Source organism: Lathyrus oleraceus, chromosome 6, assembly GCF_024323335.1.
Source record: "Lathyrus oleraceus cultivar Zhongwan6 chromosome 6, CAAS_Psat_ZW6_1.0, whole genome shotgun sequence".
In the NCBI taxonomy this organism is placed as follows: Eukaryota; Viridiplantae; Streptophyta; class Magnoliopsida; order Fabales; family Fabaceae; genus Lathyrus; species Lathyrus oleraceus.
Window position 1 is genome coordinate 99,395,330 of NC_066584.1, and position 72,089 is coordinate 99,467,418.

The window sequence follows — 72,089 nt, forward strand, 5'->3', positions numbered from 1 at the left end:
GGTTGTTACATTGTTGATTGACTGTTTGGTTTGTCTGGATGTGAATATTGACTTGTTTGACTTTCTTACAGGTACTTTAGTCGCTTTAGTTCATTGCTTGAGCTTTGCTTTGCTTGTGGTTTGTATACCACCTAGGTAATCATTCTCTAACTCCGTGTAGTTTGGAAGCCCTGTCGTTTCTTTTGGCAGGCATTTGGCTGAAGTCCTCCTTAAGAGGCAATGACTGTGTTTGTTTACTTTTGTGCCATGTACTTCAAGTCCTCCTAAGTGAAGAGGCAATTGGAAAATAGAAGGGACTAGCAGTCAGTCCCCTGCTAATCGTTTGAGTCGTTCACTATGCTCGCACTACGTGCTGAGGCTCTTGAACCTAACCCAAGATCCTTGTATATAGAGTCAGTCAAGTGGAGTAGGGTCCCTCATTCTGCATCCCCACGTCTTCATTGATTCAAGCTCACCCAGGCCCGGGTTAAGAGCTATGAGGTCCAATCCTCGTTACCTTTCATCTGCTCACCCTGACGGTCAATGTCAGTGGTTATGAGCCCTTAGATACCCTTCCAGTTGGCTTGTTTGTCGAGGTTGATATGACCCCTTGACTAAAGCCTTACCCTTGATGTTTGAGCCCCTTGTTGGTGTGTTTACTTCATGTTGTATGTGTTTGTGTGGTGATTGTATCCCCATAGGATTGCTAGACTTCGCATAGTATCTCGTTTGCATGTCAATTAAGGTAGCACGGTTCCTTCGTCTAGGACTTCCTTTCTTGCATGAGCTTTCCTAAAACACAAACAAACATTATCTTCTCGTAAGGATACGTTAAATCCTTCTACTACAGGCGAGTAAGTCTCCAAAGGTCGAGCATCCGATAGATTGCGTAGTGTCGTTCACCTAAAAAACACAAAACAAATAGAAATAGTTTAGCCGAACTAAGGCAACTCTGATTCTCATGTTCAGATGAGATACGTAGGCACGAGATGCGATGTCTTGTCGAGTTTGACTAACAACTAACTTTGATCCTTCCTTTCTCTCGCCCTCGTTGCGATCGAGACCTTTCCTTTCTCTTGCCCTAGTTGCAATCGAGACCCTTCTTCTTTTCGTGTGCGTTTGTTTGGAGTTTGATGTAAGTCCAGCGATTGGCATTCGGTTTCCCGTTTGTTTGTTGTTTGTTAGGAGTCTGATGTAAGTCCAACGATTGGCATTCGGTTTCCTGTTTGCGTTTCTTTGTCCGGAGTCGGATGTAAGCCCAGCGATTGGCATTCCGTTTCCTCGTTTGCGTTTGTTTGTCCGGAGTCAGATGTAAGACCAGCCATTGGCAGTCTGTTTCCAGTTGTGTGTTTGCTCTGACGTCTCAGCGTCTTTGGTTCAGCGTTTTGTTTCGGCATGCGTTAGCCGAGCTAAGAGTGCTCTGATTCTTCCTCTGGTTAGAGAAGATACGTATGCATAGGATGCGATGTCCTAGCGAGCACGTTTCCCATTCCCCCGAACTACGTCGACTCTGATGTTTGTGTCTGACAAACTACGTAGGCCCAGGATGCAACATCCTGCCGAGTCCGCTTTCTCCGTCTTCGTCCATCTGTGTTTTATTCTAGTGCGTGCAGTTTTTGAGCAGTTATTCAGCAACCTTATTCTATTCTTCTGAGCGTGGATCCCGTCGAGTACGACGGACGTGAGGGGGTGCTAATACCTTCCCCTTGCGTAACCGACTCCCGATCCTTGCAATCTCTGGTCGTAAGACCATTTCCTTTCCAGGTTTACTTCGAGTGTTTCCTTTCCCTCCTTTGGGATAAATAACGCACGGTGGCGGCTCTGTGTCTTTTTCCCGCCGGTTGTTTTTCGTGTATGCGACAGCTGGCGACTCTGTTGGGGATTCTAGAGAAGTTGACCTCTTGCTGGTCCATATTCCCTAAGCGAGTCAATCCTAGCGCTCTTTAGGATAGTCGTGGTTGCTTTTACTGTTTTATTTATTGCATTTATGATTATTATGCTGTGATTGTATATATGTGCATATATGTTTGCATGCATCATATTATCATTGTGCTGGTTGTGTATCTGTTTCTCTGTTGGGTGGGGATCACAAGAGGTAAAAGGCCCAATACCCAGGCTATGAGTGAACTTTAGGACACCTAGGAATAAAGTGATTCATGGGAAGTGGGTGGTATGGCGCCACTTAGCGGAACATGATATCACGAGCAGTTCAGATTCTGATGGGGTATTATCGTTGCATACATCTGGTGTGCATATGATGATATTCTTGAAAGGATTGTTTATCCTGCGTTTCTCTTGACCTTACCCTGGCCTAGATGACACCCGTGAGTGGGGCGGGAATGAATCATTTGCAGGTACTAGTGGTGACTTTGGTTCAGTCAGACTTGTGGATATCTATTTCTGAGACGCCGGAGTTCTGCCCGTGGTACTTATCAGCGGGTTCCGTTTATTTCGGATCCCCGGATTGAATCCAAGGGTACTTGTTTAGAGGATCTTGTTGTCGTCCGTTCAGTGGATGTTCCTGTGATGATGGGGGTATATCCTCCGTTTCGTTTATTTCGGAACCCCTGAGTTGGATTTGTGGTTACTTGGGCCCTCAGATGACTGTGACCAGTTCAGAGACTTGATGGGTGTTCAGATGACTTGGAGGATGGCACAGTGACTTACATTCATGCATCTGCATCATTCCCATTTTACATTCACCCACATCTAACTCATGTCTATCCATACTCAGGGTACATTCTCGATTGAGATTCTGGTTGAGAGACGTATTGATGTCAGAATGTTATTGTCGAATTATTATCCGTCTCAATGAAGCCAGAATCGAAGGACCGCATGTTCCTCGTACAGATAGACATTGCATGTGTGAGTCATATTAACCTGTTTTTTGTTCTGTAGGTGCCAGTATCTAACCTGTTTGGTTGACAGAAGAATCACTGCTCGCGCCCACCGAATCATTCCTCCGCACAGATACCCTGCCAGACTCAACAAACCTAGAATGATGGATCCATCCAACGCCGATATTCTCGAGCTGAGAGAGAAGATGGGGGAGTTGTTCAACATCATGCAAGGGCTCGCCTTGGGGCAGAAAGCAATCGCCGAGAGGTTGGAGAGGATTGAAAAATGGCTGATAACAGAGAAAATACAGGGAAATGCTCCGCCGTCTGGAGTAAAGAAGCTCTCTGGAAATGGTCAGCACAAGAAGGAGGTTGAATCAAGTGGTGTGCATACCAGAAAGGAACACGGTAAAGATCGTTACCACCCGTATGCTGCTACAGTGACTATTCCTGCTAGTAATTCATATGTACAACAGCAGCAGCAATCACCTCAACAGAGAGCACAGAAAGTTGGGTGCCAAGTGAAGAAGGGGACGACGGATCGTCAGTTTGATAAGCCACCCGTGACTTATACCCTTCTGTTTAAAAGGTTGAGGGATCTTGGGTTAGTTCAGCCGAGGATATTGGTTCCTGTAGGACTAAATCGGAGGCCTGCCAATTACAATGAGAACGCCAGGTTCGAGTTCCATTCTGGGGCACCCGGACATCATGTTGAGGGTTGTAGAGCTTTTAAGAATGTCGTTCAAGATTTGGTGGATTCTAAAGCCATCAATTTTGCACCGACACCGGATGTTAATGCTAACCCCGTGCCAATGCATGGTCCTGTGGGGGTGAACGTGACGTCAAAGGACAAGAGAAAAATGGAGGAAACGAATGAGGATCAGTTAAGAACTCCAATGTCTGTGGTCCAGAGACATCTGATGAAGAGTGGAGCCTTCCCTGGTTGTGATAATTGTTGTGCGGACGTCGCCACAAACGGGTGTGTAATGATGAGGGAAACGATTCAAAGAATGATGGATGTGGAAATGGATGGTGAACCATGTGAAACACCATGTCAGGCTTTTGAAACCGTCAAGGTGGAGAATGTCATTGTTGCTGAGAAAGAGAAGAAGCCGTCCATTTCTTCTTACAAACAGGCCATGGAGGTGGTAAGAAGCGGAGAAGTCCAAGGCTGGGGAAGAATGGTAGACATTACGGTAAAAGCTGATAGGTTCGGGGTTGGTTATCAGGAAGGCCAAGACTCGTCTGAGCAAAACAGAGGACGTCGTCAACCGTTCACGTTCATCAGTGCTGGAATGCGGGATCCAGGTCACGCCTGTGCGGTGGGTGAAGAGATTGACAGTGATTGCAAGTTGGACTCGTGGATAAAATCGTGCGTACTAGGGAACTGGAAGGCCTCAAAGATCACCACTGTCACTCATCATGAAGAGTAATATTTCTGTTTTTCAATTCTGTTTGCATGAAAGCCATACGTTTTGCCCGAAACATATTGGTCCATTGTAAGGGCCACCTCATGCGTTTCATTTTGTAACATTTTGCATCATTAATAAATGGATGTTTTTGTAGTAAAAGCGGTGTTTCATGTTTTTCATTTATTTTTGCAGTTTTAAAAAATAAAAATGGCAATATTTATTTTCATTTTTTCTTCCTTTTGATTGGCTTCGTTTCGACTTTCGTATTCTTCGGATCTCATTGACAACAATCCTGTTACACCTCATATGACTTCGACAATCCGATCTATCATGCCGAAGAAGAAGGCGAAGAAGATTGTGAACTGTCGGAAGATTTAGCCAGGTTGTTGAAACAAGAGGAGAAGGTGATTCAACCGCACGAGGAGCAAGTTGAGGTTGTTAATCTAGGCACCGAGGAGGTTTGAAAGGAAGAAATGGTTGAGGCCGCCTTGGAGGCGAGTGTCAAGAGCGGAGGTGATGCCATTCGGTCTCAAGAACGCCGGTGCCACGCATCAGAGAGCTATGGTGACTTTGTTTCATGATATGATTCATCATGAAATCGAATGCTATGTTGATGACATGATAGCAAAGTCCCAAACAGGAGAGGGGCATGTGGTAGACTTGGCCAAATTTGACCGGTTGAGACAGTTCAGACTGAGGTTAAATCCGAATAAATGCACTGTCGGAGTGCAGTCCGGTAAGTTGCTGAGGCTTATTGTGAAAGAAAAGAGGAATCGAGGTTAATCCTGCTAAAAAAAAGGAAGAAAGAAAAAGCAATACAAGAAATGCCTGAACCGAGAACAGAAAAGGAGGTTCGTGGTTTCGTAGGTAGATTGAACTGCATTTCAGGGTTCACATCTCATCTAACAGCCACGTGTGAACCCATTCAAGCTGTTGAAAAAAAAAAGAGATCAAACGGTCAGGTGGAATGACGATTGCCAAGTGACATTTGAAAAAAATAAAAGAATATTTGTAGGAGCCTCCGATTCTGATGCCTCCTGTGGAGGGACGACCATTAATTCTGTACTTGACAGTCCTCGAGGGGTCTATGGGGTGCGTACTAGGGCAGCATGACGAGTCTGGTCGAAAAGAGCATGCAATTTACCTTAGCAATAAGTTTACCGACTGTGAAACAATATATTCACTGCTCGAGAAAACTTGTTGTACTTTGGCATAGGCTGCTCGCCGACTGAGACAGTATATGCTGGTTCATACCACTTTGTGGATTCCCAAGGTGGATCCGATCAAGTATATGTTTGGAAAGCCAACATTGACCGGACGGGTTGCGAGATGGCAAATGATTTTGACTGATTTTGATATACAGTATACCTCTCAGAAGGCAATCAAGGGGAGTGTACTGTCTGATTACCTCGCCCAGCAACCCATTGAGGATTATCAACCGATGAAGTTTGAGTTCCCTGATGAGGACATCATGGTTCTCAAATCGAAAGATTGGGAGGAACCGATCCTGGAGGAGGGGCCTGACCCTGAATCCGAACGGATTCTGATGTCTGATGGGGTCGTTAACGTGAATGGAAGCAAGGTTGATGTTGCTTTGGTTACGCCAAAGGGGATCCCACGGTCCTTTTGCTGCCCGACTAACATTTGAATACACCAACAATGTGGCAAGTACGAAGCTTGGATCCTAGGTATCGAACCTCGGTGCGTACATTTACTGGGGCAAAGCCTTTCTCGCTGTGTAGGGGACGGAAGCCGTGCTACCAGTCGAGGTCCAGATTCCGTCATTGAGAGTCCTAATGGACGTGAAATTGAAAGAGACGGAGTGGGTAAGGACTCGGTACGAAGAGTTGAGCCTAATTGAGAAAAAGAGGCTGGCAACCGTTTGTCAGGGGCAGTTGTGCCAACAGCAAATGAAGCGTGCTTTTGACCGAAAGGTGCGACCTCGTGGGTATCATGTGGGAGATGTGGTGTTGAAAAGGATCCTTCCTCCTCAGAACGATCGTAGGGGCAAGTGGACACACAGTTATGAACGCACATTCGTGGTCAAGAAGGTTTTCTCTGGCAGAGCCTTGTTGTTGACGACCATGGATGGTGAGGATTGTTCCATTCCCCGTGAATGCGGACGCAGTTAGAAAATACTTCGTATAAGAGACCCGCTGGATGAAAAGAATAAAATGGTCCAGGCAAAAATGGGCATCCCGGCGAACCGAAAAAAAAATGAGAAAAGGTTCGGGAAAAAATTAGGGATAAAAAGAAAAAACTGTACACCCGGCAAGTCGAAAACCCCACAAGGGTGGCTTAGGCAAAAAAGGGTATCCCGGTGGACTGAAAACCCGAAAGGACGGTCCAGGCAAAAGAGGGATTGAAACGAACAACTGCGTCCAGCATGATCGTTTGTGTTTTGGATACGACATCTGGATAATCACCGGCAGAGATCGGTCGGAAACGTCTTGTTCAGAAGGCAGAAAGCGCGGAGAGTCTTGAGGACATATGGGGTGTAACCGAGTTGGAACTCGATGAGATCACGGTTTCACATTGCCATTAGGATAGATTTTCCTTTTGTGTGCAATCACCTCTTTTCATGGATTGCTTCCTTTGTGCTGCTCTGTTACGAGCCACACCTTTTTCAGTCAATAAAATGCATGTTCAGTCAAATAATTTTGTTTTTGCTTTCATGACCGCTTTGATTGCAAAAACATCTGTTTGTTGTGATAAAGAATCTTTTCATTTTGAGACATAGGGGTCTTTTCCGATGCATGTTTACAAGATTGAAAATGTGAAATCGTATTCGGAAGTCTGAGTGACCTAAGTGTTGAAATCTTGGCACGCCTGGGGCACGCTTTTATCTAACGATCTCGTTTACAGGTGCTGTTGGTTGTTTTCACTCACTTGCAGGTAGTGATGGGAAGCGTTTTGACAAGAGATCCCCGCAGAGTCCAATCAGGGACAAGGGATAGAAGAATGGTGAAAAGACGGCGAAAGAATGGCGACGATCCTAGAAGGTAATCAAGAAGACTCTTCAAAGTTTGAGGATTAGAGAGTTGGCCCGGATCTGAGGAGATCGTTTGTCTCGAAGCAGAGAAAAGCCGAGAATACAAGGTGATGACTCAGAAGAGACCAAATGAGTCTGGGAGCTTTCAAAAGTGGAAAGTTGTCACTATGGTTGGATGGTGAATGCCAGTGTTCGACGAATCGACGGGCGTTCCGTGTCAAATAGACCGTATTCCCCCAGCGGGTTCGAGGACGTTATCTCCCCAGCGGGTTCAAGAGCGGTGTTTCCTCGGCAGCAGGGTTGAGAATGTAATCCCCAGCGAGCCTTAGGGTTGCTATTTCCCCAGCGGAGGTCTCTGTGGGTGGTTTGTTCCTCAGCAGCCAGGTCTAGAATTTGTTGTAATCCCCAGCAGGGTTGTGACTGTTAGTTCCCGAGCTAGTCTGAAGGTTACTATTGCCCCAGCTAGTCCGAAGTTTGCTGTTTCCCCTAGTAGGGTTGAGAGGGTTGTTTCCCCAGCAAGTCTGAAGGTTGCTGTTTCCCCAGCGGAGGTGGGCGTTGTTTGTTTTCCCCCAGCGAAGTCCCCAAGCGGATCGAGTTCAACGGAGGTCGTCCCTAGTGAGGATTATCCGTTCCCCAGCAGCAGCGCTATTCCCCAGCAGGGTGGAGATGGGAGTGACATCAAGTTCCTCAACAGAGTTCCTCGAGCTCCCCAGTAGAGTCCCCGGAGGGGGATATGTTTTATGCATTCATCATTTAGATAAGCATAGCATATTGCATCATTAATTGCGTAGCATTTCCATGGTTATGGAGCATTACGCTGGAAAAAAACTCATGCATCAGCATTGCAAGCATAAACTAGCCCAGCCGTGGTTACCATCCGAGAATGGGTTTAGTTGGTCGGTGATGTTATTCTGAGGAGTTTAGCATCGTGAAGTTGGGTCATTAGGGTCGATTTCAGAATTGGTTTCCCCAGCATGATCGAAAGGTTGGTGTTTCCCAACAAGTGACTCCCTAGTTGAGTTGGTTTCTCCGTCGTTCCGAGAATGACAGGTCAGCAAGCGTCCCCAGCAGTGTTATTCCCCACAGAGTTGGTAGATCAAATCAAGAATTGTGTGCTGAGCAACGTGATCACTTGCCTTCCCAGCAGGAGTTTTCCTCCCTTTGCATCTTACAAGCTTGGATCAGTTCCCCAACAGAGGTGAATCATTGTTCAACATCCGTATGGCACGTTTGTGGCAGTTGCTCCTGACAGCATTCAGGATTGGTAATCCCCAGAGAGATTTACTTCCTCGCCCGTCCGTGAAAGGAAAGCGTGACTCCCCAGTGTAGTCCCCGGTAAGTGTCTGCCTTGTTTGACATATGTAGATGTCATCCTTGCGATACCCATGAGTGTCGAGTTAATCCCCGTGTGGGTGGGTCCTTTCATTTGGTGTCGGTAGACATCATCTTTCGATGTCCGTAACCATCGAGTTTCTCTTCCCATTCGTCCGTTGACGTCTGGTCGTGGTTTCTCTTCCCATTCATCCGTTGATGTCTGGTCGTGGCTTCTTTATTCCAGTCATCGATAAATGTCTGGTCGTTCCTTTTTTGGTGTCGGTAAACATCATCTTTCGATGTCGGTAAACATCGAGTTCCTTCCCAGTCATCGGTAAATGTCTGGTCGTACTTTTTTTGATGTCGGTAAACATCATCTTTCGATGTCGGTAAACATCGAGTTCCTTCCCAGTCATCGGTAAATGTCTGGTCGTACTTTTTTTGATGTCGGTAAACATTATCTTTCGATGTCGGTAAACATCGAGTCCTTCCCAATCATCGGTAAATGTCTGGTTGCCATTTTTTTGGTGTCGGTAAACAGCATCTTTCGATGTCGGTAAACATCGAGTTCCTTCCCAGTCATCGGTAAATGTCTAGTCATCCTTTTTTGATGTCGGTAAACATCGAGTCCTTCCCAGTCATCGGTAAATGTCTGGTCATCTTTTTTTGGTGTCGGTAAACATCATCTTTCGATGTCGGTAAACGTCGAGTTTTTTCCCATTCGTCCGTTGACGTCTGGTTGTGTATCTTTTTTCCAGTCATCGGTAAATGTTTGGTCATCTTTTTTTGGTGTCGGTAAACATCATCTTTCCATGTCGATAAACGTCGAGTTTTTTCCCATTCGTCCGTTGACGTCTGGTTGTGAATCTTTTTTCCAGTCATCGGTAAATGTTTGGTCATCTTTTTTTGGTGTCGGTAAACATCATCTTTCCATGTCGATAAACGTCGAGTTTTTTCCCATTCGTCCGTTGACGTCTGGTTGTGAATCTTTTTTCCAGTCATCGGTAAGTGTCTGGTCGTCCTTTTTTTTGGTGTCGGTAGACATCATCTTTCGATGTCGGTATATCAAAATCCCCAGTAGAGTCGTCGGTAAACGTCTTGTCTAGTTCCAGTTGTAAATATCTTGTTCCTCCCCAGTCGAAGCCGCCATCGGTAAATGGCCTCGCTTTCCTTGGTATCAGTGTATATCAAGTCGACTGTTTTGATGCCGCCATCGGTAAATGGCCTCGCTTTCCTTGGTATCAGTGTATATCAAGTCGACTGTTTTGAAGCCGCCATCGGTAAATGGCCTCGCTTTCCTTGGTATCAGTGTATATCAAGTCGACTATTTTGAAGCCGCCATCGGTAAATGGCCCCGCTTTCCTTGATATCAGTGTATATCAAGTCGACTGTTTTCAAGCCGCCATCGGTAAATGGCCCCGCTTTCCTTGATATCAGTGTATATAAAGTCGACTGTTTTCCAGCCGCCATCGGTAAATGGCCTCGCTTTCCTTGATATCAGTGTATATCAAGTCGACTGTTGTTGAAGCCGCCATTGGTAAATGGCCCCGCTTTCCTTGATATCAGTGTATATCAAGTCGACTGTTCCTCGTTTCATCCCCCGCAGAGTGCAAATTCTACGGTTCTTGGGTATTCAATCCCTGTTTACCTTGAAGGTCTGACAACCGTTGCTCTCATCCGTTCAGGTTCTCAGTTGATTGAATAGGGGCAGCTGTAGCACCTCAAATTTGCACCTCCAATTCATGCATTCATTTCATTTTTTTAGGTCATATATCATTTCATTTTGCATTGCATTTTATCAATAAGAACTGGCATCAGGAGGATTCATCAGTGCAAAAGAGCAAGCTTTTCCTTGAGATGAAGGCCACATGGCTATTCTAAAAAGAGTTTATATGAATCAAGGTTCATTTTGAAGCAACTTAACCAAGTGTTAGAGGCTCAAAGTCATCAGTGCATTGCCATGTCATCTGGGGCCCATAAAAGTCAACTAAAAGTCAATTGAGGGCTAGGAGGTGGAGAAATGGTTTGAGACACTTCATTCATGTCCAAAAGAGGTTTATTCATCATATCAAACATCTACCTTGAAGGTTTTGAAGCCAGATCAAAAGTTTCCCAAAATGGAAAGTGACCTGTAATTTCAAGTTTCCAAAATTGGCAAGTTTTTGGACCACATTCAACTTGACTTTCCAACATCAAAGAAGCTTCAAATGAAATCTTGTCCAACATGAAAGTTGAATATCTTTCTCTCCCATTTCCAAAAAGTCCAAGATCATGAGCATATGATGAATGGTTGAGGAATTATGAGCAAATGATCACCAAGTGTGCATGAAACTTCTAAATGCCATAACTTTTGATTCAAAACTCCAATTTAGGCCACTCTTTTTGCATATTGCTTCTCATGACTCATATTTTCCAAATACATCATTGCATTGCATGAAATTATCTCATATAATCATTTGTTCATGCATGTCCATTTTGGAGGGAAAATACCAAATTCAAATTTGGTGCATCATATGAACAAAATTCCAATTCCAACATGTGCATGAGATGATTTTAAGTGATTTTGAGCATGCACATGGTACTGTTCACGTTCATTCACCATGCATAGGGTGCATTTTACCATTTATGCACTACACCTTATATCTTGCTAATTTCCATTAACCTTGGCCTAATTACAATTTCAGAGTGATTAGGAGGTGGTATATAATGTTAATCATAATAGAATTGTTCATTCTTGCAAGTTCAAAAATTCTTCATACAACACATGATTTTTATTGCATAATCTTGTTCCTGGATCATCATATAGTAGGAATTGAGTGCTGGATTGAAGAATTTCATCAAGAATCAGGCAAGTTGAATTCATGAAGATGAACATGGAACTTGAAGATTAATCAAGATCCAAGCCAATTCAAGAGCCAATTCGTGTGTAAAGCTTCATATCAAGGTTGGAGGAGAAGATTTGGAGTTGGAGAAGCCTTGAATCCACAGAATCCACTCACTGTTCTTCAAGAGGTTGGAAATTCGATCATCTTAATTCTTGTTTTTATTACCATAATTGTGTAGATCTTGGAACACTGATCATTCTGATATAAAATTCATTGAAAATGGTGGAATATTGAGTGAGATATGAATGTTTAAAGTTTGATGCATGATAATGTTTTCATTCGATTCTCTCTATCCATGGACCTTTAGCTGAAAATAATCGTTGATATGTGTTGTGCGTGGTGAGACGGTTCTAATGATGTATCGTATGCGCATTTCTGGAAAAATTTTGAAGAACATTACTGTAGCGCCACCGTCTCCATGAAGAAGACGGTGGAAACCACCGCTGGTGAACCGTAGCCTTGCCTTTCTGGTTCAGCGCGCGCTAGGGTTTCCTTTCACCATTGCCTCGCGTGTTCGAATCCATGCCATGTTATTTTCATATTTCGCTTGCATTTTCCTACTTAAGCTAAACGATTGCGTTTCACAAAATGCGCTGGCCTTTCCCTGCTACATGGTTCGATTCCCACCTTTGGCAAATTGTGATTTTGTTTTTCCAAGCGCATACCTCCATTCGATTCCTGGCCACGGCAATTGGAACTTATTTTTCTCCAACGACCTCTATTTTCATGTGTACCTGGTTCGATTCCTTCTGCCAACACTTTTTCAAACTTCAGCATATATTCCATTTCCCTCCAATTTATCATGTGTTTTTCCATTTTATTTCATCATTTTCTTCACATTCCAAAATTCATAACAAATAGAATATTACTCCAAATAAATCCATTTTTTTTCCTACATGATCATGTGAATGTCTACTATTTGTTTATGTCAATTTCCTGATTTTATCATTGCTGGAATTTTGATGGAGATTGGTTATTTGAACATGTATGCAAATGTGACATGTGTTGCTAGATGATTTGTGGAATGCTCATACTTTCTCCAATTACCATGAAATTTAATATGCTCATTCATAACATGTTGCCTGATTTTTGAGAATTAATTTGGCATTTTTAGCATTTTTCATTTCTGTTTTGGACACATGAATGCATGGTGTGACAATATGTGTCACACAATTTGATGTCATACTTGTTCATTTTCATTTCTAGGTCAATTGAGCTTTGTTGATTCTAATTTTTGGCATGATGATTGTGTTTGACATGTTGTGTGCACATAAAAATTTCCATGGTTATTTTGTTCATTTTTGTTTTAATATGGAATTTCTACTCTTGATGTCCAATTGTGTGCTTTGTGATTGCCTTTGCCTTAGCATGATCATTAGGTGGATTTTCCTTAGGATTTGAGTTTGGTCCTTTTTAAGACATGTACTTACTTGCATAAATATGCTTCATGTTGAATATTGACTTCTGTTTTGACTTTTTGCTTTGCCTTTGACCCTAGTCTTGGTACTAGTGGTTTGTACTCACTTTTGAGCTTTGTATTTCAGGTTCAAGATATTAGCTCTAGTGGTTGATGCAATCTTATGACTTGAGATGCAAATTTGCTTTATCCACTAACCTTTGTTGTGTTGTAGGTACCTTGGTGATGAACTCACTTGAGTTGTTGACTTGCTTTGTGTGCATATTGGTTGTAACATACTGTTTGGTTTGTCTGGATGTGAATATTGACTTGTTTGACTTTCTTACAGGTACTTTAGTCGCTTTAGTTCATTGCTTGAGCTTTGCTTTGATTGTGGTTGGTATACCACCTAGGTGATCATTATCTAACTCCATGTAGTCTGGAAGCCCTGTCGTTTCTTTTGGCAGGCATTTGGCTGAAGTCCTCCTTAAGAGGCAATGACTGTGTTTGTTTACTTTTGTGCCATGTACTTCAAGTCCTCCTAAGTGAAGAGGCAATTGGCAGATAGAAGGGACTGGCAGTCAGTCCCTTGCTAATCGTTTGAGTTGTTCACTATGCTTGCACTACGTGCTAAGGCTCTTGAACCTAACCCAAGATCCTTGTATATAGAGTCAGTCAAGTGGAGTAGGGTCCCTCATTCTGCATCCCCACGTCTTCATTGATTCAAGCTCACCCAGGCCCAGGTTAAGAGCTATGAGGTCCAATCCTCATTACCTTTCATCTGCTCACCCTGACGGTCAATGTCAGTGGTTAAGAGCCCTCTGATACCCTTCCAGTTGGCTTGTTTGTCGAGGTTGATATGACCCCTTGACTAAAGCCTTACCCTTGATGTTTGAGCCCCTTGTTGGTGTGTTTACTTCATGTTGTATGTGTTTGTGTGGTGATTGTATCCCCATATGATTGCTAGACTTCGCATAATCTCTCGTTTGCATGTCAATTAAGGTAGCACGGTTCCTTCGTCTAGGACTTCCTTTCTTGCGTGAGCTTTCCTAAAACACAAACAAACATTATCTTCTTGTAAGGACACGTTAACTCCTTCTACTACAAGCGAGTAAGTCTCCAAAGGTCGAGCATCCGGTAGATTGCGTAGTGACGTCGTTCACCTAAAAAACACAAAACAAATAGAAATAGTTTAGCCGAACTACGGCAACTCTGATTCTCATGTTCAGATGAGATACGTAGGCACGAGATGCGATGTCTTGTCGAGTTTGACTAACAACTAACTTTGACCCTTCCTTTCTCTCGCCCTCGTTGCGATCGAGACCTTTCCTTTCTCTTTCCCTAGTTGCAATTGAGACCCTTCTTCTTTTCGTGTGCGTTTGTTTGGAGTCTGATGTAAGTCCAACGATTGGCATTCGGTTTCCCGTTTATTTGTTGTTTGTTAGGAGTCTGATGTAAGTCCAGCGATTGGCATTTGGTTTCCTGTTTGCGTTTCTTTGTTCGGAGTCGAATGTAAGCCCAGCGATTGGCATTCTGTTTCCTCGTTTGCGTTTGTTTGTCCGGAGTCAGATGTAAGACCAGCCATTGGCAGTCTGTTTCCAGTTGTGTGTTTGCTCTGACGTCTCAGCGTCTTTGGTTCAGCGTTTTGTTTCGGCGTGTGTTAGCCGAGCTACGAGTGCTCTGATTCTTCCTCTGGTTAGAGAAGATACGTATGCATAGGATGCGATATCCTAGCGAGCACGTTTCCCGTTCCCCCGAACTACGTCGACTCTGATGTTTGTGTCTGACAAACTACGTAGGCCCAGGATGCGACATCCTGCCGAGTCCGCTTTCTCCGTCTTCGTCCATCTGTGTTTTATTCTAGTGCGTGCAGTTTTTGAGCAGTTATTCAGCAATCTTATTCTATTCTTCTGAGCGTGGATCCCGTCGAGTACGACGGACGTGAGGGGTTGCTAATACCTTCCCCTTGCGTAACCGACTCCCGATCCTTGCAATCTCTGGTCGTAAGACCATTTCCTTTCCAGGTTTACTTCGAGTGTTTCCTTTCCCTCCTTTGGGATAAATAACGCACGGTGGCGGCTCTGTGTCTTTTTCCCGCCGGTTGTTTTTCGCGTATGCGACAGGATTGAGTCCTCAAACCCAGGTGGTTGATTGACATACACTTCTTCAGAAATAACTCCATTTAAGAATTCACTCTTAACATCCATTTGATATAAAATAATGTCATGATTAATAGCATGAGAGAAGTAACCTGATTGCCTCTAACCTTGCAACTGGTGTAAAGGTTTTAGATAAATATATATCTTCTTATTGACTGTAGCCTTGAGCTACACGCCTAGCCTTATTCTTACCACTTTTCCTTGATCCTTGATATTGTTTATGAATGCCCATTTTGTTTCAATAATGTTTTTCTATAAAGGTTTGGGTACCGGATTCCAGACATCATTTCTTTGAAACTGATTCAACTCTTCTTGCATAGCCACAATCCAACCATCATCGGAGAGTTCTTCATCAACATATGTAGGTTCATTCATAGAGAGTAATCCTAACATATAATCCTCTTCTCTGAATGCAGACCTTGTCTTTCTAGGACTACCTTTATTTCCAAGAATTAACTCTTCTAGATGAGAAGATTTGTACTTAAAGGTCTTCTTAGATTGTGATGCATTTGAGGAGCCATCTTGTGCTTCTTCAAATTCTTCAACATCTGGATTAGCTTTTGAGGTTGGATCAACTTCTAGATCACCAGCTTCCAAAGTTCTTATAGCTTACGAGCATCCAACTTTTGATGAATTGTTAGCTTATGAACTTCCAACTTTTAGACCTCTAGCTCCTGATGTGTCTTCAGATACACATATTTCTTAAAAAATTTGAACTAGCTCTGAAATTTTACTATATATACCATGTATGTCTTTGAGTGTTCATAGTATCTATAAGATATACCCTTCTGAGCTTTGACATCAAATTTCTTCATATAGACTTTATTGTTTAGAATGTTACATGTACATCCAAATTGATGAAAATAAGAAATGTTTGGATTTCTTCCCTTGAACAAATCATATGAAGTCTTGTTCAGAATATGTCTAATATATATTCTATTCTGAACATAACATGTTGTTTTCATAACTTTTGCCCACAAATACTTTGGTAAGTTGTTTTCATGCATCATGGTTCTGGCCATTTACTGGAAAGGTCTATTCTTTCTCTCTACAACTCCATTTTGTTGTGGATTTCTATGAAAAGAGATCTCCAGGGGAATTCCATGTTTTTCACAAAAAAATCCAAATTGCCCATTTTCGAATTCACCACTATGATCACTTCTTACCTTTAAAATGTTTTATTCTTTTTCAGTTTGTACTTGTATGCAGAAGATGTTGAACACACCATATGATTCATCGTTGGTTCTAAGGAATTTAACCCAAGTCTATCTGCTATAGTCATCAATAATGAGTAGACCATATTTCTCACCATTGATTGATGTAGTACTAATAGGACAAATAAATTTATGTGAAGCAATTCTAAGGGTCTTGAGGTAGAGACAATGTTTTCAGATTTAAAATAATTTGTACTAATTTTACCTACTTAGCATGCTCCACAAAGAGCATCTGAGTGATAATTGAGGTCTGGAACACCATTAAAAACTTTCAAATTTCTAAGTTTAGATATTAATATCTAGTTAGCATGACCTAACCTCCTGTGCCAAAGCCACTTCTCATCAGCCACTGGTAGAAGGAAAAGTACCTTCTTATAAACCAATTCAGAAAATTTCTTTTATAAACATTTCCCTTTCTCCTACCTTTGAAAACTATGGACTTGTCAGATGTATGCATGACTATGCAATTGTTCTTATTAACCATGACTTTATAACCACTATCACAAAATTGACTAATGCTTAGTAGGTTATGTTTAAGTACATCTACAAGCAAACAATTATTAATTGAGATAAATGAGTTACCATAAGTACCCATACTTGTGATATTTCCTTTTTGGTTTCCTCCAAATCCCACAGTTCCTGCCTCTTTCAGAGTTAGGGTTTGGAACATAAGCCTTTCTCGTGTCATATGTCGTGAGCATCCATTGTTCAGGTACCATGACCGCTTCTTTTCTTTTCCCTTGAAGCATATTTGTAGCAAAGACAATTTGAGATGTAGGTACCCATGGTCTTATGGATCCTTTAGGGTTAGTTCTGATGGGTTTCTTCTTGTTTTATACCTTTTCTTTCATATGATGAGGATTAGGATCATTTAATACTTTTGATTTAAACGTTTTTTATCTTGAATGGACCTTTGCCTTAGGTTCTAAACCATTCAGAACCTTAGATCTTGATATCTTATGTTATGGCTTCTTCAAAATCTTTGACTTTAAAGTCGTAGGTTATGGTTTCTTTAGAATCCTTGACTCAACAACTTTAGGTTCTGACCGATTCATAACCTTTGCATTTTCAGCAGCATGTACAAAATAAGAGTCAATTCCTTTCTGAGAAGAGCTTGAAGAAGAAGGATTTGTTGGTTTACTTAAGATTTCAAACCTTAGATTAAAAGACTTTTGTGAGTAACCAAGACCTTCCACTTTTCTTCTACTTACTCCATAAATCATGGGAGTAAGTTTAAATCTATTAAAACCATTTATGATAAACTCTTGAAGAGCCATATCATGCTCATCAAGAGGTTTATCAAACACTTTGTATACTAGAGAAATATTATCCTTCTTTAGAGCTTCATTTTTACTTTGAACAAAATTTAATTCTTCTTTCAAAAGATCATATTGCTTTTTAAATAACTTCACATGTATGGCTTCCTCTTGACATCTTCACATGAGATCTTAAATGAAAGTAATTAAATCATAATGAGATAGTTTTTAAAATACCTCATACTCTGAACCAGAATATGAGTCAAATTCTGCTTCAGAAGATGTAAGAGCCATCAAGGCAAGGTTGGATTACTCTTCATCCTTTTCAGAGTCTTCTTCATTGTCAAGTTCATCCCATGTTGCCATGAGTCTTTTTTGAATTTGTTTCTTAAGCTATCTTTCTAAAATCTTCCCTTCTTTGGCTTGTCCCTTTGTAGTTCAGAATATCCAGCAATGAGGTGACCAGGTTTCTTGCAGTTGAAGCATCCTTTCTAATCATCCTTATATTCTCTAGAGCTAGATCCTCTAAAGCCACTACTGCTTCTAGAGAATCTCTTGTTCTTCTTGGCCAAATTCTGAAACCTTTTAATAAAAAGGTCATTTCCTCATCATTTGAGTCATCTTCAGAACCTTCTACATGAGAAGCTTCTTAGTCACCCATACTTAAGGCGCCTTGACAACTTTAGCAACAGATTTCAAAGCCAACGACTTTGAATTTTTGACAGGTGCATCTCCGTTGAGCTCCATCTCATGGCTCTGAAGATTACTGATAATACTTTCAAGACTTAATGTATTTAAGTCTTTAGCCTTTTAAGTAGCTTTCACTTTAGGTATGTATCTGATAGGAAGACTTCTAAAATTTTTCTTGACATGATCAAATGTAGTGTAGCTTTTGTTCAGAACCTGAAGTCCAGACACAAGAATTTGAAACCTTGAAAACATAGTTTCAATGTCTTCATCCTTATTCATTTTAAATAACTCATATTTTTGAACCAAAAGGTTAGCCTTAGCTTCCTTAACTTGTTGATTCCCTTCATAAGTGGAACATAGGGATTCATAAATGGTCTTAGCAGTAGATTTATCAATGATTTTGATGTACTTAGAATGAGGTAGAATATCAACCAAGATGCCTTTAATCTATGATGTTTTCTATATATCTTTTTCTAGGCTAGTGTTAGAGTTTTTCTATCAGACACCATTCCAACTCCATTGACTGGAATATCAATGTCATCTTCTAGAATATCCCTTAACTCATCATCAAGATCTATTATATCAATATAGTCTCCACTAAAAGTAGGAGGTCTAGATGTATAATTGCTCTTTTCTGAATAGATATAACCATGATTAATAGCAGCATGTGGATTAGGAGTACCACTACCAGATTTAGAAACACCAGACATGATTCAATATGTTTTTCTCAAGATCTTTTTTGCACCACTATTAAGTGTTAAGCACAGACCGGGCTATGATGCCAATTGAAGGTGAGAAAAACACAAGAAGGGGGGTTGAATTGTGTTGACTTTCTTTCTTTTTAAAAATATTGGTCAGATTCTAAACACAAGGTTGTAGAATATGATTCAGTCTTAGGTAGGTAGCAGATATGAAATGAAAGAAAGAAGAATAACATGCAGAGTTATCCTAGTTCCTCTCCCAATTTGAGAGAAATCTAGTCCCCTTGTGGTTACAAGATATTTTCACTATAATCACACAAGATTACACTTTTCTCAAGCACAAGCAAGAGACTTCCAATGCTCAAACACTAAAGTAATATACTTCTATGCTCAAGCACACAAGCAAGAGACTTCCATTGTGAAGCACACAAGCAAGAGACTTCAAATTCTTAAACACTTAGTAAGAGACTTCTAACAATCTACCTAACAGATAAATGATTGATTGGGAAAATACACTTGATATAGAATCAGAGGTGTATAAAGAACAAAATGTAAGTAGACTCTTTTAAGACTTAGAGATTTTTAATATATAAAAGGATAAGAAATTCTAAGTTCAACTTATTCTTTTATATTGATAAAGTAACTTCTCTTTTAGTGTCAAATGGCATATTTATTCTTCAAGTATTTAGCTCCTTAAATAGAGAAGAAAATGGTCGTTGAATATTCAACACATTTGAGTCCTTTAATAGGCTTTAAAAGAGACGTTGGGATGTTTAACCAAATAGTCAAGGTTGGTGTAGGCTCGTTTGAAAACTCTTTGCTCCAAAATGAAACAGAAGTTGTATCCCAGCAGACTCTATGAAGAAAATAGAGCTTAGGTTTTCATATGACAAAGTATACTCAAAGGTTGATAGAAACCCATCTAAGTCATCTTGGTCCTTGCACTTTGATTGGCTCAGGTTCTTATCATCAGTAGAAGATTTCTTTAAAGTCTGGCCTTCAGAAGTTGACTCCTTCAGATTCTGACCTTCAGACATTGACCTCTTCAGAAGTTGAATTCTCGAGAGTCTGGTCTTCAACTTCTGATCCATCAGATTTTGGTCTTTAAGCTTATCATTGAATGTTCATAGGCAGAACCAATACTTAGATTCTACTTGAATTTTTAGTTTATGGTCCTGCACACTTGAACAAACATTAGCATACTCAATTGTTCCAACTAAACATAGCATTATGTGTCGCTTCTAAGATCGATCTCCTCAACTACGTGTTCTTTGGAACATACACCCTTTGATTAATCAAAAGGATTCCATTTGTGGCATGAGTAAAACCCGGTTAAGTTAACATTGCTTGTACTTCATCATCTAATAATTAACTCTGTCGAACCTTTTTTCCTTTAGTCAGAATTGACATTAAAATTTCCCATCACTACACCATTATAAGTCTAGGAAAACTGAAGGTTGAGGTTCCGAAACGTCTCTAACAAATCATACTCCAACATCATTAATTTCTACTTGTGTATTTCCTTCTGACTTAACACGCTAACCACTCTAATTTCCTTACATGGATGATACTTTAATTCAAAATTAAAGTCTTTCAAGTATTCCATCCATCTATTTTGTCGCATGTTCAACTCTTTCTAATCAAACAAGTACTTCAAGCTCTTGCTGTTACTAAGCATTTCAAAGTTTACTCTATAAAGATAATGATGTCACACCTTTAATGTAAACACAACGACTACTAACTTAAAGTCATGATTCAAATATTTCTCTTCATGAGTTTTCAGTTTTAAATATGCATATGCTACAACTTTAGCATTTTGTATCAACACTCCACCTAGTCCCTTCTTGGAGGCATCACAAAACACTTCATACGGTCCATTAGGATTTAGAATGATCAACACATGTATGGTAGTTAACTTCTCCTTTAACTTGAGGAAACTTTGCTCACTTTCTGAATCCCGGCTGAAAGAAACATCCTTCCGAGTAAGTCGGGTCATTAGCAAGGTAATCTGTTAGAATCCTTTAATGAACTTTCAGTAGAAATATGCCAATCCTAGAAAGCTTCTGACTTTGGAAGAATTCTTTGGCCTTTCCTAATCAATAACAACTCCAAATTTAGTTGGGTCTACTGCTACACCTCCTTGCGATATAACATGACCAAGAAATTTCACTTCGGTTAGCCAAAACTCACACTTGCTCAGCTTTGCAAAAAGTTATTTCTCTTGCAGTACCGACAGAGCAATCCTTAAATGTTCTTCATGCTCCTGTGAAGTATGAGAACAGATAAAATTTCATTGATAAATATCACCACAAACTAATCCAAGTAATGTTGGAATATTCGGTCATATAATCCATAAAGACCGTAGGTGCATTCATCACTCTGAATGGCATCACGAGGAATTCGTAATGACCATAACGGGTTATAAATGAAGTCTTAGGTGTGTCAGAATTCTTATCTCTTATTTGATGGTAGTCCAATCACAAATCAATCTTCGAGAACACCTTGGCTCCATTCTACAACGGTCTTCCTATTAATCGTGGTAATAGTTCTTTTTTGTGCACTTTTTTTTGTATTTACTAAAATACATTTCACAACGGTCATAGGTACCAACCATAGTGAAATGTACCTGGAGCGAAAGGGTTCGAATCCCAACACCAACAATTTTCCATATATCGTAACATAATGGGCTTGACCTTGTATATCACCACGATTTTTATAATTAACCGTGGTGTAAGTTGCAATCATTTCATCACAGTTCATTTTGTCAACCATGGTGAAAGGTGTTACTTATTTATATATAAGAGAAATTATCTATCGCTTCAGTACATTACAATTATCTCTCTCAAAACAAAACCCTAACATCTCTTTCACTCGTCTCTCTCAAAACAAAACCCTAACATCACTATCACTTGTCTCTCTCATATGGAAACCCCAAAATTATGCAGCCCACTCATCTTCTTTGAAGGATACCTTTGTTGCATCAAATCTTAGTAAATTACTACTTTAGAGGATCGTCTTTACTATAGTTTATGTTTCAAAATCAGTTTATGTATTATTGTTTATGTTTCAATAGCTTATTTCATAATGTTTAAACTTTCTTCTTGTTTTGAATTATAGCTAGGGCTGCTTGTTTCAACAACGAGGAAGAAGCTAAAGTGAGTGTTGAAATTACAGGACTTTAATTATGGATTCCATTATGGGGCATGTACGTTTCTAAAACATTATATGAGTTGATATGTTTGTTGTATCGTGTATGTTGTTTATGGTTTATTGTTGATGAATATTGTTGTTAATGTTTGTTTAAAAGATGAGTTTATTATATCTTATGTCGTTTAAGTGTTTTTCCAATCCCTTACCGAATATATAACTTTTTAGATTGCATTAGAAAATTATAATATGATAGATAAAGTTATACTAGAAAACAAGTACACATCCAATTCTATAACTTTATTTAACTGCATATTATTCTTTAATTGTTAGAACTTTATTTAATGATTGTAGTTCTTCAACCACCCCTTTCTCCATCTCTAATTTTGTTTGCAAAGTAAATAATATTTTTCCAAATGAACTAGAGGTGAAGGAAGGGGCGGTTGAAGAACTAAGATCATTAAACAAAGTTCTAACTTATAAAGAGAAAAATATAGATAAGGATAGAGCATTAGACTAACTTTCCAATGTATTCGGCCTTGCATCAAATGGAGTTACAGTTCCCGTTTTATGGTGGAAAAAGGAACACTAAGCACTTTTCAACATATCAGAATCCTTGTTCAGCGAGCTCGGGGCAAGCTCTAACCGAGGCGAGGCAGAATGATCCAACCTCTAGATTTTTCCTTTCCTCGCTTAGCGAGGCCCAGCAAGGCCTCCAAGCAAGATCCCAGCAAGGCTCGGGCGAGACAAACCAGAGTGTCACATTTACTCAAGATCAGTTGTCTCACTTAGCAAGACCTAGCGAGATTAGCATAACATTTTCTGTTGCATGCCCTGGTGTTCTCACCCAGCGATCCAAGTTCCTCACTTAGCACATTTGCATGACCAAGTTGCACTAGGTGAATTGGGTGGCGCTTAGCCCGCCTCTACATCAAATTGCCTTGGGGACTATGTGTCTTTTCCTGACTTTTGCACATTCAAAATTTGAATCAAATAGACTGCATCCATCACAATATTTAAAATGTGTTAGGAAGTTGGGTGTGCTCATGTACTTAGTACAAAATGATCAACACATCCAAATCCAATGTGCATTGCTAATGTAAATAATTGTACTACATGTTCAAAAAAACAAAAATTTGTTTAATAAAATAAAATCAAACTATTAAAACGATAATAACAAACTTCACAATGATGTTTGCTTGGGATGTGCCAACCAATCATCTTCACCTGCTATTTCTTAATCCTCTCCTTGTGTCACCTTTTCATTTTCATTATCATCATCACTTTCATATTCTTGTTCTCCATCTCTACTAGTGTTACCAATTCCCCAATCGTAATAGAATGGCCTATTAGTAGGCCATTGCAAATAGATACTGAAATCGTCTAGAGTGGGTACTAGCTCAAATGGAGCATGTGCGTCCAGCATATGTAACTGCAACCTATCCATGGAAGTGTTAAGGGATAACATACCTCGTTCGTATACCTTATAGATATCTCAGCCATATGAAAAACAAACTCTCATGGAAAAATCCATGTCATCAAAGCTAGTTATCTCTAGTTGTTGATGTATAAGAGATGATGGTTGTGGTGGTGTTGGCACCTCTCTTTCTCTCTGACCCATACAATATCTAGTAATTGATGACGTTGTGTCATTGCATGTTTTCCATTGAAGAAATAGAGAAAAATAAGTGAAAGATGAGAAAAAATGAAGAATAAACACCAAGGAAGTATGCAAAAATGACCAAGTATAAAGAAATAATGACTTAGTGAAAATCTGATGGAAAAAGGAGCAAAAAACATGCAACCGTAGGAATAATCATGCTCATCATCACGTGCGTGATAGAGAGGTATTGTGAGCATGGTGTGCGCGATGAAGGATATCACGCGTGCAATCAGTCCTTTTCTGGGCCTATTCTGACGCGTTCTGGAATGATTTGACAATTTTATAAGGGAGTTTTTGGCATCTTTTCAAGGGTTCTTTGATTTTGAATAAAAGTGACAATAAAGATCACTAGAGGAGCGCTTTTAAGAGCATTTGAGCCATTGGAGGTCAGTTCTTCAAGGATTTTCATATGCAACCTTCATCTTATTTCTTGGTATTTATTTGTATCGTTATGAGTAGCTAAACTTCTCTAAGTTAGGTTTTGTATGATGAACTTATTTTGAACCTATTGGGACATATGTTTGATTTGTCAGTGCATAAATAATTGAAGTTATATTTCTAGTTAATTGCCTCTTATGCTTAATGCTTTTTATCTGAGATAGTATTTTAATCTAATTATGGGTGCATATTGAATACTAACCATTAGTTTATGCATTGGAACTGGGGAAATTTTTGTGCTTACACTGGTTGAATATGGATAGGAGACCTATAGTAGTGACATTTGAGTTAACGTACTATTGCATTGCCTAATTTTACTTACGTTGGTTGAATAGCGATAGGAGAACTCTAGTAGTAATTAGTGAGCTACACACCAAGGGATTGAGTTTAGTGGTTTTGTTAATTCATCATGGAAATATAACGAATTTCTCATTCCTGTAATGCATGAAACATCAATAGGGGATACAAACCTGACTGCTTTTGCATTTTTTCAGAACTACTTTTATTTTTAAAATTCAAACTTGAAAAAAAAACATTTGTTACTTTATACACTTGCACAAATATTGTTTTGTTAAATAGTAGTCCTTGTGGATTTGATATCTTTTTATTACTATGACACTATCAGCACACTTGCCGAGAAGTCATCAAGTTTTTGGCACCGTTGGCGGAGACTATTGATAATTTCGACAAGGAAATGCTTGTGCAACATTTTTCTTATTTAGTTTTAGTTTTTGTTTTTGTTTTCTCGTAATTGTTTAATTACAGTGCTATTAAGGTATTTCTCGTTTGTGTATGCGCAACTCAGGATCAGAGTTGACACCATTTGATCCTAAAATTGAAAGGAATGCGCGTGTCATCAGGAGAATGGTTAGAGAAGCAACTCTAACTCAAAAGACGTTATTAAAAGACAATTCATTGATTTCTTTGGACTCTGAAGAGGAAATCACCATGGCAGTCGTACCACCACCACCCACTATGGGGGACTACCGCAAAAGGAATGATAAAGGAAAGATTTCTAGAGGGTTTGTACCGGTAGAACCCACTAACTTTGATATAAAAAATTCTTTGCTTTTAGGTATAAGAGATAATTCGTTTGATGGGAACGTAATTCGAGACCCGTGGGAGCACCTTGCTTGCTTCTATGAGACAATCTCAACGTGCAGGCCAATTGATGTCATTGAAGATCAAGTTAAGCTTAGGTTGTTTAGTTTCTCACTTATTGGAAGAGCTAAATATTGGTTGCTTTACCTTCCAAACAGAACTATACAAACATGGAAAGAGCTGGAGGACAAATTTTTGGAGATATTTTTCACCACCACTCAATTTGCTGAACTAAGAGCTGAAATCACAAACTTTGAGCAATATGAAACTGAATCATTGTATGAAGCATGGGAAAGGTTTAAACCTTTATTATGCATGTTCCCAAATCATAACATGAATAACATGTAGCAAATGCATAATTTTATTGAAGGTCTCAAGGGTCAAACTCGCATGCTTCTAGATACTTCTGCGAGAGCCACAATCAGAACCATGATAGAACCACAAGTTAAAGACTTGATTGAAAATATGTTATTGAATGAATATCATTTAAAGAGTGAAAGATCAGTGAAAATTGAAACTACAGGAACACCAAAAGGTATTTTAGTTCTTGATACCCATACTGTACTTTTAGCTCAAATTGAGTTATTGAATAAAAGCTAGCAGCTTGAGTTAAGCTAACGTGAGCCCGATACAAGAATTGAAATGTGATTTTTATGGAGAGGGACATGTAAATGGAATGTGTTTTTTGGAAGGATCGAGTGAGGAATCTCAATTTGCAAATTTCCAGAAAAATAATTTGTACTCTAACACACGATCTCGGATGGAAGGATCATCCAAACTTCAGATGGAGAAATAATCAGAATATAACAACTAATTAGGGTATTCAGCAAAATCAACAGGCTCCACCATAAAGGAAACCTTCATCCCTTGAGGAGACCCTCCACAAATTCATCCAGGCCACTCAGAGCAGTTTTGAACATGTAAATAAACAACATGAAACAATGAGTAAGAACCATTATACATCTATAAATTTTTTAGAGATGCAAATTGGTCAGTTATCTCGGTAAATAGACGTTTTACCTAGTTCTAGTGGAGGATTTAAAAGTAACACTGTGGATAATCCTAAAAATGAGACATGCAATGATTTAGAAGCAGGTTTTGAGGTAATCACCAACATAGGTAAGGATAAAGTAGTGGAAGAGGTCTTGATTGAAAAGGACGATGTAGGGTCTGAGAAAGAGGGGAGTGAAAATCAGAGTGACAAAGTTGAGAAAGGGGTCACCATTGAGCAATTGATAGACAAAAAATCCCCTTGGAGAAGGACTAAGAAACAAATTCTTAATGACCATAACCCAGAGCTACCAAATTGCGTGAAACCACCATATCCATTAATTAAGAAGAGACCACTACAGGAAGATGAGGCATGGTTGTTTACCGGGTTTAAAGAGATGTTAACCAAGCTTCAGGTAAGTATTTATTTTCATGAAGTTTTAGAGCTAATGCCAAAATTTGCAAATTTTTTGAAGGAGTTATTAACTGTTATAAAGCAGAAGCTGGATAAAGAGCATGTAAATATGACAGAGAAATGTGATACGACATTGCTCCACACAATGCTAACAAAATTGAAGGATCTAAGTAAGTTCACCATCTCTTGCATTATTGGTGGGGTAGAGAGCCCACATGCTCTATGTGATTTGGGTTCGAGTATCAATTTAACACCTCTGAATAAGGCGAATGAATTAAATTTGGGAGCGATCATGCCTAGTGATGTAACTCTCACTTTAGCTGATTTATTTGTTAATCACCCTCATGGTGTTCTACAAGATGTTTTACTATATGTCGATGGTTTAGTTTTTCCTGCAAATTTTGTGGTGGTAGATATGAAAGGAGACACATGGGGCTCAGTTATTCTCAGATGCCCATTTTTGGAGATATGAAAAACGTTGATAGATTTGGAAGCAGGCGATCTAGAAAGGTGTTTAATGCTAATGAATGGAAATTGTATGCAGATGATCTAGAAAGATGATACCAAATGGAGGATAGAGGTATCAAGGATGACAAAGGAAGGAAGAAAGGAAAAGTATCTGGTATGAGGGTATCCCTTGCACCTAAGGTGCCTTAGGCATGGAACATCAAGCTAATGACGGTAAAGAAGCGTTGGGGGGGAGGCAACCCATCACTAAAGTTTTCTTTTAGTTTGATTTTATTTTATTAAAACATGTTGATTTTTTCTATGTTATCTGGCAAGAAAAGAATTCAGGTGAAAAATGAAGTAGAAAAGAGATCGGTGAAAGGAAAACAAGACAAAAAAAGAAGAAGTAAGACCTTCAAAAGATCACACAAGCCATCGCACGCATGACAGGGCTACATCACGCATGCGATGGCTTCATAAAGCACGCGATAGAGACGTTGAGACTCTGGGAACCGTTGGTATCATGCACGTGATGGACACATACCAGTGCAATAGGGGAGTTGGTTGCAAGACGTTGGAAAACCGTTAGCATCGCGCTCGATGGACGCATAACGCGCGCGATGAGAACGAAAAGCTGCCTATAAATAGAGATTTTCAAATATCTTTTTCTCACGACCCTTCTAATCACCACTTTCTACTTAGTTTTTTTTTCTCTACGTAGTGTTATTTTTGTGTTTTTGGAGGCATAATGGCGTCAAAGAGAGGCGGAGTTACCAGAGGTCCATCATCACGCATTATTCCCGCACCAAATGCCCAAACTTTTCCAAATATGGAGTTTCTTTCTGAAGCAAATGATGAAAAATATTTAAATTTGGTTGACTACCATATTGTGAAATAAAAATATTTTGCATACATGACCTGAGAGGTTTTGAAGAAGTGGTGGAAATGTTGCAACAACGACAATGGGTAAGTTTTAATAATTTAATTCAGGAAACCAAAAAAAATATTGACCTCGAGTTTTAAGCAAATGCTGCTTTTAGTGATGTGGATTCTTATACTTCATACGTGCGAGGTAAGTACATAAATTAGTCAGCTTGTGCTATTAATTATCTTTTAAATTTTCAACCTCCTCCCATTTGTGCTCTTAAGACTTATATGAATGAGCATCGTGTTATAAACGAATCCATGGCCCAAGAAATGCTTGGTGCTTTCTGTAGGCTTGAGGCTGAATGGGTGATTGAGTGTGGCTTAGAGTTGCAGCTTAAAACAACTGAATTTTGCCCAGTCCCTAGAGCATGAGCCTCATTCTTTGTGCAAACTCTAGAAGTCTCCTCTAACCAGTCACTATGTGAAGCGGTGCTTAGGAATTTTGGCTCTTTTTAGAGGTGAGCCTATTAATGTAGGGTGCTTAATTTATGGAAATATTAAAATGATGACTAATGTTGCACAACGAGCTTGTGGGCATTTTTATGTTATTAATAAATTGTGCAGGAGAGTCGGAGTACTCACTTACCTAGATGATGAGATGATATGTCCAAAAGCTCCCATCAACGCTTCGGTAATTAGGAGGCTTCAACATAATCACCCAACAGAAGTAACTCAACCAGATCAAGAGGATAATCAAGTAGGAAACGAAGAAGAATTCTACCAACCTCAGGTGCCGCAACATGAGATGCAGATTCAGGGAAATCAACAGGCATCAAAATTCCAGAGAAGGATAAAAGCTCATGCAGTGGGAGTAACAAGGTGGATAATAGAAGATTCACAAGATTCACACCTATATTTAGAGACTTCTACAACCAACAAGAAGATCACATGCCTACTTATAATTTAAGAGCACGTTTTGCAAATGCCGAAGAGATGGAGAATTATTTCAAAAATCAAGATCAAGAGCAAGAGAGAAGAAGAGAGAACATGGTAGCAGAATGGACTAGACAAAGTAATGATTTCAATAACAAAATGAATGACATGCATGATCTTTTCCGCAATGATAACATGTGAAGAAGACGTGTAGCTAATTTTTAGTTTCTAGAAGTTTGTTTTTATTTTCTAATGTATTCCTAACAAAGATTAATAGCAGTTATAAGTACTCTTCCCCATTGTATAATTCTAATCATGTTTATCTTTAATGAATGAGTTTGCTATTGATGTTTCTTTAAGATTTACAAAAATTGAAACTTTAGCATTGAACAAATGAACAAAAAGCACCATCAGATACAACTTGGCCATCAGGAAAGAGATTTATAAATTGAAAGCAAAAGGTGAAAAAGAAACCAACAGACTTGTACTCAACCTTCAGATACCTCAATTATTAAGGTTTGAGCCAAATTATTTCCATTGTTTACTATTCCTTTAATTAATTGTATCCATATAGTATTGCTTTATCAGGTTTGAACTATTTTCGATTCAATTTGTTTGGTTTGATTTACACACACAAAGGGAGTTTTTTTTCTATGAACTCCGAGCCATTTTAAAAACCATCTTGTAGTAATAGGAAAATTCCTTTGCTAACCACTTTGAGCTTAGCCCTTCTTTCGGCGACTTAGCCTTATTAATTAACCATATGACTTGAAAGATTACATCTTCTATCCTTTTTTTGGAGTTAGGTTGAAATTTTTAGTTCTAAAGCCGTATGAAATAGAATAAGTTTAGGGTTGCTCTTGGAAGTGAGCAAGATTTAAGTTTGGGGTTGGGGTACTAGAGAAAAAAATGGTCAAAAATTCAATTTTTTTCTGAAAATAAGAAGTTAAAAATAACTTCTTAAAAAAAGATAAAAGTGATGCAAATGAATATTGAGAACCACAATAGCGATATCTCTAGTACTGTTGATCAGGAAAAGAATGGTATGATATAATAGGAGAACTAAGTACCTAACTCTAGAGGTTTAAACCTATTTTTCCAAAAATTCCCTACCTAAACATAGGCCAAGTTACAACCGAAAAAGCCCTAAAGTGTGTACGTGTTTTGATTTCTTTGACGAATTATATTGGAACATGATCACACTTAGTATAAACTATTTTGCATGTTGATCGAGAGACTACCCTGTCAATTGAGTGAGTCATGGTGAGATGAGAGACAGGTTGAGTACTTGTCAAAGTTTGAAGATGTTTTCTGAATTTTCCGGATTGCAGTTGGAATCTAGAATGATGGTCAGGTAAGACAAATTTCATATGGTGATGTTCACTTGTTATTGTTGCAACTTGTTATTCTGTTTGGAATTTGCAGTGCAGGCAAATTACTTGAGGATAAATAACAATTCAAGTTTGGGGTTGTGATAACACTCTGTAATTACATATTTTTTGTCGAAGACTCTGAGCAAAGCAAGTCAAAGATGAGCAAAAATGAAGAATAAATACCAAAGAAATATGAAAAAATGACCAAGTATAAATACATAAAGACTTAGTGAAAATCTGATGGAAAAAGGAGTAAAAAAACATGATGCCACTACAATAATCACGTGCATAATAGAGAGGTATTGACAGCATCACACGCGCGATTAAGGATATCACGTGCGCTATGGGTCCTTTTTTGGGCCTATTCTGATGCATTATGAACTGATTTGGCATCTTTTCAAGGGTTCTGCGATTTTGACTAAAAGTGACGATAAAGAACACCAATGGAGTGATTTTGAGAGCATTGGAAGGCATAGGAGATCAGTTCTTCAAGGATTTTGATATGCAAACTTCATCTTATTTCTTGGTATTTGTTTGTATCAGTATGAATAGCTAAACTTCTCTAAGTTAGGTTTTGTATGATGAACTAGTAGCATATCTGTGCTAACGTATGAGTCTCGTCTGTATTCATACTAAATGTTCGTCACTATCATTTTTAAAGATTGGATTCATTCATTAAGTTTGTTAACGTACACTTAAATTTAAAACTTACAGTCAATTTATATATTGAGCAGAACAATACATTTAAATAATGTATGTAAAATGGCCAAAACAACAAAGAGTTTTTTAACATGTTGCAAACCTAAAAAAATAGTATTTGAGTTTAATGATGTTTTAAACTCCAGATTACTACATGATAAAAGCTAAAAGAAATTGTTGCTTAACATCTGAAAATACTCCGACCAATCAAGATAATTGTGAGTTCAACAGAGCAACCATAGGATCACAAGTCATTTATTCGTCCTACAACAACATGAATAAATAAATAAGTTAGAACTCAATTTCCAAATTTAGAGTTATAAAATGGGTGTTCCAAATTTTAGCTTGATCTTGTGATTTGTTAGACCCGATGTTCTTAGAGAACTCAGAAATTCTGGAGTTAGAACTTCATAAGCTTGATTCTAATTGGACATCGTTTTATCTATTGAATCAGAACTCATATACTCCTTTTCTCGTCTGTATTCATATTACACGTCTCACTCTCATTTTTAAAGATTAGATCCATTCATAAGTTCATTAACATACACTTAATTTAAAACTTACAGTCAATTAATATATTAAGTAGAACAACATATTCAAATGATATATGTAAAATGACCAAAACAATCAAGAGTTTTTTAACATGTTGCAAACATAAAAAAAAATAGTATTCGAGTTTAATGATGTTTTAAATTTCGGATTACTACATGATAAAAGCTAAAAGAAATTGTTGCTCGGCATCTGAAAATACTCCCGTCAATTAAGATAATTGTGAGTTTAACAAAACAATCATAAGATCACAAGTCATTTATTGGTCCTACAACAACATGAACAATTGTGACTTATTCCCATATATAAAAGTAATTGTATCAATAATAGACTTTTTTCCGTTTAACAGAGCAATCATAAGATCACAAGTCATTTATTGGTCCTACAACAACATGAACAATTGTGACTTATTCCCATTTATAAAAGTAATTGTATCAATAATAGACTTTTTTTCGTTTATAAAAATATTTATAACTTACACTCGTTTATAAAAATATTGATAACTTATTCCTGTTTATAAAAATAATTGTATCTACAATAGACATTTTCCCGTTTATGAATATATTTGTGACTTTTCCCATTTATAAAAATAATTGTAACGTGTCCCCATTTATAAAAATAATTGTATCAATGTAGACTTTTTTCCGTTTATAGGCACCTTGAACCCGTGTGTCCATTAATAAAAAATATTTATAACTTATTTCCGTTTATAAAAATAATTGTATCAATAGTTACATTTTTTCCCTTCAAATATATATTTGAAACTTATTCTCGTTTATAAAAACAATCGTAACATATTCCCATTTATAAAAATAATTGTATCAATATGTAGATTTTTTCTCGTTTATAAGCGCATTGAACTTGTGTGTCCGTTTATAAAAATATTTGTATCTTATTCCAATTTATAGAAATAATTGTATCAATAGTTGAATATTTCCCGTTTATAAAAATAATTTGTATCAACAATACACTTTTCCTATTTATAAAAATATTTGTATCATGAAAAATAGAAAAAATTGTGAGGAAGATAAAAAACACCTCTAGTGAATTTAATTTTCTACGACAAGTAATCCTTTATAGAAAAACCTACAAATGAGAAAATAAATTAGTATTTTATGTTATTTTTCTTTTACCAATATATATATTTTAAAATATTTTAAATCTAAAGGTGTCTATTAATTTTTATTTATTTATTTAGAATGAATATAAAGTCATACCATTTTTTAAATTATTCATATTTTAAGAATATTATACAATCAAGAGTGATATCAAACTTTGAAAATCTGAGTCTGCAATATTCAACTGCAAATTTTGTGGTTTTATATAAATATTTGACCATCATGCATTATTAGCACAAAGGAAGCATTTGAGAGGGTTTATTTGGCCTTCATATGATATAAAAACTTCTAAAGTTTTTGTAAGAGCATACAAAATAAGTTTACAATATTTCATAACTGGAAAATAGCTTATTTTCATAAGCTGCTCATAATATCACAAAAAAGGCTTATGCAAAGTTTATACCTATTATATATTGATGCAGGTTATTCATGAAATCGTATTAATTATGGTGATTCTACTATACTTGCAAGAAAAAAATTATGATAAATTGTCTTTCTACTTTGTGTTTCCAACCCCATTTTTCAAGAAGCGCTAAATTGAAAGGTCTCAAACTTTTTATACTCAATGTAACATTCTCCAATCAACAAAAACACATGTAACACAATCAGTGAAATTAACATTCTGCAATCACATGTTCTGAACTTTTTCAAGGGGTTCTGAACTAACACCGAAACAGATATTTCCAAGCCATCACTGATATTATCACAAGGCTTTAAAACTAAGGAAAACAAATCTAAGATTCATGGATGCTCTCAAGTCAAAATCAATTTTAGAAGCGAATGAAAAAAAGAAACTGTTAACACATTTCAAATTTAATAAATCATTTACATATCTAACCCAAAAATAACATAAATTTAATCCTAAGAATAATCTACTATTAAACTTTCATACCCATTAAATAGTAAGAGTGAGAAAGAGAAAAATCACCTTGTTGGCACTCTGTGATGACGGTGGGGAATTTATTACCGTGCTCTACATAACCGATTAGACTCTGCAACGGCAGTGGAGAAATTTGGGACGGCAGTGGGGAACTTCTTCCCGTGCTATACAGAACTGGACAGAAGATGCAACGGTGGTGGAGTTGGGGACGAAGGTGGTGAAATGAAGAACAGAATGGAACATAAGCTGCAACGGCGGTGACGTTGGCTCTAATATTGGAGGAAGAAGGGAATCAGAAATAGTGAAGTTGGGAGTGGGAGTGAGAGGTTCGATTGATGATACAAAGACTGCATAGTGTGTAGTGCATATTGAACTTCCAACAATTTAATAATGAGTGCATAGTGTGTTGTGTAAATTAAATTATATACTTTGTAAATCTAAAATGTTTTCACGAATTCCATTGATGTTCCATTGGTAGTAGTTACAAAAGATGGTTGCAGTAATGATATATTATTATTGTAATAAAATTCAAATTTTAATCAAATAGGCTGAATAGTTCATAGTATTAGAAGCATGAAAAGGCGTAATCCTCAGTTCAATATACTAATATTTTATAAGTTGGATATTAGACTTATTTTGAATTTGTTGGGACATAGGATTGATTTATCAATACATGAACAATTGAAGTTATATTTTTATTTAATTGTCTCTTATGTTTAATGATTTTTATTTGAGATGCTCTTTTAATCTGATTATGGGCGCATAGGGAATACTGATCATTAGTTTATGCGTTGGAACTAGGGAAATTATTTTTCTTACACTGGTTGAATAGGGATATTGGACCTCTAGTAGTGGCATTTGAGTTAACGTACTATTGCAATGCCTAATTTCACTTACGCTGGTTGAATAGGGATATGAGACCTCTAGTAGGAATTAGTGAGATAGACACCAATGGTTTGGGTATAGTGGTGTTGTTAATTCGGCATGAAAATATAATTACTTTCTCATTCCTGTAATGCATCCAACATCAACAGGGGATAAATAAGGGATTGTATAAAAAAATCTAACTGCTTTCGCATTTTCTCTGAACTACTTTTATTTTTCGTATTCAAACCTGAAACCCCCTGCCCCATTTGTTACTTTGTACACTTGCAAAATATTGTTTTGTTAAATAGCAGTCCTTGTGGATTCAATATCTTTTTATTATTGCGACATTATTGGTACACTTGTCGAGAAGTCATCATTAATGAAGGTTTCATCGAGCTTAGACATTTTCCTTATATGGTGATGTTCAATAATGTCTACTCTAAAAATTTTGCACAAGCCCATTATCAAACTCGGGAGAACAAGTGTCTGCCTCTTTTGGGAGTCCACAATCTCCCAAATTTGTTGGAGATTACTCGTGTTATGTCCATTGGTTTCCCTCTTACTATATACCAAATTAACTTTACGATTTTGACTAGAGAAGGTGATGTGTGACTTATAGGTATAACATTGTTGATGAGGAAGGACATCCATATCTGAGCTTGGATGATCAAGTCAGATCTTTTGAAATGGGCGGGAGCCCATCTTGTCCCACTTCATAGGTTTTTCCTGCTTCGCAAATGTCAATGGTAATTCTATTATAATTCCAATTTCCCCTTGCTTGATGTTTTATGAATTGGTCTAACTGATCAAGGTTTGCCACATAATTATCTTTAATGTAGGCATGGATGACATCCCGATCAAGTGGGACAATTCTTCCCCGAACCCAAAAGAGTCTCGTAGAAGGTGAATCTTTCGTAGGTTTAGCATTTTCATAAAATTCCTGCACATTGTCAAGGTTCACAACTTCGGTTGGAGTTTCGAGAATACCCCAACCCCATGCGTTAATCTCTTGTACTACATATGAATATTCACTTGGATCTTCTAATTCGACCATATTCTCTTGAATCAAAAGTGTAGCTTCCAGCTTAGTATTGCTCGTGCATGAAACTTTAGAATATATGCTCATCATATGGTAATGAAGATGAACCAATGTTAGATATTTTTCTCTTCATAGTGTGTGTGATCTTTCCAGAGACATCTAAAACACATAACAACAACATATATGGAATTTGGACTTGTTAGCAAAATATGACAAAATTTCCATATTTACCGAAAAACATGATATTGTGAATATCCCATGGGTATGTTGTATCAGAAAAATAATTTAGGTATACAAATACATTACTCCAGTAATGCAAGCTTGAAAATTTATCAAAGTTTATAATATTCCTATTTGATTCAAACAAGGAAATTTTTTTCCTCTTTTGTTCATTCATGTTCGAATTCGAATTCTCAAGTTCATCAGTCCTACCCTATCCTATTGTGCAACTATGTAGAAATATAGTTACCCTAATGTTAACCTAAATTTGGGATTTCGTAGCATGTTTAAGCAAAGTCCATAATGAATGATAAATTTTAGAAAAGTAGAGTATAATATCATACCTGAGCAATCTCTGTAATGGATTAAAGTTTGAATTTATGAAGTTTTGACTTCGAATGGTGTTCTCTAGTGTGATCTAGGATTTTTAGAAAATTAGATAAGTGAAATGAGTAAGAAAAAGTGAGTGGAGAAATTTAAAATTATGGTTGTTCGCTTTTCCCAAAGTTCTGAGATAGACCTCTCACTGGGCGGGCTTGTGTTGTGCTAGTCGAGAGTTCATGTTTTTGACTTCTGGGTTTACCCCGGGTGCTCTAGGCAGGAAATAGCCTAGCCATTTTATGCTTAAAGGGCCCATGTTTTTGTGGATTGGCATGCTATTTTTCATCATTGTGATTTAAGTTTAACTTACTAATTAAAACCTAATTTTAAAGAAAAAAAATGTGCTTAGGTTTCCTCCCATCAAGAGTTTATTTAACATCAATAGCTTGATAGTAATTGGTGTGATGTGAAACCTATTACCTTTTACTTTATCTCACGATATTTGATTATGACCTTGACTTTTCCCTTATCCATATCCATAAGCATCATCACAGTTTTCATGAAAGTTCTTCTCAAGATGAGAGGTATTTTTGAGTTTTCCTTGACATCTAATATCACAAAGTCTATAGAAAATGAGTGGCTGTCAACATGTATCAGTACATCTTTGACTTTTCCCACTTGTTTCCTGCATGTTTTGTCTGCCATTTGCAAATCTTCTACATATGCCTTTACTTGCAGATACCCAATTCTATCTACCATAGATAATGTCATAATATTGACACACTTGCACCTAAATCATTAAGTGAATTTCCAATTTCTATATTATCTATAGAGACATGTAATACTACTAAGCTAGGGTCATCTTCCTTCCTGGGTAGGTCTTTCCTTTCTTCTAGGAAGGCTTCATCTTGCACTTCTTCTTCTTTTGAATCTTTTGCTCCTTCTTGCTTGACTTTAACAACAATTTTACCATCCTTAACAACAACATTGCATTTTTCCTTTGGAGTATTCTTTGTATTTGTACTAAATGTGTTTCTCAGGAGATCTGAGAACTGTTTGGATAATTATCCCACCTGTGCTTCAAGGTGTTTAAGGGAAGTTTTGGTATTTTTGTGGCTGGACATAAACATTTGTAGAAACCGATTCAATGTATCCTCAAACTCTGTTACTTTATCCGACAGTGGATGTGCTTTAGATTAATACTAAAAAGGTTGTTTATTGGACGAACTTGCTTCGAACCTCCATCCTTGATTGAAGTTATTGTTTTGTGGGAAGTTGTTGTTTAGATATTGCCCAAGATTTTGATTACATACATAATTTATTTCCCCATCAACAAGGGGCAAAATCCAGTTTAATGATCTCCGCTGCAAAGTTCATAGAATGCAATCTGCCATTGTTGAGGTACTTCACGCATCCCTTTTGGTTGTTGTGGCATCTTTGAGAATTGCTTAGTTAGTTCATCCTCCATTCGGTTCTATAATACCATTCTTTCTTTGAGTGGGGTTCAGGTTGTGTATCCTTGGTGATCATTGAGTTTCATACGCTCAATGACTGTAATTGAATATTTAGTGCTTTTAGACATCAGAAAACCTCCAACAGTAGCATTTAATAACAACTTAGGTTGTTATTGAAGTCCATTTCTGAAAACTCTTATTTGTGTGAGATCGTCAAAATCGTGGTTTGGACATCGTCTCAGCATGGACTTATACCTTTCCCATGCTTCACAGAGATTTTCTATTACGCCTTGGGAAAATACCACGATGGTAGTCTTTGCTTCCATGATTTTATTGTGAGGAAAGGATCTGTTTATGAAATTTTCCTCCAAGAAGATCCAATTCGTCATCTTTGACATAGGTTGGTCTAGATGTAACTCCTTTTTTATGCTAATCAGTGAGTATGGAAACAACCATAGGAATATGATGACCTCTCAGAAAGTGTACTGATAACGTCGACATAATAATAAAAGATTCATCTCCATGAGGATTGGATTTTAACAAGAAAATTTATTGATACATTTAGTAATAAAAGAATGGGGGTTCAATCGAAAATCGGTTCTAAACGAGAATTAAAAAGAAGTGATTCCAGATTGGGATAGGATATTAGGACTAATTATCGATTCCCCTTATTTTTATCTATTGAAGAACTGCGTACCTGTTGACTTTCAATCATATTATTATCTCACTATGAATTAACATAACATCTACACCCAATTCTTTGGTGTGTAGCTCACTAATCTATACAGTAATTCCCTAATTACTTAGACCAATTCAAAGTTAAATTAGGCGTTCTAAGTGATTTAATTTATAAGCAACACCTTCTAAATTCCTATTCCTAGCTCATTATAGAGTTGAATAAGTTTTCTAGTTCAAATAATTAGACTAACAGTCAGAAACCCCTAATCATCTAGATCAGTTCGTACACTCGTAATTGAAAAAAAGCATTTAGCAGAAGAAAATTTAAACAAGATAATAACATTGAAAGTATTCAACAAATCTCAAACAGACATATAACCCAACAGAGTAAAAACAAGGTTCGTCTCAAAAGCCCTAATCTAGAGCAACTTAGCTACTCATTGATAAGATAACAAATATCATGAGTGGAGAAGTGTTCATCATCAAAATCAATGGAAGAATTTATCTCCAATGACTTCAATGTGCTCCAAAATCGCTCCTTGAATGACCTTAGTCGTCACTTTCTATCTCAGATTCGGAACCCTTGAAAAAGTGGCCAAAATATGCTTTAATAGAAAAATGTGTGTCAGCAAAATAAAAGTAGCATCACGTCCGTGATATTCAGTATTACACCACGATGCAAGCCTCATCTCTCCGTGATAAGATGAATCGCGCGCATAAGAATTCTAGTGGCGAAACATACACTTTTCTCCTTTTTCTTCACAATTTTCACCAAGTCTTTGTATATTCCTTGTATTGGATTATTGCTTAATTATCCACACTTTAATATGGTTTTTGATCATTCTTCTTTTGAATTTACCCGAATTTCTTCCTAAAAATCACGTAATGATGAATGTCATTAGAATACCACATTTTCCTCATCTTCTAGCTCTCATAGCTTACCAGGAATCGCGTAGAATTTTTGTGAGGTGTGTATATTGGTCTTCATGATATAATCTTGTAAAAGGGTTAGCATACAAATTTGTAATAATTCTGTTTTTATTTCACTTTGTCGGTTATTCCTTTGTGTTCTATCCAAATGAGCTAGACGTCTGGGACTATGTTGACACAGCGTGCTAACATTGTTGTTTCCATTGTTGTTGTTTACTTTAACCATTGTTCTTTATTATTTGACAAAAGACTCATCTAGATTTAGCCTCTCATATTTTTGTTTCATGTTTTCACTATGTTTTCTGCATGCAGTTCTTTCAATTTCAGGATCGAATAAGAGTTGCTCACCTGGAACTTACTTTGGATAAACCAGCAAAAAAAATAGATCTACATATAAAAGTTAATAGGTTATTGATCATAAACAAAATATACAGAATATACAGTTATACATAAATATATATATATATATATATATATATGTACTTACAATAATAGACTATGCTTTTATCTTTAAAACTCAGCATCAGTCCCCGACAACAGCCCACTTTGTTGCATTTGCAGCAAAAGTAACATTTACAATTATTGTATCCACGGAGACTGGCGGTTGTAAAGATAGAGTAGTAGTGATTTATTATCTTAAGCGAGAAAAGAGTCTATGTGTGTTGTGATGCAAAAATGTAACTAATAGAAAATAAATAACAAAAAGGGATGTTGGTGTTAACATTGGGAATGCTTGTTAGGGGTAGATTTCATCATTATGTATCTATCATGCACATCCATAGATCAATAATATGCTTCTCTACTCAACATATAATACTACCACTTGTAACCATTATTTGTATATTCTTTCAGTCTCTATGTCGTGAGATCATTTCATTACTCAATATAACGATATATGTTACTATAAACCAACATATAACATTAAGTCTTAACAGTCGTAGAGTAGCGAGACTCCACACCGATCCTGCTACACTATGTGTGGACATTTAGTGCATACATATGTCTAGGATTATTACTCAATATGTGATATCTTGGATCTAGTAATGACAACTACCTTTTGATGTCGGGTCACACCATGAAAACAGGTTTTAGGTTGCAAAGCTAAAACAAGCATTAAGATTAAAGAGTCACAAATATTATAGCATGAGTAGCTTTACATAAAACTCCATGACTTATTTAGTATATGAATATAATGACTACATCTAAATCCAACAATATAAATTGTAGCTACCCTGGTTAGAGTAACAACTGGTTTTTCCAGAGACGTCGACTTTGGAAATAGGAACTGCCCTGTCACCTGAGCAATGCTTCCACCTTCATACCTTCTTTCTTATCCTTTTGTTGTATACAAGAGTGAACCTACTCTAATTATATACTCCTCAAACCCATCAAAATCCCCATTGTACTGAACTAAAAACTTCTGTTTATAGGTAAATTTATGAGCTTCGTGATGGGAACACTATTTTCTTACCCAACGCGCCTACCCTTCTCTGAAAACCCTGACTGGCCAGCTTTTCTTCTTCAAAAAGCAATGCTTGCATGTCTTCCATGTGTCCTTGGTCGTCTTTAATTGCCTAGTGCACCACCCCTTCTACTAACACACTAACCCTCACTTCACTATGAAGTACTTACACCAGGTGCTTCCACCTAGCCTTACATTGTGCCTAGCATGCTGGTAGATGGGGCCTGGCGAGCCTTGATTCTGCAGTATTAGCTTTTTCCTGTGTTTCTTGGTGATGATTCGTGGGTTTCCATTTCTTTTAACTTGTTTTTTTATAAATGCATACAAAAAAGTCCAAACAGGTGTTTTTGTACTTTTCATAGACAAATCAGGTGTTTTTTATGATTACTTGTAAAGTAAGTAGATAAGCGCCTATGTATTTAACGTAAATATGACATTTATCACGCGTGCACACACACATACATACATACACACACTCAATACACACACATACATACACAGACACACACTCACACACTGATAGATAAGGTGAGGTCAGGAAGACATGCAGTGAGATACAAAAGACTACCAACCATACTCCTGTAAAGGCTTTAATCAATAACTTCTCATGTTCATTCTTTGATAGCTTAATATAAGTGGTAGCATGAGTGTGTCTATGTATAGTATTCTTTAATCCAAATTTCTTCTCAAGTTCTTAGCATATTTTATTTGGGAAATAAAGATCTCATCTTTCATTTGTTTCACCTGGAATCCTAAAAAATAAGTATGCTCACCAACCATGTTCACTTCAAATTCAGCCTGCATTTGCTTAGCAAAATGATCTACCATCTTGCTTGACATTCCTCTAAACATAATGTCATCAACATATATCTAAGCGATTAATAGATTTCCATTTTACTTCTTCACAAAAAGATTTCTGCCATTTCCCCCTCTAAAACTACCCATGCATAGTAAACAAAAAAATTGTGAGTTTTTCATATGTAGCCTCGAGAGCTTGTTTGAGGTCATATAAAGTCTTTTTTAGTTTGTAGACATGATTGGGAAATTGATGATCATTAAATATTTTAGGCGTCTTAACATAGACTTTTTCATTTAAGTACTCATTAAGGAAGACACTTTTCATAAAGTTTAAATTTAAACTTAATGAGACAATACAATCAAAGTAATAGTCTGATAACTTGAAGCATGTCAATAAGAACTAATGTTTCATTAAAGTCAAGCCCTTTAATCTGAGTGTATCCCTGGGACATAAGGTGACCTTTAATTCTGGTAATAACCCCATTCTCATTAGAGTTATTCTTGTATATCCATTTTGTGCTAATGATGTTTTCAAAATTAGGTCTAGGAAAAAGTTTCCAAACTTCATTTCTCTCAAACTGAATCAGCTCTTCATAAATAGCATTGACCTATAATTCATCATTAGGGGATTCTTTCACATTCTTGGGGTTCAATTTTTTAAGTGAAACACATGTTCGATATCATCTCTCTATAATTAACTAGTTATTTTCTTTGTGTAGAGACTCATTCATCTAGATTTCCCATAATATTCTTAATAGGATGTTTCTTCATGATCCTCGATGGTTATTTTTTTCTTTTAAAAGTGTTTTCCTTATTTTATTCTCCATATTCTTTCGAGGATTATAAGTCGTTCTCCACATTGTCTCGTACATCTTACGAATCATTTTGTTAGTGGGGACCAGAGTCTTCTTCTTCGTGGGGGATCCTTTCAGATTAATCATCATTGACAATGACGTTTATGGATTACATCATAGATTATGCATGCATGTTAAACACCATGTGCCATACCCAATTTTGTCGGGGCATTTTAAATTCATCTGATACATGTTCATTTGTCCAATTTTGCATTTTTAACCATATGCATTTTTATCATCAAATAAAGTCACCATAATTATGCACATATGCATATATAGTAAAAGAGTCAACATAAAGTCAATATTTTACATGTTGAAGAAATTGACTAAAACTGCATTTTTGTTTATTATGCATTTTGAAAAATAAATTCATGATCATTTGATTTATCATCAAAATATCCATTTGAATTTTATTAATCATTTCCATGCATCATAAAAAAATCAATGTTTCTAGAAAGCTCAAAATATCTCTCATTTATTACATCATTATTTCATGAATCATTATTCAGTATTTAATTAAATAAGTTTCTAGAAGATACTCACACTCTTTGTGTAATTCCTAAACTACTCATCTTAGAGACTATAAATAAAATCATTCTCATTCACAAATCACACCACCAATCATTCACAAAATCCAAGTCAAAACTCTCTTCATTTTTCTCTTCATTTTCTTTCAAGTCATTTCTTTCTTTTTATTGAATAGGTAGGCTCTTCTGCTTGTTCTTTATTTAATTATATTGCATTTTTACTCTTGCTTTTTTTATTTAGTACCTTAATCATCACCATTTTGCATGGAAACTCAATTGATTTTAAATCAACAGTTGAAAAGTATTATTGAACATCCATAAAAAAAGTGATTTGTTAATATTTAAATGGCTCTTATGCTTGTTCTTTATTTAATTCTATTGTATTCTTACTTTTGCTTTATTTATTTAGTACCTTAATCATCACCATTTTGCATGGAAACTGAATCGATTTTAAATCAAGAGTTGAAAAATGTTCTTGAACCTCTATAAGCAAAAGTGATTTGTTGTTGTTTAAATAACTCTTATGATGGTTCTTTATTTAATTCTATTATATTTTTACTTTTGTTTTATTTATTTAGTACCTTAATAATCACCATTTTGTATGAAAACTCAATTGATTTCAAAATCAAGAGTTAAAAGTGTTCTTGAACCTCCATGAACAAAAAGGTGCAAATGCAAATTGATGTTTGTTTTACATAAATAATGTATCCAATAACTTCCTAACATCATCCCAAGCATGAATTCATAGTTTGTTTGTCATAAGGATGAATAAAATGGTCAAATCAAACAAACATATGTTGCTGCATTTTTCTTTATTTTCAAAAAAAATTGTTGTTTATTTTCTGATTTTGAATATATCATTATGTTCGTAAGATCGAGTTGATAATTTTTCATTATTTATTTGATTAATTTCATGTAAAATTGATAAAGTTATGGTGTTTTTATGTTTTCGTTGTAACATTTTTCTTACATATTTTTGATACGGGAATAGTAATCAAATGCGGGGTTAGGGAAGATGAAGTCTCCCCCATCCCTTGATTTCTTTGTACATCCTTGTGGATCCCCTCATCCTTTGGGCCTAAAACATTTTTCTAACTACACCCCCAATTTTCAGTCTATTTTTGTCTTTTGTATATATATTTTATTTATTATTTTCTTATTATTGCTTTATCTATTTACTTTTGTTCTTTCTTTTATTTCCTTTAATTTTTTTTATTCTTTTACCTCTTGTGTTGATAGTGTGCCTCATCCCTTTTATTATTTCTTTTACTTTTTTATTACTTTAATTTTTTAAATGATTTTATTGTATTTTTAGTTGATGCATATTTGTTAATCCAAAAAGATAAAATGACCATTACAATTAATCTTTCAAAAATAGTAAAATTAAAGGTGCTTAATCAACATCAAGTACATTATTCAAAGCCTTTTTAAACCATGTTCCATTTCAAACGTGATTCAAACTCTTTTCCGTTAAAATCTTTTCTTAAACGAGTACGAAAGAAAGGGTTCTTTGGAATCTCGCATTCCTTGATTCCTTGAATGATTACTCTCGAGGCATACATCTTGGGTTGCCTTTCGTTCACTCTTTCGTTTATAAAAACATTTAACCTAAAAACTTGGATAAAAAGAGGGTTCATTGGAATCTAGCATTCCGGTGGTACCTTTGAACAATCTTTCAAAGGTCCATCGTCCATCAAACAATTTCATAACTAATTGAATGAAAAATATGTTGTTGGAGTCTAGCATTCTGGCCATATCCCGAATAATTGGTTCCAAGGCTCACGTCTTGTTCTTAACAAACATTCGTCATTCACCTTAAAAAATACGCATCACATAAAAATATATCATCTCTCGCCTCCGTGTGATTGAAAATCTTTCATTAAAGTACATTTGTATAATCTGTTTTAACGCATACAAACTTGCGCTTAAGCCTCCGTCGCGAATAAGCAAGTCATGTTTTACCGTTAGAATACGATCTAGATATGTGTTCAACTTAATACACCTTTAATCAATCAAACTTTACTTTATCGCCCCCGTGCGATTGAAAGCCTTTAAAAAACGAACATTTGTCGAATCCTTTCTAACGCGTACAAACTTGCGCTTAAGCCTTTGCAGAGAGTAAGCAATCCATGTTTTACCATTAGAATGCGATCTAGATATGTGTTCATATATTAAAATCTTCTAGAAAAAAATGATGTTTAATCATTTCTAATACATATGAAAACTAGCGCTTAAGTATCCCCCACGAGCATGCAAGCCCGTGTTTAGTCATTAGAACTTGATCTAAGTACTCTCTCATTAAAACAAACCAACAAAAAAACCATATCCTTTACCCCGAACTATGAAGCTTTGAGTTCCTTATTGCATATGAGGATACATTGGAGCGAGACTCGCAGTCTCGTCAAGCACCCAAATAAAAACATTTTTGCGACCCCTTTTCTTTTACACATTCAATAGCTCGAAGAAAGCAATTAACATAAGCTAACATTTGATCGTAAAGTTAGACTAAAAGGTTCTCGTTAAGTGAACGGACGTGAGGGGTGTTAATACCTTCCCCTTGCGTAATTGACTCCCGAACCCGAATATGATTGCAACGTCCATTTTCCATTTTTAAAGATTTTATCAATATTTTCCTATTCCTTCATTAGAATAAATAAACTTCGGTGGCGACTCTGTTCGAATCATAGTTTTTTCGCGACCATTGCGAGGGATCATATTTTTTGAGATGCGACAGCTGGCGGCTCTGCTGGGGACGATGCTTCAAGCAAGAGATGTGATAACTGACTTTACTTATTTGTTTTCTTCATGCTGTATATACTTGCTTATTTTTTTCTTTCTATTATATGTTTATCATCTTGTTTATCTTGTATTTAGGATGATATCATAAGTAAAGCTCTACACCCGAGCTTTGGAAAAGGAAGAGGGAACACATAGTTTAGAATTGGAAGTTGTGTAGTGTTAGTTTCCAAGGACCACTCCTTGTGTTCCTATCATGAACACTTCCCCTTGAGTAGACCTTTTCGAAAATATCGTTGTAAGGTAGCTAGCTTGTTGCATGACTTGATTCATGAAAGGTTCATGACTCTAGGAACTACTCTTAGAACCAGTTCCCGTCTTGGTGGTTGTGTAGTGTTAGACTCTAAGGACCACTCCTTGTGTGCCTAGCATGAGAACCCCACCCAGAATAGACATGTCGTCACTCTCGTCATAAAATAGCTAGCCAATTGCAGGACGTTGATACGATTAGCGTCCATGACTCTGGGTATCTTAATCAAAACCTCATATATATATATATTGTCGCAACCTGAAAAATACAGTGTGCGAAAAAACAACCGGCGAAAGAAAATGACAGAAGAGTCGTCACCGTGCGTTATTTATCCCAAAGGCGGGAAAGGAAACGCTCGAAGTAAACCTGGAAAAAGGAAAGGACAAGACAGGGTCTCGCAACCAAATCTTGGGTTCGGGAGTCGGTTATGCGAAGGGAAGGTATTAGCACCCCTACGCATCCGTAGTACTCTACGGGATCCACTTTTGTAGTTCTTGTCTAAAGGGTGTGAGTTTATCTTGTGCTGTTTACTAAAAAAGGGGGTTAAATGAAAATGACTCGCGCGGATGTCGCATCCACTGCATACGTATCTCATCTGAATATGAGAATCAGAGTCTTCGTAGCTCGGCTGACCTATGGGTTTGGGGGATGTGTGCTCGCTAAGACATTGTGTCTTATGCCTACGTATCTCATCTGGAATGAGAATCAGAGCAAGCCGTAGTTCGGCTAACTACGGGGTTAAGGATTATGTTTTGGGGCGGACGACGTTACTACGCAATCTACCGGATGCTCGACCTTTGGAGACTTACTCACCTGTAGTAGAAGGAGTAAACGTGTGTTTAGGAGAAGAAAAATCAATGAAGGGTTAGGGTTAGGGATGCTCAGGCAAAAAGGAAGTCCTTGACGAAGGAACCGCGCTACCTGCGGGGATATGAACACATACAAAACAAACATGTATAAAGTAAATGTGCCAACAAGGCAATCAGAATAAATCTCCCAAATGGTATCCCACAAGCAAAGTGGAATATCCAGCGAGCTATCCCTGGAAAAGTCATGTGAGCCTTCACAAAAACTCAACAAAAGGGTTAGTGAAACAAGATAAGGATTAAGAGAAAACATGTTATGACAAACGTAAGTTAGATTAGAGCAAAACAGTATGGGTTTTTCATGGATAACAATATGGTTTCATAAACCTCAAACCATGTGGCATACACTTCAGAAATTAAACGATTAAGCATTCAAGGCATTATTTATACATTCATACATAATTATGAACCCGTGGGCAAAAACCTAATGAAATTCATCCATCATACCTCAAACATTCAGAGTATTCAACTTCAAAGCACAAAGGTAATGGGAATAAAGGCAAACCTAATTGGAGAGACCGGTTGAAGTCAAATGGTACGGATGGATTTGCAAACCAATGTTAGGGTTTGCTTGAGCTGAAAGTGTGTGAGTCAGAATGAACCTTTCAGAGTTGCCTGGAGGTTGCTCTGAACTCTGTTAGCTCTTCTCTCACTATCTTTTTCCCAAGGGTTCTTCTCTCACTATCTTTTTCCCAGACAGGGTAATAGGAATAGAATGGCCTTTTGTTTCACTGAAACTCTGAATTTATAACCTGATTTTTGTGGACCTGTGGGCTCAAATGAGAGAGGTCCAAGTCCAAGATTTTTTCTTTTATTTATTTATTTATTTTTATTTTCGCTTTTCGTTTTTTTTTTCAAAACACGTGGGCTTCGCCTAGCGAGCATGACAGCTCATGAAAAAACCTTTGCTCCTTCAAGATTAACGTTTTGACTGACGAATAGACCCCTGTTGGAAGTAACTCAAGTCTTTCCCTTGTGTTGACTGAGCATCTAAATAGAGCCCACAAAGTGTCCTGGATGATGTTCAAGCTTCTTGGATCCGATTCCGATTGCCATGATGAAATGCAAATGCTAAATGACCTAAAAATGAATGCATGCATGAGGTGTAAAGCGTATGCTTCCAGGAAAAATGAAGGGTAAATTTTGGGGTATTACAGCTGCCCCTATTCAATCAATTGGAGACCTGGAAAGAAGATAGCAACGGCTTTCGTGCTTTCCAGGTATCAAGGGATTGAATACAATAAAAGCCCGAAAATTTGCACTGAAATGAAGTGAAGTGAAGTAACAATGCCTGTCAGAATCGGCAAAGAGGTGGTCTTGAAAGAAGAATCTGTCTGGTACGGTGAGAGTCAGTCTGAATACCGAAAAAGAATGTTAACCTGGATACCAAAATAAATGGTAACACAGAAATAACCATGGCCTGAATGCCGCTCATCAGTCTGAATACTGGAAATGACTTCGATCTGAACATCGGAAGATATGAGATTATTAATATTGGTCTGAACACCGAGAGGCTGGCCTGAATGCCACAAGTTGCGTCGACCTGAACGTCGGAAACTTCTTCGATCTGAACATCGGAAAATTGGCCTGAATGCCACAAGTTGCATCGACCTGAACGTCGGAAACTTCTTCGATCTGAACATCGTAAAATTGTCCTGAACGCCACAAGTTACATCGACCTGAACGTCGGGAACTTCTTCGATCTGAACATCAGAAAATTGGCCTGAACGCCACAAGTTGCATCGCCCTGAACGTCGGAAACTTCTTCGATCTGAACATCGGAAAACTGGCCTGAACGCAACTTCGGTCTGAATACCGGAAACTTCATGCCTGTCAGCATCGACAGAAATAGGGAACAATAATAGAGGCGGCGCATGGGCCAATGACACTTGTTGGGGATAACAAAGGTAAGTCATGAACAATCTTTAGTCTGAGAACTGGAAACAACTTCTGGCTTATCACTTGGGATACCGAGAATGTTTTATACTTACATGCGTATGTTTGAATTTTACAATGGCGTAATGCTCCATGAAAATGGAAATGCTACTCGATTTGGGAGGATGCAATGCAATATGATTCTACATGCAGGGATGCGAAATGCTGGGTAGAATGCCAAGCTGAGGCAATGGGATCTGCTGGGGAAATGATCACCATCTTCTGGACCCTGGCAAGGCTGCTGGAGATGCACATCGCAAAGAATTCTGTGGGGAAATGACCTGCCACACGGTGTTCTAGCAATGACGAAATACCGAGATTCTGACTAGGGAGAGAACGGCATTGAAAACCTGTTGTTGGGGAAAGCGATAGTGGTTCTGGCAACCACGATCTGCGAGAGATGACTCAGCAGGGGAAGCAAACACCGATACGGTACCGAGGTTCTGCTTCAAGGAAAGAAACCATGGATCTGGCATTGGGATTATCGATCTGGCCTCGAACTCTGAGGAGAAGCCGCTTCTGCTGGGAAGATACAGTCTGGCACTGTCAACTCCGTTGGGGGTATATAGTCTGACACTGTCAACTCTACATGGGAGTGTATAATCTGAAACTACCGCTTGGGGGGAGGTACAGTGGTGAGAACCTGCTGGGGATTGAAGAATCCAATGCTCTGATCAGCTCTGCAGGGATAAGATACCGAATTCGTCTGTTGGCGAAAAACATTCACGATCATCCGCAGGGGATTTTAAGGAAATGCCCCGAGGGTACCTGTTCTGAATAGACGATCCAAAGCACTTAAAATTTACAGCAATTTTAAATGTTTATTAAGCATGTACCTATAAATCTCTTATGTGTCATGATGCAATGTTTATCAAAAATTCGGACGTCATTTTTGCAAACAAAACAGAAAAATGAAAATGAAAATAGAGATATACTGAATAACATGATTTTATTGATTGAACGGCCTCTGAATAGGCATTTACATCAGGAAGCAATCCCTGGAAAGAGATAATCGCACAAAAGATAAAAACAGAAATTAATCTAATGGCAATGTGAAATGGATTTTTATTGGGTTCCAATTCTGCTATGACTTGCTCGTCTTCAAGATCCTCCAGATGATCAGCTTTCTGAAAGAGTGATTGGACTGTTTCCTATCCTTCAAAAGTTTCCAGTCATTGACACGAGATGAGATTCAGAACTACTCAGAACGCAGTCATTTGCTTAATCCCTAACTTTTGCCTGGATCGCCCTTTTCGGGTTTTCAATCCACCGGGATACCCATTTTTGCCTAAGTTGCCTTTTCAGGTTTTCAACTTACCGGGTGTACAATCTTTTCACTTTTAATCCCTAATTTTTTCCCGAACCTTTTTCATTTTCTTGTTTCGCCGGGATGCCCATTTTTGCCTGGACTACTCTTTTTATTGTCCAACGGGTCTATTTCATGCGAAGTATTTTTTTAACTGCGTCTGAGTTCACCGGGGAAGTGAAGTTTTCATCATCCATCATTGTAAGCATTAAGGCCCCACCATCAAAAACCCTGGTGACAATATACGGTCCATCATAGTTAGGAGTCCACTTGCCCCTGTGATCTGTCTGAGGAGGAAGGATCCTTTTCAACACCAAATCTCCGACCTGGAAGCATCGAGGACGCACTTTCTGATCAAAGGCTCTCTTCATCCGACTTTGATACAACTGCCCATGACAAATGGTTTCCATTCACTTCTCTTCGATAAGACTCAACTCATTGAACCTTGTCCGAATCCATTCAGCTTCGTCTAACTTGACATCCAACAGGACTCTTAGAGAAGGAATCTCCACTTCAACAGGTAGGACTGCTTCCATACCATACACAAGGGAGTAAGGGGTTACCCCGATCGCTGTACGTACTGAAGTACGGTACCCATGCAAGGCGAAGGGTAGCATCTCATGCCAATCTTTGTACGTAACGACCATCTTCTGCACAATCTTCTTTATGTTCTTATTTGCCGCTTCAACAACACTGTTCATCTTAGGGCGGTAAGGGGAAGAATTGTGATGCTGAATGTTGAAGTTCTGGCACAACTCCTTCATCATTTTATTGTTGAGATTAGAACCATTATCAGTAATGACTCTTTCGGGAATCCCATAGCGACAAATGATTTCTTTCTTGATGAATCGGGCAACCACATGTCTGATGACCTTCGCAAATGACGCTGCTTCGACCCACTTGGTGAAAAAGTCGATGGCAACAAGGATGAAGCGATGCCCATTGGAAGCGGTCGGCTCAATCTTTCCAATCATATCGATGCCCCACATAGCGAAAGGCCACGATGAAGACATCACATTCAAAGGATTCGGCGGCACATGCACCTTATCAGCATAAATCTGGCTTTTATGGCACTTCCGAGCATATTTGAAACAATCAGATTCCATGGTCATCCAGTAATAACCTGCTCTCAACAATTTCTTAACCATTGCATGTCCGTCGGCATGAGTACCGAAGGAGCCTTCATGAACTTCCTGCATTAACATGTCTGCTTCGTGTCTGTCCACGCATCTGAGCAAAACCATGTCGAAGTTCCTCTTATACAGAACATTGTCTTTGTTCAAGAAGAAATTGCCTTCCAATCTTCTCAAAGTCTTTCTATCATTGTTGGATGCCCCTGCAGGGTACTCTTGATTCTTCAGAAAGCACTTGATGTCGTGATACCAGGGCTTGTCATCAACTACCAGTTCAGCAGCAAACACATACGCGACCCTGTCGAGGCGCATCACGTCGATCTTGGGAGCATGGTTCCAACGGATCACCGTGATCATGGAGGATAAAGTAGCAAGAGCATCTGCCATCTGGTTCTCATCACGAGGTATATGGTACAGCTTTACTGTTGTGAAGAAAGTCAACAGTCTTCTCGTGTAATCTCTGTAGGGGACCAGAGTAGGCTGGAGAGTGTTCCAATCACCATTCACTTGATTGATCACCAGAGCTGAATCTCCGAAGATGTCCAGAGTCTTGATTCTCAAATCAATGGCTTGCTCAATACCCAAGATACAGGCTTCATACTCAGCTTCATTATTGTTGCACTCGAAAGTCAGACGAGCGGTGAAAGGCATGTGGGCACCTTTCGGAGTTGTAATGACAGCACCAATTCCATTTCCTCTGGCGTTGACGGCCCCATCAAACATTAAAGTCCATTTTTCGTCTGGATCAAGTCCCTCTTCAACAACTGGCTCTTCACAGTCTTTCATCTTGAGGAACATGATGTCTTCATCTGGAAAATCAAACTTCACCGGCTCATAATCTTCACCCGGCTGTTGAGCAAGATAGTCTGACAGAATACTCCCCTTGATGGCTTTCTGGGAAGTATACTGGATGTCGTACTCTGTCAGTACCATTTACCAACGAGCAACTCTTCCGGTGAGAGTTGGCTTCTCAAATATATACTTGACTGGATCCATTTTGGAGATCAGTAAGGTTGTGTGAGACAGCATGTATTGTCTCAATCGCTTAGCAGCCCATGCAAGTGCACAACATGTTTTTTCAAGCATTGAGTATCTCGACTCGCAATCTGTGAATTTCTTACTCAGGTAGTAGATGGCATGCTCTTTCCTACCTGTCTCGTCGTGTTGACCGAGAACACAACCCATGGAATTGTCCAGTACTGTCAAATACATAATCAGCGGTCTCCCTGGGACCGGAGGCACAAGGATAGGAGGATTCTGCAAATACTCTTTTATCTTCTCGAACGCCCTTTGACAATCATCACTCCACCTGATAGCCTGATCTTTTCTCAACAATTTGAATATTGGCTCACACGTGGCTGTTAGGTGAGAGATGAACCTTGCAATGTAGTTCAACCTCCCTAAGAAACCACGGACTTGTTTCTCTGTTCTTGGCTCAGGCATTTCCTGTATCGCTTTCACTTTGGCCGGATCCACCTCAATCCCTTTTCCGCTAACAACAAAACCCAGTAGTTTTCCAGATCTCACCCCAAAAGTACACTTGTTCGGATTAAGCCTCAGCTTGAATTTCCTCAAACGCTCAAACAGTTTCTGCAAATTCTCTAAATGTTCTTCTTCTGTTTGAGATTTGGCAATCATATCATCAACATAAACCTAGATTTCATGATGAATCATATCCTGGAACAGAGTCACCATCGCTCGCTGATATGTTGCTCCGGCATTTTTCAGACCAAACGGCATCACCTTGTAGCAGAAGGTTCCCCATGGGGTTATGAATGTTGTCTTCTCCATGTCTTCTGGTGCCATCTTAATTTGATTATAGCCAGAAAAGCCATCCATGAAGGAGAATACCGAGAACTGAGCCGTGTTATCCACCAAAACGTCAATGTGAGGTAAGGGGAAATCATCTTTAGGACTAGCCCTGTTCAGATCCCGGTAGTCAACACACATCCGTACCTTTCCATCCTTATTAGGTACCGGAACGATATTTGCAACCCATGACGGATAATTTGTGACTGCTAGAAACCCTGCATCCAACTATTTTTGCACTTCTTCCTTTATCTTGACAGCCATCTCTGGTCTTGTTCTTCTGGGCTTCTGCTTGACCAGAGGACAACCTTCTTTGAGCGGCAAGCGATGTACCACGATGTCTGTGTCAAGTCCTGGCATATCCTGATAAGACCAAGCGAAGATGTCAACATACTCTTGCAGCAATTCAATCAACCCCTTCTTCACATTGTCTTCCAAAGCAACCCCTATCTTGATTTCTCTCTTGGCGTCCTCGGTGCCGAGATTAATCACTTCAACAGACTCTTGATGCGGTTGAATGACCCTTTCCTCTTGTTTTAATAACCTGGTAAGTTCTTCAGGGAGTTCACAGTCTTCATCACCCTCTTCTTCAGCTTGAAAGATTGGATTTTCAAAGTCGAAGCGAGCCATAGCAGAACCGTTATCAATAGGATCCGGTGATGTGCATCTGCATGAGTGATGGTATGTGCTTATGAGTGTGAAAGGAAAAGAAAAAGTGGAAACTAAACAAAACATTGCCATTTTTTTTTTGAAAAACTGCAAAAATAGAAAGACAGGGAACGAAATATTTGAATGCAAAAAGACGTCCTTTATTTATGATAAAAAATGCAAGTGTCACATAGATGAGCTCTACAATGAGTCATTACGCCCTGGCAGAACGTAAGACTTGGATATGCATGAATAAACAAAGAAAATTACTCCTCCAGACAAGTGGCTTGGACAATCTCCTCAGAAGACCAATTGTTGAGAACTTCACCCGGGATCCTCGGACGCACCCAGTTATCGATGTCGCAATCACTATCCCCATCTTCATTGTTGACCGCAGAGACTAATTTGAATTCTCCTTCAACCATGTTAACGTTGGCTCCACCATGCTGGGGCATGGGATTGTTGACGACATTAGGAGCTGGTGCAAAGTTAACGGCCTTTGAATCAATGAGGTCCTGAACTACGTGCTTAAAAGCTTTACAGTTCTCAATATTGTGGCCAGGTTCCCCAGAGTGGAAGTTACACCTAGCGTTGGCGTCATAACCCACCGGAAGCCTACCAACGGGAGGAGCCAGAGTGCGCAACTGCACAAGTTTTAGTTGTTGAAGACTAGAAAGCAACTTAGCGTGCGACATCGGAAGAGTGTCGAAACGCCGGTCTATCGTCCTTGGCCTCGGTTGATAGGCGGGTCGGTTACTCGGTTGTTGTGGTTGGTACTGAGCTGGTTGACGTTGTGGTTGTTGTTGTTGTAGTGGTGCTGCAACTAGAATGGTCACAGCCGCAACAAACGGTTGCTGATGATAGTTCTGAAAGTTATTCCCCCGGTTATCCCTGTTCTGATAAGAAGATATGGCACTTGCATCCCCTTCTCTCCTCTTCTGTCCCTGAATGAACGGCTTCTTCACCCCTGATGAGGATCCACCTCTACTCTGGGTCTTGTATGTCCTCAGGTAATTCTCCACCCTCTCTCCGGTAGAGACTACATCAGCAAAATTGGAGGCATTGTAACCCACCAGGCGCTCCAAATAAGGTCCTGGCAGAGTGTTCATGAACATGTTAGCCATTTCCTTCTCCAACATAGGAGGTTGAACATGGGAAGTTGTTTCTCTCCAGTGTTGAGCGTATTCTCTGAAGCACTCATTGCTTTTAAGAGACAGATTTTGAAGTTGAGTTCTGTCCGGAGCCATGTCTGCATTATACTGATACTGCTTCACGAAAGCCTCAGCCAAATCCCTCCAGCAACGGATGTGGGCTCTGTCCAGCCTCATATACCATTCCAGGGATGCCCCAGCTAGGTTGTCCTGGAAAAAGTACATAAGCAACTTTTCGTCATCGGAGTATGCAACCATTTTACGGAAATAGGCTTGCACATGGGTCTTCGGGCAAGAGTTGCCATTGTATTTGTCAAATATCGGGACCTTGAATTTCGGTGGCACTCTCACACCTGGGACCAGCCCCAAGTCAGCAACATCTACTCCCAGAGGATTCTATCCTTCCACTGCCTTCAACCTCTCTTCCAATCTTCTAAACATGGGGTCCACACCATAACCCATACCAAAGTCTTCCTGCAGCAGGGGGAACTGATCATCCTGATCATCATGAACGGGCTGTTGACCGGAGGTGACATGTAGGATTGGGATAGGCCCCGGTCCATTGGGTCCATTAGCCTCTCCAGCTGGAGGATCAGTCACCGTCTCTGGTTGAGCAGGGGGATTCCTCTGTATCATCTGCCTGAGCTCTTGTTGTCCCTGAGCCACCCCCTAAACCACATCCATGAATTGATTCATGCGGATTTTCATCTCGGCGAACTCTTCCTGTAGGCTTTCCATTACTCTCTGTTGGTTTCTACGGGTACCGTACCGGTGAATGCCTGGATCAGCTATCCTGCTGATTGAACACCAAACAAACTGAGAACACTGTGGCGGTACCTGTTATGCAAGACATGCTAATGAATATGTAAATGAAATGACATGTTTATCAATTCCAAAGGTATTCTACCCCCTTGATCCCAGTCTCTCAATAGATAAACGATGTAAAAAAAAGACTAAGCCGTTGATGAGAACCAAGAAAATTCCAACTAGAATCAAGTAGAAGATATAAACCCCACAGAAATGGATAAACATGTGTGAATGATTATGAATGCAAAATGATGTGATGCAAAATGATGTGAATGCAGTGCAGTGGCATGGGAATCAGGATCGCTGTATCTGCTTGAACATCTGTCAGGTTGCACTGTCTGGAGAGAAATTAAGAGCACACCAAACAAAGGTCATGGGATGGATCATGTTATCCTTAATATCAACCACCCATTTTGGTGGATTATGGTTTACACCTTATCAACACCCAAGTTTCATTGATATTAAGGATACCTGATCGGATCAACCATGAATCAAGGGTTTGTTGCAAGTCACGAGCATGGAGTTTAGGTTAAGAACCACCCAAAAGGAGTGTACTAAGGTTTAAACCTTCCAAACATGTTCTACAAAAGGTTCCCATAGTCATAATCCCATCTTTCGGATATTATCGGAGGAACGTCTACTCGTATTCCAAAAATATTCTCAAGAGAGACTCTTATGAGTGTAGTATCGCGTAACAATCGTATCAAATCTTACACTTGAACGACTTTCGCACTACGTCCTACGAATAGGCCAAGATGGGTTTGGTAAACTAAGGTCCTCGGCTTCTAAGGTCTATATTGGAAAAAGTAATGTCTAACCACAACTTACTTGTGTGACATTATTGATCTCAACATGACCTCCACCAAGTGAATGGGCTTGCAAGTCAACTTGCTAAGGAATAACTCCACATAAGTCGACAAGACTATGCCATTCTCCTATCCTAAGTTCACTCGAGTTCGGGTATAGAACTCATCTCACAAAGATCATCAAGCAGCCGTAGCCAACCAACAGATACATCAATGATATGTACACAATGCAATAAGGTAAAGCAGGTAAATAACTGTACAAAAGCATGAACACCCAATAATCAAACAAACTACGAATATGTCGTCTTGTCGTTTATGTTGCTGTTTGGTATAGAGAATTGCTTGTAGATGTTGGTTCTTGCGATGTAGTTCATCCATAGTGGTCAACATCTCTATTAGGAATTTCTAATCTACATAACTAGATGTAACACATGATGCCACCATCGTGAAACAATGGATAGGTTAACATAGATTTTGAAAAGGTGTGGCCCAAGAATGTTTTACCTAACTTTACAATGGGTGCCAAGTGTACTTGTTGTGAGTATAATAATAGATACCATACTTGTAATATATACAAAGAAAAAGCGTGTCTATGTGTGATTTGTTATATACCCATATAAGATATTGGATCGAACTCTAGTATGGTCGAAGGGTAGCTTCTTATTTCGACAATCGACGGGATCATTAACATGTCATCGAAATCTGTTCACATGTTGTAGTCGAAGTATGCTAGGATTGTTAGCATGTCGAATTGGCCATGTTTGTTATGGTCAATTGTTTAAGTTAACTTGTTCTCTAAGTTAGCTTGTGTAATGGGCATGTGTGTAAAATCATATTAGTTTAGTGTGTTAGTCTTCTTATAAATAGCATACTAGTCTCTCATCATTGTATAACGCAAATCCTAATTAGGGTGAGAGAGGTTATTTACTATTCTATAACACTTGTAATATTGTTTCAAAGTGAAAGTAAAAAGTATCAGTTTATAATCAACTTTTTGTGTTCTTCTTGCTTCCCTTTTTTCTACCCTTGTGGGTTTCTTGCCGATTGAGAAAATGATTATACTTTGTTATTCCAGTATCATTTTCACAATAAATTGGTGCGGCGAGCATGTGTAAGATGCTGTCAACAAAGTATGAGGTTGAAAAGTTCACAGGAGTGAACAATTTCGGTATGTGGCACATGAATATGAAAGCCCTACTAGTTCAGCAGGATTGTTTAGAAGCGTTGAAGGGAGGCAAAGCTATGGACGTTACGTTAACGGACAAAGAAAATACGACTATGGTAGAGAAATACCACACCAGAATATTATTGATCTTTGGTGATAAGGTTCTTCGACAGGTTTTGAAGGAGACGATGACATCCGGGTTATCGTTGAAACTCAAAAGTTCGTACATGATCGAATCGTAGGTCAATTGCCTCTACCTGAAGCAAGCTCTATATTCACTCAAGATGAGTGAAGACAACGTTCTGGTTGAGCAGTTGGATAATTTTAACAAGTTGATTCTTGATCTTGAAAATATTGATGTCAAGATCGAGGATGAAGATCAAGCACTGTTGTTGTTGTGTGCTTTTCCCAAATCACATGCTCACTTTAAAGAAACTCTATTGTATGAAAGAGAGTCTCTGACCTTTGAAGAAGTTCAACCAGCCTTGTATTCTAAGGATTTGAACAAACAAAAGGAGCACAAGCCATCTCGACTGGTGAAGGCCTGTCGGTTAAGGAAAAATTAACGAAGAGAGGTGGAAAGTTTGACAAGAAAAAGGATAAAAGTTAGAAGAAGTCTTATAGTGGTGATGCATATGGTACTTGATGCTATCACTGTAATAATGAGGGTCATATAAGAAAAGTGTTCCCTAAACTCCTGAAAGATCATGGAGGTAAGGATAATGGCAACACAACCATTGTTCAAGATGATTTCGACTCATCTGATGTTCTTGTGGTTTCAAGCGACGACTCAAGTAAAGAGTGGATTATGGATTCATGTTACACTTGGCACATAGCTCCAAACAAAGACCTATTCGAGGAACTATGTGATCAAGATGGTGGATATGTAGTGCTTGGAAACAATAAAGCTTGAAAGATTGCATGTGTTGGATCTGTGAGGTTCAAGCTCCGTGATGAGTCAATAAGGTTGTTGACTGAAGTCAGGTATGTACCTGATTCGAAGAGAAATTTGATTTCTCTTTGTGAATTTGACAAGAAAGAATATGTTTTCCAAGGAGAGAAAATTATTCTAAAAGTCATGAAGGGGTCGAAGGAAGTCTTAAGAGGCGTGAATAAACAAGGCTTGTATACCTTTGAGGCTGAAGTTGTCAGAGGTTCTGCAGATGTTGCATCCATGAAACCTTTGTCGAAGACAAAAATTTGGCACATGAGATTAGGCCATATCAGTGAAAGGGGTATGGTTGAATTGGGAAACAAAATCTACTTGGTGGAGACAAAGTCGAAAAGCTGATGTTTTGTGAACCATGTGTACTTGGAAAATCTTGCATAGTGAAGTTCAATAAAAGAAAACAAAGAACACATGGATCCCTTGATTACATCCATGATGATCTTTAGGGGCCTGTAAGGTGTCCATCACATTCAGGAGAAAAGTATTTCCCATCCATAGTTGATGATAATTCCATAAAGTTATGAGTATTTATCCAGAAGACTAAGGATGAAACTTTTGAGAACTTCAAAAGTTGGAAGACTCTGGTCGAAAATCAGACTGGCAGAAAGGTCAAGAGGTTGAGAATTGACAATGGCCTTGAATTTTGCAATGAGGTGTTCGATAGTTTTTGTGCAGCCTCTGTTATTGCAAGGCACATAACTACTGCATGTACTCCCCAACAAAATGGTTTGGCTGAAAGGTTTAATCGAACTATTTTGAAAAGAGTCAGATGCATGTTAACTAGTGTTGGGTTAAAGAAGGTGTTTTGTGCAGAGGCTGTTCCAACAACAACATATCTAATAAACATATGTCCTTCGACTTCGTTAGATATGAAAACACATGAAGAAGTTTTGTTAGGACACCCACCGGATCTCGACAAACTTAGAGTATTTGGCTGCATAGCCATGGCTCACATTAGGAAAGGCAAGGTCAAACCTAGAAATCTGAGATGCGTGTTCATGGGATACCCTAAAGGAGTCAAAGCTTATAGGCTATGGTGCCTAGAGCCAGGTCACATGAGGTGTATCACTAGTCGAGATGTAGTTTTCAATGAAGTTGAGATGGCTTTCAAGAAAACTGATGACGTTAGTCGAAGTGCACAGATATTTGAAGAAGAGTTGAAACATGAGGAGATTCTTATTGAGGTGGAGCATGTCGATGCCAAATTGTGTATCCCATATCAAGTCGAAGAAGACGCACAAGATACTGAAAATGCTGAGGAAGTTGAGGAAATTATCGATGACTACCTGTTGGTATAAGATAGACCGAGAAGAGTCATCAAGCCACCTCAAAGACTTGGGTATGCAGATCTCGCAGCTTATGCCTTAATCTCTACAAGTGAGGTTCTAGATGAAGAAACTAGAGACTATAGGGAAGTTATGATGAGTCAAAATAAGACTGAATGGTTAAAGGCCATGGATGATGAGATGAAGTCTTTTAATGATAACCACACTTGGGAACTGATCAAGAAACCTATTGGAGCTAGGTTAGTCAATTGTAAGTGGATTTTCAAAGTTAAGGAATCGAAGGATTGACATCGAAAAGATACAAGGCAAGATTGGTCGCAAGGGGTTTCACACAGAAAAAAGGTGTCGACTTCAATGATGTGTTCTCTCCTATTGCGAAGCACATGTCCATTCGAATATTACTTTCCATGGTGGCACAATTCAACCTAGAGCTAGAATAAATGGATCTGAAGACTGCTTTCTTGTATGGAGATCTAGATGAAATAATCCTGATAAGGCTACCTGAAAGGTATGCAGAAAAAGGAAAAGAAGATTATGTGTGCAAGCTTAATAGATCTTTATATGGATTGAAACAATTTCCTCGACAATGGAATATGAGATTCGACAAGTTCATGGCAAACATAAGTTTCATTAGAAGTCAGTTCGACCACTGTGTTTACTTTAGATTTCGACTTGGAAATTCATTTGTTATTTTGTTGCTTTATGTGGATGATATTCTCATAGCAAGCAACAATGTCGATGATGTAATAAAGGTGAAGGCTGAACTCAATAAGGAGTTCGATATGAAGGATTTGGGAGTTGCATCCAGGATTCTCAGGATTGACATCTGAAGAGACAGAAAGCGGTCAAAGTTATGCTTATCTCAAGAGACATACCTACGGAAGATTCTCGATAAATTTTGTATGTCGAATTCAAAGACTGTTGTGTCTCCGACAAACCCTCAATTTAAGTTGAGTACAAATCAGTGTCCCAGTACTGAGGTTGAAAGAGCTTATATGAATAGCATCTCACATGCTAACGTAGTAGGTTCTTTGATGTATGATATGGTATGTACTAGACCTGACATATCATATCCAGTGAGTCTTGTAAGCAGGTAAATGAAGAATCCTAGAAACACTCACTAACAAGCATTAAAGTGGATTATAAGGTACATAAATGGGTTTTTGAAAAGAGTCCTGATTTATGGTGGAGCATGCGGTGAAAATAGGAAAGCAAAAATTGAAGGATATGTCGAGTGTCGACTCTGATTATGCAGGTTGTATGGATTCTAGAAAATCTATTTTTGGATATATGTTTGCTATGTTTGGCACAATAATTAGTTGGAAAGCAATACTTCAGAAGATTGTTGCCTTATCAACCACTGAAGCAAAATATATCGCCCTCACTGAAGTTGTGAAAGAAGCATTGTGGCTTGAAGGTTTTGCTAAGAAGTTGAAACTTCAAGGTCGAGTTATCACTGTTAAATGTGATAGTCAAAGTGTTATACACATATCAAAAAATTCAGCCTATCATGAGCGAATCAAGCACATCTATGTGAGGCTGCATTTCGTCAGAGGGGTAATCGAGCATGGAGAAGTCCAAGTGCTGAAGGTTTCGACAGATCACAATGCTGCTGATATGATCACTAAGACATTAACAAGTTGCAAATTTTTCCACTGTATGCAGTTGATAAAGCTGCATGAAGAAAACTAGTTTGTTCCCTTAATGTTATAGAGTTTGTTCCAGGGTGAAAATTTATGAGATATTGGATCGAACTCTAGTATGGTCGAAGGGTAGCTTCTTGGTTTGACAATCCGACAGGATCATTAGCATGTTGTCGAAGTCTGTCCACATGTTGTAGTCGAATTATGCTAGGAATGTTAGCATGTCGAATTGGACCTGTTTGTTATGCCCAATTGTTTAAGTTAACTTACTCTCTAAGTTAGCTTGTGTAGTGGACCTGTGTGTAAAAGCCCACTAGTTTAGTGTGTTAGTTTTCTTATAAATAACATACTAGTCTCTCATCATTGTATAACGCAAATCCTAATTAGGATGAGAAAAATTATTTGCTATTCTGTAACACTTGTAATCTTGTTTTAAAGAGAAAGTAAAGAATAACAATTTATCACTAACTTGTTGTGTTCTTCTTGCTGCCCATTTTTCTAACTTGTGGATATCTTGCCGATAAAAAAAAGTTATATTTTATTATTTCGGTATCATTTTCAAAACACCCTATTTAATTACAATGGTATAGAATTTGATCTTTGATACTATGTGAACCTAAACTATAATATTTATGACAATCCACACCCTTCAAACATATCCACGCCCTTCAAACATGAGAGCTCTAAGGACAAAGTGATTAAAAAAACATGACTATCCAAATTCTAACCTTAAAATAAGAGATGTCCTTCCATCTTTTTGTTCATTTGCTTTTGTGTTTTCCCCTTAAATTATCAATGATTTATTTTTGTTACTTTGAAAAAATACATTTAAGTTTGCGAATCTAAATTGTAACTCAATTAAGATCTACTACAAATCTATGAAACACAAGTTTGATCTCTTGTTGAAATAAAAAATCAAAAGTTAGACTTTATTTAACTCTTAGAACTTTAGATCACATGGGTCTATTTTTCGAAAAATGGTAAAGTTAAGAAAAAAATATTGCAAATTTAAGAAAATTAGGTTTTTTTTACAAAAATAACCCATTTTTTCAAGGAAATTCCCAAAATACCCCTACTTTCAAAAAAAATCCCAAACTACCCCATTTTTAAGAGGAGTCGCCAATTGAAATGGAGACTCCTCTTAAAACTTGAATGGAGGCGCCAATTAGATTGGCTAGGGCAGGTGCCCTACCCAATCCAATTGGCGCCCCTGTGTAGGTTTTAAGAGGAGTCGCCAATTCAATTGGAGACTCCTCCTAAAATGCAATTTTTTGTGTTATATGGTATACGTGATAGATATATTTGATATAGGACCATTTGATATTAATAAAATTTTCCATTTACACAAAGAAACCTAATGGTGATGACCGGGATCACCTAACCGACCTCCGGTCCCACATCCTCTAGCTACCCTAACTCGTGGCCCTAACCCATGTTGACGATTCGATACCGGTGTTTGATCATCTGAGGGGCCAGGAGCATCACTACCAACTACAGGAGAAGGTCTGTTGAGGTATTCAGACAAGTCGGCATAGTCTTCAGTATGCATCGATGGTGTACCGCCGTAGCTGAGCTCATGACCCATGCTAGAGAAGTTGGGATGTGGTTAACTTATTGATGGGCGAACGGGACGGTTGAAGGGAGACATGGGTGTGAACGATGCATCGAGGAAAGGTTGGAAAGGTTGTTGGGGTGTTTGGTAGAGATAGGGTTGTTGGATGTTTTGGTTTTGTGAGATTTGGGCTTCTTGGCCATGGTAGGAGGAGGGGCGGTTGGTGTTGAATGATCGTTGGGTGTTCTGGCTTAGGCGACTTTGGTAGGGTGATGGGGTGGGTGCGAAGAGATGTTGAGTCTCAGGTTGATGGTCAATTTGTTGGTGGTGGTATGGGGTATGCTCTTGGTATTGGGGTTGGGTGTATGGAATGTTTTGGTTGTATGTTTATGTGTTGGTTGAACAGAACGTTTGACGGACAGGGGGTTATGTGTATCCGGTCTGACACTGTTGTTGGGGGTTTGATGTTGAGGTGTCAGGTGTGTAAGTCATCTGGCGTGGGTCGCACAAGTACATATCCTCGGCGATGAACTAAAAACCAACTGATCTGTACCAAGCCATATAACTACGACTTGGTTTTATTTCAATTGGCATGACTGGGTCAGTTAACACATGGTCATGACGGTGCTTCCATTTGCGAAACTATGATATTGCGAAGCTTTGCCATGGATTGAAGTTCCATTGGTCGTTAACTTTGCGCAGATGCCATTCTTCTAGGCTAGCTGGGGGATCTGGGATATTTTGGAGCATACCGAACTGCAACTTCACATGATCACTGTTGTGCATCTCCACAGTTGTGAACCGTATTATCGGTGTGCATGCAGTCCATACGGCCGCGTCTTCAGCGTTGACCTCATGGTCATGATCCAAATTAATGTATGGACGCCAAATGAACTGAGATGTGAAAGAAGATAGGATTATAGTCAATGTAGAAGAAGTTAACAAAATATAAGGAAATAGTTATGTTATTTTCCTTACGTATGTCGGTCGAAGGTGATCCAACAGGTTGCGATACTGAGTAATACAGTGTCTTGGACATCTGTTGTAACTCATACCACGTGCAGACCATCTACACCAAAAAGTCAAAAAATATTAGTTAGAGGTAATAATCTTTAAAGAAGTAAGTAAAGATATAACAATTTAAACAACTTACTTTTGTGCATACGGAAATGTGAAAGGGTTGTTATTGACGGGTGCTAGAGACGGTAGTCTTGACCAACCCCATGCTTGTAGCAAAACAACACATCCAGAAAATGTAGATGTGTCTTTGTGTGAGTTTTTGCACAAGGAGCTATAGAGATAGGCTAGACAAGCAGATCCCCAACTGTAACTTCCTATTCTATCTACATGTCTAAGTAGAGGTAAATACATAATATGCATGCTAGAACCACTACCTTCGGGAAATAAAAACGAGCCAATTAACAGCATAATGTAACACCTAGTTTTTATTATTCGAGCATCTTCGGTAGAATGCTCATCTAAGTATAAACTATTATAGTACGACTTAAGGCGTGAGAGTAGTATACCTTGACCTCTTGCATTATCATCTAACAAATCAGTCTCTAAGAGCTCCATGCAAATTGAATTTGCATAGTTGGTTTTACCATTAACAGCCTTACCTTCAATGGATAGTCCCAAAAGCATGTAGACGTCTTCTAACGTTACCATACACTCACCGGTTGGGAACCAAAATGTGTGTGTCTCTGGTCTCCATCTTTCGCATAAAGCTAGAATGAATTTGTTATCTATAGACCAAGACAAAATCTTGCTTATATGACCAAAACCGGCGAGTTCAACATAAGGTTGAATCATCGGGTCCATATGGACATATTCGTCGACCCGAGTTCGGAACCTTGATACGTCCTATAAAAGAAAGAATAAAAAACTTGACTAAGTTGGTATGTCAAAATAAAAGGGGGTTGGTGAATATGAGAGATAAAAAGTTAACAAAAGAAAAAACTTACATATGTTGCGATGTTTGCAACCGTTCCTCTATGTGATTCGCCCATTGTGAGGATAGACATTTTGTCGGGGGGTTGGGGTAGATGAAACTACAAGAAGTTGTTGGAGATGAAATTGTAGAAGAAGTATTGTAGAAGAAGTAGTGAGAGTGATGGTGTGGAAGAAGTGTTGATGGAGTGGATGTATTTATAGGCAAATGGATGGGAGCATGAAAAATTGTGCTTGCATGGTGTCTCCACTTGAATTGGCGACCATGTACAACCTTTAAGAGGGGTCGCCATTCAAATTAGCGCCTCCATAGGGACATGCATGCAAGACCTATGTCTGATTGCTTGGTTTCGAGGTCTGAATGCATGGTGTCTCCACTTGAATTGGCGCCCATGTGCAAGGAATGAGTGGGGGCGCCAATCCATTTGGAGTGTGTGTCTGCATGTCTGACACGTGGCTGTCTTGTCTCTTGCATGCTGAACATGTCACTTCTTAGTAGCTTGCATGGTTGACACATCATTTCGGAGTATCTTGCATGTGCGACACGTCATTTCGGAGTAGCTTGCATGTGCGACACGTCACTCCGAACTAGCTAGCATGTGAGACACTTCACTCCTCTATTTAAGTGTCTTACTATCAACATCCAAGACACTTCACTCACATTCATCTGCAGTAAGAAAATAGTTTTCATCTGCACAATGTCATCTTCATCATTATACAGTGTCAACGTTCACTGCAACGGTGAAACATACGAATCTGAGCTATATGGTTTTTGTTTTCGAAACACCGATACCATTAGACTCACGATCAAGAGAAATGCAACCTTCTTGCATTTGAAAAAAAAGAATACAATCCTGTATAGGATCGGGTATTGTGTCAAAGATTACATATCAAAATCCAATATTTTTTGAGAATGGTCAATGCAAGTATTTCCCCCTTAAGGTACGAGACGATGAAGATGTTGAATACATGTTTGTTAGTCATGAACATTCAGGATGCAACTGTATTGAGTTGTACATTACTCTTCAACCATGTATACCATCTCAATAGTCTCAACTAACCGGTCAGGATGAATCTGGTGAAGATGATTGACAATGGTCAGATGACGTCATCCCAGAAGCAGAAGCAGAAGTGGATGTCGTTGATGAAGAAGAAGAGGAGACCGAAATACAGGTTGGTCACATGCTGAACAACGACGATGAAGATGATGATCAACCACCACCAGTACCTCCTAGTCATGTCTACAATCCGCCTCAACATATGACAAATATGGGATCTTCACGACGATGAAACATCCAACAGTGTTTTCTATAATCCGTATCCGAGATCAGAAGGCGAATTAAAGGTGGGAGACATGTTTCGTACCAAAGAAGAATGTGTTATGGCAATCAAAAAATTCCACATGAACAACTCTGCTGACTTTACAGTGAAACGCACTGATTCTAGAAGGTATGTTATCGAATGTCGTAACATGCTTTGTAAGTTTCATTTGGCTGCGTCTTACAAGAAGAAAAACGACTCTTGGGAGATCGCTTCAATAGACCCACCGCACAGTTGCATTGCAACTAACGTTGAACAAGATCACCGTAAACTAAGCGCAACTTTGATATGTCAAGACATTCTGCCGTTGGTTAATAAAGACCCATCAGTGAAGGTGAGTATAATTATATCCCATATCAGAACAACATATAATTATACTTCATCTTACAAGAAAACCTGGATTGCGAGGACAAAGGTTGTTGAACAAGTTTTCGGAAACTGGGATGATTCATACAAGGAATGACCACGGTTTTTATGGGCACTAAAAATATATGTCCCAGGAACTGTGGAAATTATGGAGACATTGCCAGCGATGATGCCAGAAGGAACCTGTGCTACAGGTAATAGAATATTTCACCGTCTCTTTTGGGCATTTGACCTGTGCATCAAAGGTTTCGCATTCTGCAAACCTATTATTCAAATTGATGGCACTTGGTTATACGAAAAATACAAGGGTACTTTGCTCATGGCGGTTGTACAAGACGGCAACAACAATGTCTTTCCCCTTGCCTTTGCTCTTGTTGAAGGTGAAACGGTTGGTGGATGGGGTTTCTTTCTTCGACATCTCAGAACGCATGTGGCTCCACAAGCCAATCTCTGTTTGATTTCTGATAGACATGCTGCCATTGAGAGTGCCTACAACAACCATGACAACGGATGGATTTATCCTCCTTCTACCCATGTCTACTGTATCATACACATTGCACAAAACTTCATGCGTGCTATAAAAGATAAGAATCTTCGCAAGAAGGTGGTGAATGCTGGGTATGCTCTAACTCAGTCGTCATTTCAATATTATCGTAATGAAATTAGACTGTCAAATGAAGACACAGGGAGATGGCTAAATAACATACCAGTAGAGCAGTGGACAAGGGCATTTGACAGAGGTTGTCGATGGGGCCACATGACAACAAACATTGTGGAATGCATGAACGAGGTATTCAAAGGAATTCGAAATCTGTCGATAACCGCCTTGGTAAGATCAACCTATTATAGGTTAGCTTCTATGTTCGCAACCAGAGGTGAAAGATGGAGTGCGGTGTTAATGTCCGGGCAAGTATTCAACGAGTGTTGCATGAAGGTCATGAAAGAGGAGAGCATCAAAGCTAGCACACACGTTGTAACAGTCTTTGACCGTCATAGGCAAAATTTTAGCGTCCAGGAAACAATGGACCACAACGAGGGGAGACCAAATTTAGCCTACGCTGTTAGACTAAATAGAAGTTTGTGTGATTGTGGAAAATTACAGGCCTTCCGCATACCTTGCTCCCATGTCATAGCAACATGCGCTTATACTCGTCAAGACGCTTACAGCCATTTATCTGATGTGTACAAGGTCAACACCATCATGAATGTATATACTCAAAGCTTCTCAGTACTACCAATAGAGGATTACTGGCCTCCATATGAAGGTGATATTGTTTGGCACAATGACGAGATGCGTAGAAAGAAGAAAGGAAGGCCAAACATCACATGTATCAGAACAAAGATGGATTCCACAGATAAAATGATAAGATTATGTAGTATCTGTCGTCAACCAGGACACAACAAGAACAACTGTCCCAATCGAGGAGCATCATCTAGGTCTTAAGCATTTTGTAACATTGTATTTCTGTAACCTTCAATCATTATATATCATTAAGTTTTTGTTACAACGAGGTTCACAACAAACATCAGTACAAAACATCTGAAAACATATATATTTCTAACTGATTACAACAATCAAATTGATGTCGTCACGACCGAACATCATTTCCCTAGCATCCTTATCAATCTTCATTCGCACCCAACCAAAGATATTGTCAAGTCTCTCAATACTTCTGATTTTTTTCCCTTTTGGTATTTTCCCATCTAACCAACGAACCGGCTCCCTCTTCAGTTGATCCAACGTAGTGATGTTCCAAAACAGCATCAGCATTTGAGGTTTGTCTCTCGCATAAATCACTTTTCCGTATCGGCGACGAACACCAAACATGATTGCCAAATGATTATATGAGATGTGAAAGAATTACTCACACAACGCATCTATTTATAACACAAAAATTGCATTTTAGGAGGAGTCTCCAATTGAATTGGCAACTCCTCTTAAAACCTACACAGGGGCGTCAATTGGATTGGCTAAGGCACCTGCCCTAGCCAATCCAATTGGCGCCTCCATTCAAGTTTTAAGAGGAGTCTCCAATTCAATTGGCGACTCCTCCTAAAAGTGGGGTAGTTTGAGATTTTTTTAAGGTATTTTAAAAATTTTCTTAAAAAAGTGGATTATTTTTGTAAAAAAACAGAAAATTATCCACTCATATATTTTTTCCTTTTAAAATAGTTTGAACAGTAGTATAATAGTGTGGTAAATTATTTTACAGAAGGGATCATACAGAATATATTAAGAATGAGATTAAGGATGGTTGAGAAAGAAAAAGACAATTCAAGAATTCAAGAATATCACGTGACACGTATATACAATTATAATAAATGTTAGAATCAAAGGTGTACAGGCAAAAACATGTCTCCTTTGCATGCAAAATTCAAAATTTAAATTTAACATTACGGTTTCATATAGATACAATAAATGCTGCTAAAATTATGTGTCTTTATCATACAAAACACTCTCCCTCTGTAACTGCAGGCCTATGAATAATATATGGAAACAAACCGCACAAGGCCATGGTTCTATATCACAAGAGTTTAATTTTGTATCCACTATTACTGTAAAATAATTTAAGGAAAAATGACTCTAGTAATTTAAAATTTAATATAAGGGTAATTTTAATTTAAAATATCTCAAATAATCATCTTTGGTAAAATTTATACATTTTCACTGTTATAAAATTGAAATTGAAAAGTTCAATTACATTAAAAAAAAATATTAAAAAAATTGTAAGGACAAAGAATATGTCAACCAAAGTTCAATTACATTAAGATTATTAGTATGATTCTCAAACTATTATATGTCTTTAACTTTAAAGTTTTGAAGATTGTTAAGACAAGATTAATAAATATATGTAATTGCTGAAACTCAACGAATCCATAATAAACCCAAAACAAAATTCATTAGAAAATTGACCCACGAACTAAAACAACGAGGCATAATACATGTGAACCGAGAAAACCAGACAGGATGATAGAAACCCAAATTGTTATGAAATGATATGAACGCCGCCATCGGCCGAACCGACCGCCTAATTGCCACCACCTGACGAAGATCATCGATTGTCGCCTTCAACAACCAACTGTCATTGTCCTGTCACTGTCACTTTTATCCTGCCGGTTGCTGCTAACCATCTATTGAACCACCTCCTCGTGGTTCCGAAACCATCTACCATCTTCCTAGCCGCTTTTACTGCTTTCTATTTTTTGCAATCTCGAAATATGTTTCTTTATCTTCATCATTTAAGATAATGAGCCATATTTCAACAATCTACACCTCAAATTGAAATCGAGGTGATTTCAATTTATCCATAAATTATTTTGTTGCTCTCTACCAATTTAACATATATTAAATAATATTTATCAAGCTCAAGTCTCACTTCAAACTTGATCTTTCCATTTGCATCAAATTGCTCCCTACAAGTGTTATGTGCTTCAATAGTCTAACAAGCCCATAAATATTGTATCTCAACTAGGGGTGGCAAAACAGGCTCGGTCCGCGGGGCATGCCCGTTTTGCCCGCACTTTTGTGCGGGGCGGGCCAAGGATTTAGGCCCTCACCCTCAAATGTGTCCGCCCCGCCCCGCCCTATTTTTTTCGCGGGCTTTTGCGGGCACGTGTATTTACATAAATTTTTGCATTTTTAGGCTTAAAGAGTGCAGTGCCCGCGGGCTTTCCCCGCCCCACCCTCACTTTTTTGCGGGGCGGGTCTAAGTTTTAGGCCCGCATCCTCAACTATGACCGCCCCGCCCCGTTTGCGGGCTTTTACGGGGCGGGCATGCCCGTTTGCCACCCCTAATCTCAACCATCTTTGACTCTACCGACTTTCAAATGCCTCTATAAAGGTCCTTGTTTCAGAGTCTTGTAATCCCTCAATCAAATTCAAAGCGTCACACTCAAGGCCAACATAACTGCCCATTTGAGATAGTTTAACTCCCTCAATACTTTATCACGAGTCAAATGATAATTAAAGATCCATGTAATTGCTCTCTCACTACGACTAGTATTTATAGTTGGAACCTCCACCTCAAACTAAGTCTTCTCCTTCTAAAAAATCCATCCCTAAGTCTTAACTCTTCTTCCCCTAACAAGACTCCCTAAAAGTAATACATATGTGATTAATGAACTTCTATCATCTAGGTTTCACTCCAAACTACTCATAACCCTTCCTACGTCTTGGATAGTCAATTAAGACACAATAAAAAACTTTACCATAAAGCTGAATTAACTTGATTTAATCAATATGTAAAGTTTTGACAACCTTCAAAATATAGTAGGTTTTAGTCTTCCTACTCCAAACCTCCATAAGTGTTTCGAATTCTATTTCTATAAATAAATACTTGTTGGTTAGGTAAGCTTCTTTGACACCAGCCTTACCATAGAAACTCCATGATAACTCAGCGCCCAAATGTGTTTCTATCCCATGTCTTCTATAAAACCTATTAAATTTCCCTTAATCAACTTACAGGCATCCACCATGTCTTGACCATAAATCCCATAGTTTGTTCTTTTCATGAAAGCCTTGTCTTGACCATAAATTTCATAGTTTGTTCTTTTCGTGAAAGCCTTCACTAACTGATGATGAATGAAAAATAACATTAGACCCTTCTAAAATATATAAGTCACATATTTTAGAATCTTTAGCTAGGATAATTCACCATGTGAAATCTTCAACACAAGCTTTAACCTAGTGCAATAACCTAGATCATCAAACATGCTTATGGATAACAAATTTTACATAAGCTTTGGAACATACCTAAAGTTTTGAAGAAAAAACTCACGATCGTTAAACATTTTAAGTCTTACCAAACCAATACCATGAACCTTGCAAGTCTTATTGTCACCAAGATGAACTACTCCACCTTCACCAACATCAAAGTCTTAACATATTCTTTTCTTAGCCACATGTGAGTAGATAAACCTGAGTTCTTGACATAACCCTATCAAATATCCAAACTCGACATCACCAGTACACCAACACTCTCATAGCTATCATAATCTGAGGTAATAGAATTCAGAATAGAATATTCATTGTCTTCCCTCTCGGGACAATCTCTCTTGAAGTGATTGTGTTTCTAACAAATAACTCATTTTAACCTTACCTTTTAAAACCCGTTTGATTTAGACAACCATATACACTCATTTCCTCCTCTAGACACACTCAAGCCTTCACCTCTATCGTAAATCTTCAAATCTTTTACCTTTTAAAACTCTTTAGATCTTATAACGGTTTGGACTTCATCCAATATAATAGTGCATTCCTTACCATAAATGACACTCGTAAAGAGGTCAAGGGATATGGATAATAAACTTAACAATAGTATAGTATTGTCCTCATGTTTAATCTCTACCTCAATATTCCCCAGATCAACAATGATCTTATGAAAAATTATCAAGTGTTCCACTATAGATTTGTTCTCTACCATTCGAAATGAGTAGAGTTTTTGTTTTAAACACAACTTGTGAGTCAAAGACTTTATCAAATAAAATGATTCAAGTTTTTCCCACATCAAAGTCGAAGTCTTCTTCTTAGAGAACTCCTTTAGAAATTTATCCTTGAGACACAAGATAATGATATTTCTAACCTTATCAACCATCTCGGTCTTCTCTGCTTTTGTTAGGCATGCAAGCATCGATGTACCATCCTTCAATGCTTAAATGCATTTCTCTTGAGTTAAGATTGTTTGCATCTTCACTTTCCACAACACAAAATCGTTGTCTTCAAAAAAAATTTCAATCTACCATTTAGA

At 38.3% G+C, this 72,089-nt stretch overlaps 1 protein-coding gene, 1 long non-coding RNA gene and 1 other non-coding gene across 3 annotated transcripts; 1 reads left to right on the forward strand and 2 right to left on the reverse strand.

Annotated features, from left to right (window-relative positions):
* Nucleotides 1–25,412: 25,412 nt before the first annotated feature.
* Nucleotides 25,413–25,519, reverse strand: LOC127099369 (small nucleolar RNA R71). The gene has a single exon (XR_007793879.1). It is a non-coding gene; the product is annotated as a small nucleolar RNA R71 (small nucleolar RNA).
* A 16-nt stretch (nucleotides 25,520–25,535) lies between these two features.
* On the forward strand, nucleotides 25,536–27,061 carry LOC127094210 (uncharacterized). The gene is made up of 3 exons (XM_051033070.1): nucleotides 25,536–25,719; nucleotides 26,196–26,590; nucleotides 26,651–27,061. The coding sequence occupies exons 1-3, from the start codon at nucleotides 25,536–25,538 to the stop codon at nucleotides 27,059–27,061; spliced, it is 990 nt and encodes a 329-aa protein (XP_050889027.1).
* Nucleotides 27,062–30,979: 3,918 nt separating this feature from the next.
* LOC127092971 (uncharacterized) lies at nucleotides 30,980–33,935 on the reverse strand. The gene is made up of 2 exons (XR_007792360.1): nucleotides 33,504–33,935; nucleotides 30,980–31,172 (listed from the first exon to the last, which is right to left on the reverse strand). It is a non-coding gene; the product is annotated as an uncharacterized LOC127092971 (long non-coding RNA).
* Nucleotides 33,936–72,089: the final 38,154 nt, after the last annotated feature.

Coding starts and splice junctions, on each gene's coding strand:
- LOC127094210 (XM_051033070.1), top strand. CDS start 25,536: ATGCATAATTTTATTGAAGGTCTCAAGGGTCAAACTCGCATGCTTCTA. Junction 25,720..26,195: donor AACTACAGGAACACCAAAAG/GTATTTTAGTTC, acceptor CTCGGTAAATAG/ACGTTTTACCTAGTTCTAGT. Junction 26,591..26,650: donor AGATGTTAACCAAGCTTCAG/GTAAGTATTTAT, acceptor AATTTTTTGAAG/GAGTTATTAACTGTTATAAA.